We start from the raw sequence: 72089 nt of genomic DNA, 5'->3' as shown, positions 1-72089 counted from the left end.
TCAATCTCTCTTCTCTCTCAAATCAATAAAAATCAAGTATATACAAAAACAACCTACATGGAAATGATTTGAAGCATATTATACTTAAGCATCTTGAGTGGTTTCTGTTTTTGTTAATCCTCACCAGAGGATACTCTTTCCCGTTGACTTTTAGAGATGAGTAGGAGGAAGGGGAGGGGGGAGAAACATCAATGTGAGAGAGAGGCATCAATTTTGGCTGCTTCCCCCACCACCCCTGACCAAGGCCGGGATCAGATCTACAACCCAGGCATGTGCCCTTGAACAGAATGGAACCCGCAACCCTTCCGTGCACCAGCGGATACTCCAACCACTGAACCACACCGGCCAGGGCTATAGTTAAAACATTATTTGAGGAAAGCCCCTTTACTTTAGTCTGATGGGGGTGGGGGTTGAATCTCAGCTTGCACCAAGGTATGTACAAAAATTCACACTTCCTTTAAGAAAAGTACCACGAAGTTTCAACTGGAAATAAATCCACCTTGGGAGTTTCATACAGGTGTAGGGAGTTTTGTGGGAGATAAAGATAATCTCGGGCAGTTCTCTCCGCTGAGTTTTTTTCCTGGGAATTTTCATGATCCCTCCTCCCAACCTGGAGGCACCTGGTCTGTTGAGAACTAGGTTCTCACGCTTCAGCTGTTTTTTTTTAATCGCCCTTCCGGTTGGTTCCCTCCTTGGAATACCAGAGCACAATTTCTAGGCTTTTGTTTGTTTGATTTGGTTTGGTTTTCAAATTCACTGAAGGGTGGGCTGAGAAGAGGGTGTGTAGCTTAATGCCCCCCGAGATCAAGCAGCGATGAAGGCAATGCGCCTCCATAAACTTAGTCACTGGCTCGACAAATATTTTAGTGCCTTTATAGTTCAGCTGTCAAAAAAGAAACGACCCCTCGGTCACTGTTGGGTGTTTGATGGGAGGAACTTTGGGCTCAAAAACAAAACAAGAAAATCTTAGGGGTCATTGCAGGATGGGAGAACAGCCAGTAAAATGGCCTGATCCAAGGTAGAGCTTGTTTAGGAAGAATGAGTAACGAGGCTACTACTCCAAAGAAGATGGGTGACAGAAGGTATCATTCAAAACTACCGGGGGGGGGGGGGGGGGGGAGGGGGAATGGAGGTAGGGAGGGTGGATATTTGTAATTATTCATAGCTCTGGCAGTATTTTCAGTTTCCTTCTGTTGTGTACTCAAAGGATTATGTTACCTCATTAAAGAACACTGTACAAATTTTCAAAACAAACAAACAAAAAATCTTAGGGGTCCAGGCTCAGGGACGCAAAGCGCGCGATGTCAGAAATAAAGCAACCACGACGCCAAGTCCCAGGAGGTGAACCAAGTCACGTCTGTTCATCACCCCACCTCCCGCTCTGCCATCCCTTCACCCGGCAGCCCCAACATTTACTGTAGAAATGTGTGTGTGAAACAACACTGCGGGTTTGAGGGCTCAAAACAGCCTTCCCCAATCCCTTGGTTTCGACATTTCTAAAGAGACCCCGCGAAACAGGGGGGGAGGGGGGAAACTAGGCTCTTTTTCGCCAGACGGAAGCTTTGAGTCGTCCACAGAAAGCGCTTGGAGACATCGCAAAGGAGCGTGAGCCCCGCCCCGCAAGCTAGAAAGCCCCAAACCAGACCCCAGGCCGGCAAGAAGCGAAGGCTGACAGCCCAGGTTACCTCGGATATCCACCGCCGCCATAATTCCAAAACGGTTGGCGGGTTCTCCTTCCGGCGCAGAGATAGCGTAACCACTGTGACGACGGAAGCAGCGGGTAGCAGAGCCTCGGGACCCTGAGGAGACACGCGGAGGGCAGGACGGAGGGGACCTACAGGAGAGCAGGGAAGGAGAGGAGGCCAGGAGCACAGGAGAGCTGCTGGGAGGTGGAGTGACCGGAGAGGAGGGGGAAGCAGCTGGGAGATGGGAGCGGGGGCGGGGCTTGGAAGTGGAGGGCGGGGCTTGGAGGTGGAGCAGGGCGGGAGGTGAGTGGCTGGGCTGGGAGTTGGGGCGGGAAGTGAAGGGGCGGGGCTGGGGGGATGACAGGGGCGGGGCTTGGAGGTGAGGCAAGGCTAGGAGACGAGAGGAATACAGGTGAGGTAGAGAGGGCGGGGAGGGGCGGGGCTTGGAGGTGGAGCGCGGCGGGAGAGGGGCGGGGCTGGGAGATGGACAGGGGCGGAGCTGGGAGATGGACAGGGGCGGGGTGGGAGGTGGAGGGGGCGGGGTGGGAGGTGGGCCGCGGCGGGGAGAGGGGCGGGGCTGGGAGGTGGAGCGCGGCTGGGAGAGGGAGAACTAAGAGAAGAGAGACCCTGCGAGGAAGGAGGCCTGGCATACTTGATGAAAAAAAATGCTGGAGACTGAGCGAGTCCTGCCCCGGCCCACCAATGAGAGATTCAAATATTCGAGCTTGCTTTCCTGTGATCATATTAAAAAACATATTGATTATGCAGAGTTAGGGGTGGGAACATCTTCAAGTTAAAAAGCGCCCTCAGGTGCATCCAATGGGCTGTTAGATTAGGAGCTACTGGCCATTTTATTTTCTACCCTCCCATATGGGTAGGGATGGGAAAGAACTAAGCTGAAAGAATTTGAAAGTCTTTAGCTTTTTTAAAATATATATATATATTATTGATTTTTTTACAGAGAGGAAGGGAGAGCAATAGAGAATTAGAAACATCAATGAAAGAGAGTCATCGATCAGCTGCCTCTTGCACGCCCTCCACTGGGGATGCGCCACAACCAAGGTACATGCCCCTGACCTTCTATCTACTGAGCCAAACCCGTATAGGCGTCTTTAGCTTTTATTGTCACTTAAGTCCATTAAAAGTCTCAATAAGTGCCAAAACCGGTTTGTCTCAGTGGATAGAGCGTCGGTCTGTGGACTAAAGGGTCCCAGGTTCGATTCCGGTCAAGGGCATGTGCATTGGTTGCAAGCACATTCCCGGTGGGGGCATCTGGTCAATGTTTCTCTCTCATTGATGTTTCTAGCTCTCTATCCCTCTCCCTTCCTCTCTGTAAAAAAATCAATAAAATATATTTTTTTAAAAAAGATTTAAAAGTCTCAACATGTTAAGTAAATGTATTACCCTGTTTCCCCGAAAATAAGACAGTGTCTTATATTAATTTTTGCTCCCAAAGATGCACTAGGTCTTATTTTCAGGGGATGTCTTATTTTTCCATGAAGAAGAATACGGTACACATTTATTGTTAAATGAAAGTAAAGGAAATTTATTACCTGTATACGGTAGTATGGTAGTTGTCAACACAAACCAGACAAACTGAATCCTACAGTATCAAGAATTTACTCATTTATTCAATGACAATTATGTCATCATCTTCTGGAACATCATCATAACAATCCAATTCCTGAATTTCCTGGTGAATTTCTTGTGACTCCATTTCTTTCAGAATCAGTGGACCAAATCTCTCATGTTTAGCCTAGGGGGCCTTATTTTCGGGGGATGCCTTATATTTCACTCAGAAGGAAACCTGTAAGTAGGTCTTATTTTCGGAGGATGTCTTATTTTCAGGGAAACACGGAAGATGCCTCTGGGCAAAACTTTCACAAGACAAGAAATGTTTCAGAAGTATAATGTTAACAAAAGTAAAAAAAAAAAAAAAGGAATAATTCTGGCTCTGTGTAAAGACCTAGTATCTGCATGTCAGGTAATCTGGGGTAGGGTGCAAGATGCCAGAGAGGGAATAATTCTGTGGTATGGGAAAGCCATAGAAAGATTCTCAAGCTCCAGCGTGGCCCCATAAAAAAGAAAAGTGATATATCTACAAGCAGAACAAATACTTAGAAGAGAACCCCAAAATCTGAAGATATGAGAATCTTCTCCAAAATCAGGTACTATGAAGGCTCCCCCAAAATTTAACCACAATTCAGGGGCAAGAGGAGAGCATCATGAATTTATTGAGATTTCCCATCTCATAGACTGGAAATCCAATTTTTTTAAATCTAGGTAAAATATTGATAGTTTTGTTGCACTATTTTTGAACTGGAATTTTATAGCTGAGATGGGATGGTTTATATTATATATAATGAATACCCCAAGAAAGTATGGAGGAAAATTTCCAGGACTCTGGGAGGGAGGGAGGACATTCCCAAAAGGGAGAATATCATGTCCAATAAACAGAAGTATAAAACATCAAGCTTTTTGTTTTGTTTTGTTTTCTTGTGTTTTTATTAGGAGAAAAGGAGATTAGGAAGAAAAACAATAGAACAAGGATTTGTAGATAATAAAATACTTGGTAAACATGGAAGCCAGACCCGAAAGCGCAGCCTTTAATTTATAGGCAGTGAGAGAAATGTGATTGGCCCTCCATTTTAGAAAGATTTTTCAAGGAGAATGAGTTAGAGGCATTTACACAACTCAAAGCGCGAGTCAGTTTAGGAGACTGTTGCAAACTAAATGATGTCTAAACTCATGCAAAGGCAATGATAACTGAGGGAAGAGAAAAGATTACAGACATTTAGGAGATAGCATCAAAAGGGAATTAGTGACTAATAGATGAGCCTAAGGAGGGAGAGAATGGGAATAAAACATGATTCCCAAGATACTGATTTATAAAACTAAGTGCTATTAATCAGGAATAACACATAAGTGAATAAGTGGAAAAAAAGGTAATGATTTACTTTTTTAAAATATGTTTTTATTGATTTTTTTTACAGAGAGGAAAGGAGAGGGAGAGAGAGTTAGAAACATCGATGAGAGAGAAACATCGATCAGCTGCCTCTTGCACACCCCCTACTGGGGATGTGCCCACAACCAAGATACATACACGCCCTTGACCAGAATCCAACCTGGGACCCTTCAGTCCACAGACTGACGCTCTATCCACTGAGCCAAACCGGTCAAGGCATGATTTACTTTTAACATGTCCATGTTGTGCATGAAGTGTCTACAGGACACTCTGTACACTAAGATTTCTCAGCCTTTGCAGTATTGACATTTGGGGCCAGATAATTCTCTGATTTCAGAGGGTAAAGGAGAGGGGGAGAGAGGTAGAAGCATCAATGATGAGAGAGAATCATGTATCAACTGCCTCCTGCATGTCCCCTATTGGGGACTGAGTCTGCAACCCAGGCATGTGCCCTTGACTGGAATGAAATCTGGACCTTTCAGTCCACAGGTGGATGTTCTCTGTTCACTATGCCAAACCCGCCAGAGCTGGACCAGATAATTCTTTCCTGGAGGTGTGGGAAACTGTTCTTTGCATTATAGACTGTTTAGCAGCATCCCTGGTTTCTATCCACTAGATGCCATTAGCAGCCCTCCTCTCAGTTCTGACAACCAGAAATATCTCCAGACATTGCTAAATACCCCCCATCCTGGGCAGTGGGAGCAAAACTGCCCTCGGTTTGATAACCACTACTGTACCCAGGTATCTACAGGAGTATGCAGGCTTTGGATTTGGTAAGTAGAAGGCCTCAAACAAGAACAGTTTCTGTGGAATGGTTGGAGCAGAAGCTAGAGGAGAGTATATGTTCAGGAGTAAAGGAAAATGGCATTGAGTATAGACTGTGATAGAGCCTCCATTCACCCAACTGGTGGCTGAGTTTGATGTGACCTTCAGCCTGGACATACCAGAGTACCTAACCAGGCACCTTATATGGACTGTACATTGAACCACCAATCAGCACCTGCCAAACACCCTAGGCCTAAGCCCTTGTCCCTAAGTACCTGAGTGACTAACTATGTACCTTATATGAATCATACATTAAGCCACCAATCAGCACTTGCCGAGTACACTAAGCCCCCATTCCTCCCCTCAAAAGGCATGTTCACCTCCGCACATGTTGCTGTTCTTCCCTTGCGAGACAGCCCAGCAGGTCTCTTTCCCCTAATAAAGCCTGTAGACCTGGTTTTCGGCTCCCAATGGATTTTCTCAGACTGTGCTTTCAGGAGGCTTGGCTGAAAGGGAAGGCTAGACAGAGTTAGAGCCACTACCTGGGCATTGTACAGAAATAATGATAGGAAAATGTGAACATGTTGATAGGCTAAGGTGAAAGGCCGAGCTAAGAAGATCTATTTGGACCCAGAATCAAACCTGCCCACCCTTTTGTGCATGGGAGAATTCTCCAACTTACTGAGGTATTCTGGCCAGGGTTAGCACCAATATTTTGTAAAAAGTACTTCTGTAATATGAATACTTGTCCTCTTTCCCTGCCTCATTTTTCTCAAGATCAAGGTGTGTGGGTTATTTGAAATGTTAATTGATCAATTATTTCTGAAGTGCTTCTGAAATCTTGTATTAGAATGTTCATTATAAGGCATAATACAATAAAGTTTTTGTATATTTGGCTGGGACCGGTTTGGCTCAGTGGATAGAGCGTCGGCCTGCGGACTGAAAGATCCCGGGTTCAATTCCGGTCAAGGGCATGTACCTTGGTTGCGGGCACATCCCCAGTAGGGGGTATGCAAGAGGCAGCTGATCGATGATTCTCTCTCATCGATGTTTCTAACTCTCTATCCCTCTCTCTTCCTCTCTGTGAAAAATCAATAAAAATATATTTTAAAAAAAATTTTGTATATTTGCATGAATTGCAAAAAAAAAGATCTATTTGTCTTCAGTTAGTTCATTCATTCAGGTGGTCTTCAATTATTTCAAACCTACTAGATGTTTTGCTTAGCTCTAGTTGCAGAGGATAAAGTTACAAACAAACCAAGCCTCTGTCCTGAAGCAGCCAGCAGGTCTGATGGAACAGACAGATACAAGTAAACAAAGATGAGCAAGACAGATTGTGATGACAAAAATGGGGGGAGGATGGGGTAGGAAACAACTAGATGAAGCTACTTTGGGTAGGATGGTCAGGACAGACCTCTCTGAGGAGGTGATATATCTGAGCTGATACCTGAAAGATGAGAATGAACCAGCCACATAAAGAGCTGAGGTACAAGCTTTCCAAGCAGAGGGAACTGCAGACCCAGTGGTGGAAAAAGGTTGGTCTGAGAACCTGAAAAAGGCCAATATAAAGAAACTAGATCATGTAGGTGAAAGAGTATCGCAGTCTTGGTCTTTCTCTGCTACTGTCAGGGTTCAAAATATCTGGAGTAGGGGCTGCTATAATTAATAAAGAGACTAGAAATATAATATAAATTTATAATCCATGGGGGAGTCAGAGGAGTTTAGCTGTAGGAACCAAGTTCTGTCCGTCTTAGGACCCCTTGCTCTTTATTAACACAAATTGTCCTAAGGCAAGGTAGATATACACATCAAAGGTTTGGTATACAGAGACATTGCCAATCGAGGAACTGCCTTCAGGTTGTTCAGATGTTTGGCCAGCAGGAGGCAATAACATGTAAATTAAAGTGCCCTCTGCTGTCTGGTAACAGGCAATAATATATGCAAATCTTTAAGTGTGGGAAAATGCCCTTTAGCCATTCCAGTAGATAATAACATGTATTCAGCCCTGCGGAATAATCCCCAAGTCCTACCAACCTTTTGATGAAACTTCTTGCATTTATGACCTGCTGGAATTAGCTTCCAGCAAAGGAGAAATGGAGAGAAGAGACTAGAAGTGTAGGCAGGGGCCAGATGACAAAGGGCTTTGTAAATAATTTATTTTTTATTTTAAAAAAAGTGAGAAGCTATTAAAAATTTTAAGGAATAGAATGCCACAAAAGTATTAGTTCTAATAAAAAAAATGTGTTTATAAATGTCAAAAGTATTTGCTGTTTATTGAACCACTTGCTATGCCTCAGGAGGCACTGTGCTAAGTAAGCACTTTGATGAATTATCTAAATTTTCTCTCAGAATTTTATGGGGCAGAAGCTACTACTCCCATTTTGCAAATGAGACTGTGGCAGATGAGCTAGCTGCTCTCAAACTTATCTACTTGAGTACAAAGCTAATCTACATTTTCCATTCCCCTTACAGCTAGATGGAGCCAAATAGTTAGTTCTCATCAATGGAATGTGAATGGAAGTGATCAGTTTCATCTCCAGGCCAAGGTGGTTAAAAACATTGGTCTCTCTCTGCACACACACACACACCCCCACCTCTCATCTCTCCAGTCACCAGCCAGATCTCTCTTACTAGCTGGGGCCACTGGTGGTGAGCCACCCCGCTGACCTACATTGGCTCTTGACGAAAGCAGAAAATAAGGTTTTATTGTATTAAATCATACACACAAACACACAGAACAAAATGTTTACTATGTACTATCTCTTCTATTATATAAAAATCAGTAATGCTGGTTAATCTACTGCCTTCTCCATAGATATGCTAAAATTTTGTACCTGCCTCCCCTATGTACATTGTTCGCTTTGTGATTTGGGGACTTATATCATTTGATATGCAAGTATGAGAATACAAGTGAAAGAGAAAAATAAGAAGCTCTTCAATAAGAGGGTGGGAATGACTTCTGATTAGTTAAAGGAAATGATGCTCCTGGTTGGTTGAGAATGCACTATAGTCATCTTCCTCCATGTGGTCACCATCCAGATAAACAGCTTTTCCTCAAGTAATTTTTAAAAAATATATTTTTATTGATTTTTTAGAGAGAGAGGAAGGGAGAGGGATAGGGAGATAGAAACATCAATGAGAGAGGAAGTTATCAGTTGACTGTCTCCTGCACAGTCCCCACTGGGGATCAAGCCCAAAATCTGGGCATGTGCCCTGACCAGGAATCGAACTAGTGACCTTTTGTTTCCTGGGTCAGTGCTCAACTCTTGAGTCACACCAGTCAGGCCATCAAGTAATTTATTTTTTTAAATATATTTTATTGATTTTTTTACAGAGAGAGAGAGTGATAGAAGAGTTAGAAACAACGATGCGAAAGAAACATCGATCAGCTACCTCTTGCACGCCCCCTACTGGGGATGTGCCCGCAACCAAGGTACATGCCCTTGACCAGAATCGAACCCGGGACCTTTCAGTCTGCAGGCCGAAGCTCTATCCACTGAGCCAAACTGGTTTCGGCCATCAAGTAATTTTTTAAAGTACTTGACATAGCCGGGACCCGTTTGGCTCAATGGATAGAGCGTCGGCTTGGGGACTGAAGGGCCCCAGGTTCGATTCCAGTCAAGGGCATGTACCTTGGTTGCGGGCATATCCCCAGTAGGGGGCGTGCAAGAGGCAGCTGATCGATGACTCTCATTGATGTTTCTAACTCTCTCTCTCTCCCTTCCTCTCTGTACAAAAATCAATAAAATATATTTAAAAAATAAAAAAATAAAATAAATAAAGTACTTGACACATTGCTCTTCATCACTATGTTTCAATTTCTCATCATTCTCTCTGACAGCTAAATTTACACGTCATGTCATCTCACTTCCTATATGTAGATATAATATTTTTTTATTGATTTTAGAGAGAGGAAGGGAGAGGGAGAGAGAGAGAAACATCAATGATGAGAGAGAATCATTGATCAACTACCTCCTGTTTACCCCACACAGGGGATGGAGCCTACAACCCAGGCATGTGCCCTAACTGGGAATTGAACCCTGACCTCCTGATTCATGGGTTGATGCTCAACCACTGAGCCACACCGGCCAGGCACTGTTCCACTTCTTTACATACAGAAATGTGTGCCCTTTCTTATAGGAACACCTGTATGATTTCAGTGCCTGAAATCAGATTGTTCTAAAGTGACAATCCCAACAAACCTTGGGAAGAGGGGTGGCTGTGGTAATACTTTGGAAATCTGCTGGTACAGGTAAGTCTTGCTTTACTCTTAGGTACTTCAAATGGAGAGTTAAGTAGTTTCCTAAATGAGATCACTGGAAAAAGTAATAATTCCTAGACCTTATTAGTAATAAAACTATTCATAGTACATATTCTCATATTATCTTTTAAATATAGACTATATATGCACATATGTCCCATTTTTAGTCATCATCGCTTTTCTTCTCTTTTCATAATTAATGTCACCATAGATTTATCTAACTTGTATTTTTTATAAAGAACAACTTTTAAGTTTATTAACTCTTTGGTACCTATTGCTACTTTACTTACTAGTTGTTCTGCTTTTATTTTTATTCTTTTCTTCCTTCTACAGTGGTGCCTCGCATAAAGAACGCCTCGCACAATGAACGCTGCACACAACGAACTTCCTTTCATGATTCATACAACGAACTTCGTTTCACACAACGAAGTCGCCCGAGCTTCCACGACCGCTTTGCCCGAGCTTCCACGACTGCTTCGCCCGAGCTTCCACGATCGCTGCCGATGTATTGCATCCTTCCGCGCAGGCACTGCAGGCAGTCGTTAGTCACTGCGCTTAACTTAAGCACGTATCGCGGCAATCGTTCTTCATTACGAATTAAATCACGCACGTATCACGGCAGTCGTCCTTTTAAGTTAAACTCAATACACTGTATCCGGATTCAGCTGAAGCAAACAGGATCAACGATCTTTACTCCGATACTCTTGTCCGTTATTTCCGGCAGATGTTGGAGAAAAGAGAAAAACAAACGACTTTGGACAGGTTTTTCATGAAACCATCGGCCAAAAAGCAGAAAATGGATGAAGATGTGCAAGATTCGGTAGACTCTACTTAGTCTGTCTTAAAATTAAAAAAATGTGTTTTTTAAAAAAAAAAATTATGTTTTTAGATGTATCTAAATAAAAATAATAACAAAAAATTTATTTTTTTTTATGTCATCTTAGCATATTTTATGCTACAGAACGAATTATTTTTTTTTTTAACATGTATTGTTATGGGAAAATGCGTTTCACATAACAAACTTTTCGCATAACAAACTTGCTCCTGGAACGAATTAAGTTCGTTGTGTGAGGCACCACTTTGTACTTTCTTTGGCTCTATTCTGTTGTTCTTTTCCTAATTTATTGAGATAAACATTTAGCTTTTAGCCTCTATTCATTTCTTAAATATGCATGCAAGGCTATCCATTTTCCTTGAATAAATATTTTCTATTTTTTTAAATATATTTTTATTGATTTTTCACAGAGAGGAAGAGAGAGGGATAGAGAGCTAGAAACGTCGATGAGAGAGAATCATTGACCAGCTGCCTCCTGCACACCCCCCACTGGGGATGTGCCCGCAACCAAGGTACATGCCCTTGACCGGAATCGAACCCGGGACCTTTCAGTCCGCAGACCGACGCTCTACCACTGAGCCAAACCGGTGCCGGCGAATAAATATTTTCATTGTACCTCAAGATTTGATGTAGTATTTTTATGATAATTTACTGAGTATTCATTAAGGTTAATTTCATTTCTTCTTCGACATTTGGATTACTTATAAATATGGCTTTTAACATCCAAATATATGAAGTTTTAAAAATCTGTTAACTTAAGTGTACTGTTCTCAGAGAACATATTCATTCTATGGAATACCTATTCTATAAAATAAAAGGCCAATATGCAAATTGTCCCTTTGACCAGAAGTTCGACTGGGAGTTCAACCAGGGGGTGGGGCTGGCTGGCCAACCTCCCACATCCCCTCCCCATGGCTGGCCAGACCCCACCCATGCCTGAATTCATGCAACAGGCCTCTAGTTCTTTTATATTTGTTTAGATTTGCTTTAGGCTTATATGATCACATGCTTAAGAAGGAAATGCGTTATTTAAATGTTGGATACAGCCGAAACCGGTTTGGCTCATTGGTAGAGCATCGGTCTGCGGATTGAAAGGTTCCAGGTTCGATTCCGGTCAGGGGCATGTACATTGGTTGTGAGCACATTCCCAGTGGGAGTGTGCAGGAGGCAGCTGGTTGAAGATTCTCTCTCATGGACATTTCTAACTCTCTATCCCTCTCCCTTCCTCTCTGTAAAAAAAAAAAAAAAAATCAATAAAATATATTTTAAAAAATAATAAAATACATGTTGGATACAAAGAGTACAACTTCTCAAAACTGTCTTTTCCTGGTCTCGATAGCTGTACACTCCTCTAGTATTTCTGCTGCCTCTCAGACCATTCCTTTTAATTATCTCTTACATTGCTTTTTCTTTTATTAGAATTAGGATTCCACAACTTCTCTTATTCTCAGTCCCATGCCTCATCTTTTCCATCTTCCTGTATTTTACTCTAGAGAATCTAACTCACCCTGTGGCTCCAGTCTCCATCTATGTTTGCAACCCAGACCTCTTTCCTGAGCTGCAGGAACATATTTGTCTTTGCTTACTGGACAGCTCTAACTTGCTGTCTTGTGTCCCAGGCTGACTGATTTTTCACTCCTGCCTGGATTCTTGATCTTAGTTAAGAAACCCGGTATCTCCTCTTCCTTACTGACCACATGCAACATAGCACAAAATCTTATCCATTCTCCACATGCCCCTCTTACTTATCAGCCTCCTTCTCAGCATCTCCACTGCTGCTCTTTTTTTAAAAAATATATTTTATTGATGTTTCACAGAGAGGAAGAGAAAGGGATAGAGAGTTAGAAACATCAATGAAAGAGAAACATCGATCAGCTGCCTCCTGCACATCCCCTACTGGGGATGTGCCCGCAACCAAGGTACATGCCCTTGACCAGAATCGAACCCGGGACCTTTCAGTCTGCAAGCCAATGCTCTATCACTGATTATCACGGTTTCAGCCACTGCTGCTCTTTTAATCCCAACACCTATTCTGTCTTATTTGATCATTGTCCCTAGGGGACACTTCTCTTCAAAAAGTGCTTTCCTGCCCAGCCAGAGTGGCTCAATGGTTGAGCATTGGCCTATGAACCAGGAGGTCTCAGTTCCATTCCCAGTTGGGGCACATGCCCAAGTTGCAGGTTTGATCCCCAGTATGGGATGAGCAGGAGGCAGATGATCAAATGATTCTCTCTCATCACTGATGTTTCTCTCTCTTCCTCTCCCTTCCTCTCTAAAATCAATTTAAAATATATTAAAAAACAATAATTAAAAATAAAAAGTTATTTCCTGTTCTACAATATCCATGGACCCCCTATTTTCTACCCACAGGATGAAATATCCCAACTTGCTTTTCAGCTTTGCCTCCCAACCCCAAACCACCACCCCACAAAGTGAAACCCCACAGCATTGAGCTTCTAACGGATACCAGAACTGCACAAGATGCTTATATCTTTGAACCCTTGAAATTTGTTCTACCTGGAAACTTTGAATGCCCTTCTCTCCCTTCCCTCACTCACATCCTCAACACAATACACAGGAGAGCAAATGTGTATGCATACACATGCAAACACACACATTGACACAAATACACAAAAATCTACTCATGTATAAGCAAGATTAGAATGGGGAGAAAAACCTTTTTTTTAAAAAAAAGTTTATTGCTGTGTAGATGCTGCCAATTAGTAATTGATGTGATTTTAGTTGGAGGGAAGTAGATTAGGAAATGGTTAATAGCATCTGAGTTAGCAAATCCTTCCCGTCTTCATCTTCTCTCTGATGACTTGTTAAGAAATTTTTTTACGCCTCCATGAAATGATAACATGTTCACATCATTTCTTTCAAACACCTGATTGCCCATGCATTTGGATGATTGGATGAGTCTACCTCCCAATCCACTTTCATGTTAAATTCTCTTGGGATTGGGTGCCTGGTAACTCCGATACCAGGCTTGCCTTCCTAGTAATTATGCTCTCTGTATTCTCCAATAATTATCTTCTGCTGGGTTTTCCTGCAGTTTACATTTTATTTATTTCTAAATATAAAATATGTGCACATAAGGAAATAATTTTATTTTTTAGGGCCATGTGTAGAATATATATGAGAACTTTTACCAAATATTTGTTGGTAAGAAGACAATTTCTGGGTTTATGTTTCATTTCCTGCTAGATAAAATGTCCCTTTTCTTCACAGATCTCTGATCTGGTGAGTATGGCTTTCTGTGAACCTGACATATAATTCTTTACTTTCTTATGAGTATTAAAGTGTAAGATGCAAAGTCATTTCACAGACCCAGATTAAAAGATTAAAAACAGCCAAGTACTAGTAAAACTAAAAACAGAAAAAAGGTTTGAAATGATAGACTTTGTAATACAGCATCTTTTCTCCTGTCACCAGACCATGCCATACGTTATTCTCAAGTTATATGCAAATTAAGACTATCACTGTATATATTACTTGGATATACAATGCACCCATGTAAAATGTAAGACCATATTGTATCTGTGGTAGCATCCAGGATTCTGATTTTTAATATACATCTACAAACCTGAGAATATCTATCTGCTTCATGGACATATCACTCAGAAAAATAATTTGTCTCCTCAGTATTCACTCATCTATTCATTTGTATTTGTCTATTCAGCTGTCAATTGTGGGTGGGTACAGAATGGTCATGTGAACCAATATTGTAATACAAAGTAAAAAGTGATATAATAGATATTAAAGATTGACAGAAGACAAGTCGCTGTAAAGTTCTTAAGGAACCATGGAATAATGGGGAAGACTTATGTTCTTAACATGGTTAAATTTGTATTTTTAGATGAGTAAGACATAGTTGTACACATGTATACACTCAAAGTGAAACAAGTAATACATAATTTTTATTACAAATTCTATTACCTCTCTTATCAAAAAACTATTTTTACATATAAGAGTATCAGATCTCAAAAGCTAGATTAGAGCCCGGCTATTGTGGCTTAGTGGTTTAGCATTGACCTATGAACCAGGAGGTCATGGTTCAGGGCACATGCTTGGGTTGTGGGCTTGATCCCCAATATGGGGGTGTAGGATGCAGCCCATCAATGATTCTCTATCATTATTGATGTTTCTATCTCTCTCTCTCCCTCTTGTTTCCTCTCTCAAATAAATTATATATATATATATATATGTTAGTTTTCTTAAAAAATGACTTCTGAGGCATTTTAATATAGAATGGAAATAAATTTGACTTTGATGTGTAATTAAAATGGAAATTAATCAAATTTGAAATAAGTTTAAAGTTGTATTAAAAACTCACACTTGTGCCCTAGCCGGTTTGGCTCAGTGGATAGCACATCAACCTGTGGACTGAAGAGTTCCTAGGTTTGATCCCGGTCAAGGGCATGTACCTCAATTGCAGGCTCAATTCTCAGCCCTGGTTGAGGTGCATGCAGGAGGCAACCAATCAATGTGTTTCTCTCACAAGGATGTTTCTCTCTGTCTCTCCCCCTCGCTTCCACTCTCTCTAAAAACCAATGAAAACATATCCTCTGGTGAGAATTAATAGCAACAATAACAAAATAATGCTTGTGTGTATAAATTCAACAAAACTACTTTCCTCCATACAGACATAGTGAGCATAGGTAGAAAGATTTGACAAAGGTGAATCTTTAAATTATTTTATGCTAATGTTGATTATTATTAAAGCAACCCACTAAAAATACCTGTCTGGTCTCTAAGAAGCCCCAGTATACAAAAGCTTAATTCTGGCTCAGTAGTTGTTGATGGAATTGTACTTCCAAGTATCACTGTCACACGGCAGTTCAATATAAACTTATTCAACCATACTTCATGAGCTAGAGCTGTGATAAATATTAAGGACTAAGTAAACTAAAGTTGGTAATGACTGTTAGCTTGGTCATTCAACTCACCCAAGCTAATATAATTCTAGGCAAGAAAGCTAAAACAGAACAAAGTTCAAATATAACAGAGTTGGAGAAAATGTCAGCAAAAATAGAAATAAACATTTTACACATTAAGTACTTATGCTATGCCAGGCACAGTGCTAAGCGCTTTAAAAAGAATACTGCATTTAATTCTACCAACAACCTCATTTTTTCATTAAAAATTTTTTTCAATTGCAGTTTATGTTTAATATTGGTTTCAAGTGCACAGCATAATGATTAGACAATAATATATTTTACAAAGTGTTCCCCTGTTATTCCCAATACCTACCTGGCTCCATACACAGTAATTGCAATATCATTGACTACTTTACATCAGTGTGACTATTCTGTAAGCATTAGTTACTATTAAATTTCCAACTCACAGAACCAGAAACTAAAACAGGTTTGACAGGAGCTGGGGTAAGTGGGGAGATGTTGGTCAAAGAGTGTAAACTTCCAGTTATAAGATGCCTAAGTTTTGGAGACCCAATGTGCAGCATGGCAATTATAGTTAATAATACTGACTTATATTCTTGAAATTTGCTACAAGAATAAATCAAATTATTCTGGTGCATTTATAATTCTGGTGCATATACCTATATGAAATCATCACATTTTATAACGTAAATATTTCAAAAAATAGATTATTAGATTACTTTTATTTGTTGATCATACGTCAATAAAGTTGGAAGGAAAAAGTCGCTAACTTACACATGAGGCAACAAAAGCTTAGGGAAGTTAAACAAGTACTCAAAGTTACACTGAGTAATGGTGAAGCCACATCCCCATTACCTTTACTCTCCCATTTTGCTCTTCTTCCTTTAACATATGGAACACCACAAATGAAATCTGAACTAGTATCAAAAAAACTAGTATAGCTGGGACTGGTTTGGCTCAGTGGATAGAGCGTCGGCCTGCGGACTGAAAGGTCCCGGGTTTGATTCCAAGCAAGGGCATGTACCTTGGTTGCGGGCACATCCCCAGTAGGGGGTGCACAAGAGGCTGCTGATAGATGATTCTCTCTCATCGATGTTTCTAACTCTCTATCCCTCTCTCTTCTTCTCTGTGAAAAAGCAATAAAATATATATATGTTTTTTAAAAAAGAGTATGATTTTTTTTTTCCTAAGAGAAAGACAGAAGATGGGCACTTTGCTCTGAGTAGAGGAATAGCTGGTGAAAAGTCACAGAAGTGGAGGAGTTTTGTTCAAAGGACAGCAAGTATATTGTGCCTTGAGCATACAATGATATGAAGCTGGAGGACAAGATGGAAGTGACACCTGAGCCCTTATTTCAGATCTTATTTGGTTAGGAGGTTGACTTGATCCTAAAGGCACTGGCTAACCAATAGAAGCTTACATTTGATCATGGAAACTCAGATGTCAGTGTAGATACATACTAAGCAATAGGTCCTAGCAATCCTGACGAAAGGTGATGATATGCAAAACTAAGGCAGGAGCTATCAAATGAGTAGCAATATAGACTTTGAAAGGATAAAAGAAATGTACTCTCCTCCTCCCTCCATACTCCTTTGCTGGCATTACCGTTTGTGCACATATCCAATAGCCAATATGTACATCTTTCATTGGCTATTGGATCTTTGCACAAACGGTAATGCCAGCAAAGGAGTGTGGTCCTTGGTTTTTTCATACATCAGTAATGTTACCTGCTGTAGGTTCTTCTTTACCAATTCAGAAGGGGAATCATCATCATGGTCTTCAGAGGAAATGGTAATTATAAAATTCATTAGCCTTGCTGAAGGAAGAAATATATTGTCTTCCAAGAAAATATATTGTCTTCAAAAATAAATAATTGAACCACTATGGGCAAAGAGCTTCATCTGTACAATTTAAAGCTATGCAGCTAGTGGGTCGTTGTCTAGTGTTTCAAAACTAGTCTAAATGTAGCAAACTCATCATCATGCTCCATCTGGCCAAAATTGGTCACATTATTCTGTAGGCTCAGAAACACTATTTCCTTTGCTTTAGAGGTTTTAATATTCTATTCAGTGTAGTGTAATATGCATCTGGATTATCCAGTCTCCTTTTCTCAAAATATTTGAATCTTGCTGGAGTGAAAGAAAAAAGTAGAATCTATGTATGTCATATGTCATAAGAAAGCTCTTGTTTCAAGAGCCCGAGGCCCTTAATAGAAGGGGGTTGGGATGGAATAGTCTTACACCCTTTTCAAGGACAGGGGAACCAAGCAGGTGTGTGCTGAGCTGCCGGGTGTGGAGGTGGTCAATCAGGATAAGCCAACATGAAAGTAACAGACAAACCACTTTATTCACTTACTTCTATAGTGGAGGCAAGAGGCAGAAGAGAAAGGCATTGGCTCTCTGGTGTTCCATTCCCCATCCTCCTCCCCTCTCTGCCCTGCCCCCCATGGAAAAATAGCAGGCAAGGATCAAATGGAAGCAAAAATGGGGGGGGAAGGTCATCTGACTGCCAAATACCCTGAACAAAAAGCTTCTGCTTTTGTATGGACCTGTAGGGTCAGAGCAAGGAAAAGGGGGAAAGGCTAGGCAACAAAAGGTAAAACTGCCTCCACCAGCCCTCCCTGATAATGAGGTCTTGGGGGAGGCGCTTGGAAATGTCTCACTGAAGCCCTCTGATATAGTGGACTCCAAGCAGTGCCTGGCTGGGAATGCAGGTGTGCATTGGAGCATGGCTGGCTCCAGGGGACTCAGTTCTCGTCTGTAATTCCCTCCAGATAACTGCAATGCTGGCTGTGCACCTGCTGGTGTGAGGAGGGCAGCTTCCCCTATACCGCTCAAAGCCTTGTCATTGCCTATGCTCAGACCTGACTGATCACACAGAGAATTTTGTTCCGGAGCCATGTTCCCCATTGTAAATCCAGAAGAACTCAGATATGGTAATAAATTAAGGTGGTTCTTAGGTGTCCAGCATGCCAGTCTGTCAAAAGCCATAAATTGTGAATAGAGGGCATAAAGGAAATTTGTTTGATCTGTCATGCAATCACTAAGAATAGTTGGCAGTCTTGATTTTATAAATTATACAAATGCAAGACCAAAGATCTAGAGCTCCCATAGGAAGAAGAGAAACTGGAATTTTATTTCCTGTGCCCCAGCTCTGCTGGTTTTCTATCCACCTGTAAGTCAGACTTTGAGAAGAGAAGGGAAGAGGAAAGGAGTGGCGCTCTGAAAATATTTGATTTTCCTCTGTCCTGTGTCAGCCTTCACCATGGGGGGGGGGGGGGGGAGAGGAATAGGCATCCGCACACATTGTGGAATTTCAGAGCACTGGATGCAATTCATATCTCAGAAGTCTCTTAGATGTGTTTGCTAGTTTCCATTCTCACTTAGATTATTGTAATAGACTTGCCTCTGGCTTATTTTTCCTACTGGGATAGCTGGTAAGCAATAAGAGACACAGAACTGGTGCTTCTTTGGAAATTAATTATGAAAATTTGGTAATTGAAGCCCATGGGAATGAACAAGCTCTCCTAGACAGCAAGATCTCCTAGATGCAGTATTTAAACAAGATCTCCTAGATGCAGTATTTAAACAAGATCTCCTAGATGCAGTATTTTTTTTTTTTTTTAAATAACAACCACCAACAAATGAACTTAGGAAAGAGTGCACATGCTGAAACCGGTTTGGCTCAGTGGATAGAGCATTGATCAGCCTGCAGACTGAAGGGTCCCAGGCTCAATTCCGTTTGGGGGCATGTACCTTGGTTGCAGGCATATCCCCAGTCGGGGGTGTGCAGGAGGCAGCTGATTGTTGTTCCTAACTCTCTATCCCTTTCACTTCCTCTCTGTGAAAAATCAATAATATATATATATATTTTTAAAGGAAAGAGTGCACACCATTTTTTCTTTATTCAATGATAACTATAAATATTTATTATTATATTGTTACTATACTCTAGTGATTAAGAAATTCTACCCAGGAAACAATGGGGGCATTGGGGCAATGGGGGCTGGTTTTCAGCAAAGGATTTGTTCATGGATGGTTGTTGGTGCCAACTCAACACCAACAGAAATCCCCAATTTGGGGTGTGGTGAAGAAGGAAACTTTATTCAGTGCAAAGCAGCTCAATTGTGATGTGGTTCTGGGGCCAGGAGTCCTTGCTCCTGCTCTCTGATTGGCCCATCCTCATGTAAACAAGGATTCCAAATTCACCCAGTTTGATTGGTCCAAAAGGCACTCTCCTGACTGGTCAGAGTAGAGCTGCTCTGAATGGCCTGAGCTGCGTGGCTCTGATTAGGTGGGGAAAGCCTCAGTCCTATAGAAATAGGATATCAGGAACTCCTTTATAAAAGTTGGTTGAGATGGCAGAAACAGTGCAGGCAAGCAATTCAGCACAGACTTCTCCATGAAGTGCAGTTTGTGTAAGAGGCCTGGGTAAGAAATGGCTGCTGTTTTCTATGTGTTTTTATTTTAATTTGAGCCTGGCTAGTGTGGCTCAATGGTTGAGTGTCAAGGTCATGAATCAAGAGGTCACAATTTGATTCCAGGCCCAGGTTTTGGGCTCAGTCCTCAGTGTGGGGTATGCAGGAGGCAGCTGATAAATGATTCTTTCTCATCGTTGATGTGTCTATCTCTCCTTCCTTCTTCCTTCCTCTCTGAAATCAATAAAAAGATTAAAATAAACATTTGAGCCCAGTAATCCACAAGGAACCCTTCTTAGTAAATGTTTTTCCCCCATGCCCTCAGAATTCATAGCTTTTTATGACATTGGAGCTGATATAAAAGATGAGTTTTTTTCCAGATGGATTAGGAAGGGGGGAAAGAGAGAGAAAGGAAGGAAAACAGAAAAATGTAGACATGAAGCATCCTGGCATATTCAAAGTTTTTCAAACATTCCCTATGCCTGGACATGGGGTTAAGTTAAAGAATGAGTGAGATGAGTGGTTATAAGATATAGCAAGGGGCAAATTGAAGCCCCATACCTGGAGGGCTTGAATTTCACCTTAAGTAATTTGGGCTTTATCCTGTAAGTATTGTGGGGACCATTGGAAAAATTTTTTACTTGGAGTAATGAAATGTCAGATTTTTGTTTTAGCAAGCCAGATCTGGCAGTTATATGAAGGATGGTTGGAAAGGTATGACTGACTATTAGTTTAAGTAAAAAAGAATATGGGTCTGATTAGGGAAAATAGCAATGGAGCATGTAGGATATTCAAAGCTATTCAGTAGGTCCATTCAAAGGTAGATGCTAGTAAAAGGTAAAAGAGGCCAGATTTTAGGATCAGGTTTTTTTCATTTGTAAAGCCATTTTTGGGCTTAGTCAGGAAAATTGCATTCACTTCTATTTAAGCTCATGAAGGGTTCATTCCCTTGTACCCAGTTTCTGGAGGTGGTGGTAGTAATTATAACCAATTACACAAATACCTCATTTTGATAATCATGTACTGTCAACAAATGACTCACAGTTTTGCTATCTGCAGCTGGCTGGGGAAATTCTGTGGAGAAACCACATGGCACCTTGGATGATACATTCTCGGTGGGGTTGATGAAAATTGATTCTTTGAAGGGGTGTTGGTGTAAAAAAAAATATCTGTTTATGTATAAAGTACAGATATACATGTAGTACATAAACAAATATATAATTGTTCTATTAAAATGTCATATGGTCTTCATATTATATGATTCCTTTCATATGAAATGCCCAGAAAGGCCAATCTATAGAAAGTAGATTACTGATTGTCTAGGCTTGAGGGTGGGAAAGTGGAAGATGAGGCTAGGGCAGTGATCAGCAAACTGTGGCTCATGAGCCACGGTTTGCCACTCTGTTGACTAATGAGTTTGCCAACCACTGGACTAGGGAACTGGAGGTGATTACTAATGGGTACAGGGCTTATTTGGGATTGATGAAAATGTTCTCAAGTTGATTATAGTGATGATTGCATAATTCTGTGAATGAACTGAAGCCATTGATTTGTACACTTTAAATGGGTGAATTGTATGGTATATGAATTATATCTCATAAAGATTTTCTTTAAGAAAATGTCATGTGATGACTATGAAAAATGTCTAAAAAGTCTTCTTAAGGGGCCTCTGTGAGAAATCTAGAGACCAGTCATTTTAAAACAAAGATAGGATTCAAAAAAAAAAAAAAAAAGAGAGAGAGAGGTACAAAATTTTTAGCATTTGGCATAACTATCCCTGTTTTTCTCTTATGCAATATAGTGCTGAGCAACCAGGAAGAAATCCATACCAGGGCTCCCTCTCAGAATGGAAACAAAATGTAGACCATGTATCCAACATTCTAGCTTGTTTAGAGGCAACCTGTAAGAGTGATTTCCATCTTGCCTGATTTGGACCACTGAAAGAACTGACAGTAGAGTTTGGAAGCCACTTAAAACAGAGGCAGGTAGCATGTTAGAGCTGCAGAACCACATGTAGACACCAGGGGGGAGCAATAGATCAGAAAAGGTTTGAGATGGCCTAGAACCTGCAGCTAGTTGATTGGTGAAGGTCTTCTCCAGCAGGAAGCCAATATACAAAGACTGGGAGAGATGTTTCATTTTTCAAATGTCCAAATTCCATCAAAAGATTACATGTCAAAGAAAGAAATAGAAACATGGACCAATCAAGGGATCAAAATAAAACTCCAGAAACTGATTCTAAAGAAATGCAGATCTATGAGCTGTCTGACAAAGAATTTAAAGTAACTGTCAAAAAGATGCTCAATGAGCTAAATGAGAACATAAATAGACAACTAAATGAAGTCAGGAAAATAATGCATGAACAAAATAAGAATATCAACAAAGGAACCAAACAGAAACTCCAGAGCTTAATAATCTATAACAATAAAAGCATAATATGCTAATTAGACCGGACATCCTTCCAGGGTTGTGAGGGAAGCCCAGATCCTGGGTGCCAGAGGGAAACTGGTGCCGGCAGCTGAGGGAAGGAAGGCCTACTCTTGCACAAATTTCTTGCATTGGACCTCTACTACAATAATAATACTGAAAACTTTACTATAGGAGTTTTAACATAAAGCCTCATAAGGCAGAAGAAAGAGTAGCAAACTTGAAGACAAGTCATTAGAAATCATTGAGTCACTGGAGTAAAAAGGAAAAAAATATGAAGAATAGCAAAAAAAAACATAAGGTACTTATGGGACACTATCAAGAGGACTAATTTAATATACATATTAGGGAGTCACAGACAAAAAGAGAAAGAAAGGGATTGAGAGCTTATTTGAAGAAATAATGGTTAAAACTTCCAAAATATGAGGGGGGAAATGGAATTACAGATTCAAGAAACTTAAAAAAATTCCAACTAGCATAAATCCAAAGGCAATCACATTGAGACACATTAACATTAAACTGTACAAAGTCAAAGGGAAAGAGGGAATCTTGAAAGCAGCAACAGAAAGACTATTTCTAACATAACATGGAAGCTTCCTTAAGATCATCAATGAATTTCTCAGCAGATGCTGTGCAGGCTAGTACAGAGTAGTGTGGCATACTCAAAGTGCTGAAAGGAAAACACACACACACACACACACACACACACACACACACACACACACAAATCTGCCAAACAAGAATACTGTATTCAGCAAAACTATCCTTTACAAATTTAAGAAAAAATTAAAACTTTCCCAGATAAACAAAAGCCACTAGACCTTCTCTGCAAGAATTACTAAAGAGAGTCTGTCAAGTCACCATTGCATTAAGGTGATACCATTCTATTTTAAACTGATAACAACTCCAATATGTTCATCTATTTATCTTTACCAGATGATTTCATATTTTCATGTTACAAATGGACATGGACAAATATAGTAACCTATAACTATTAAAATTTTGGAACATAGAATTTAGATGGAAAAAAACATTAAAAATAATTATAAATCAATGTTAATGGATATACATTTATAAAACAAAAAATCAATGTACTCTCAACCTTACATACCAATAGCAGAGTGGACTTCAGCACTTGGCTAAATAGGCTGCTGCCAAGTAGACAGAATTCGAGAGTAAAAAAGTACAAATTAGCTCTAAATAGCTCACCCAACTAACTGGAAAATGGCCATTAGAGATAAATTTCATTGAGTCTTTCAGTATCAAGTCTTCAAATATCTCCTAGAAGAAATAACATCTTAAAAGAGTATTTATAACAGGGTCATGACAGGAAGCAAACTCTAACTATAATGGTTCATCCGAAGAGACTTTCAATACAGAGACTATCTACAAAAGCATGGACATGCTTACAGGAACCAAAGAATGTTGAAGCATCCAGAGACTAGCCAGGGGGGAAGGTATTTGGGCAAAAGGCAGAAATTGTGTTTCCAGGTACACCCAGGGAGGAGGGGGCACCCAAGCACAATGATTATAATGACAGGACACAATCACCCTCAAAACCATGGTGCCAAAGCAGGGAGGGAGTGGTAAAGAAATACATTTCTTGCCCTATCCGGTTTGGCTCAGTGGATAAAGCATCAGCCTATGGACTGAAGGGTCCCAGGTCTAGTCACAGGCACATACTGGGGTTGCAGGCTTAATCCCCACCACCTCTGTGCAGGAGGCAGGAGGTAGGCCATCAATGGTTCCTTCTCATCATTGATGTTTCTATCTCTCTCCCCCTTTCCCTTCCTCTCTGAAATCAATAAAAATACTTTTTTTTAAAAGAAACACCTCTCCCTCTCCTCCTCCTGCTCCTCCTCCTGCTGCTCTTCTTCTTCTTCTTCTTCTTCTTCTTCTTCTTCTTCTTCTTCTTCTTCTTCTTCTTCTTCTTCTTCTTCTCCTTCTCCTTCTCCTTCTCCTTCTCCTTCTCCTTCTCCTTCTCCTTCTCCTTCTCCTTCTCCTTCTCCTTCTCCTCCTCCTCCTCCTCCTCCTCCTCCTCCTCCTCCTCCTCCTCCTCCTCCTCCTCCTCCTCCTTCTTCTTCTCTCTCTCTCTCTCTCTCTCTCTCTCTCTCTCTCTCTCTCTCTCTCCCCCCCCCCCCATCCTCCAGTCTCATGTTGATGCTTTCCTTGTAGCAAAGCTGGCCACCAGCAGTAACAGGAAGAGGAGCCTTATTGGTGTAGAAGCCTGGGGCACAAAACCAGACAGAACAGAGCAGAGAAGAGATGGTGGGAGGTGGCCCAGTGTTAGAACACTTCCATATTCTTCAAAGAATCTTAAAGATCATCTAAGACAATAGGTATAAATCCTGTTTATTTCATCCCTATTTGAAATACCAAAAACTCCAATGGTGGCAAAAGTGTGGTCTTTGGAGTCCGGCAGGTCCGCTCTCAGCTTCCAAGCTGAGTGACCTTGGGCAACTTACCTAACCTCTGAAAATCTCAGGTTTCTTCTTTGTAATGTGAACATCATAATAACCTCATAAGGTTGTGATGAAATTAAATATATATGCAGAGGTGGGGAGACTGACCTTCTCCTCAGGGGGAGCTGTTGACTTTGTTCAGCATGAAAAATTTGATCACCAGATTCACGGTGCAGTCTGACTTATCAACGAGTTGAGTGGCTCACCAAAATATCTTCATTACTACTTAAATATCTAACAACTGAAACCTGGTGAAATATATTCTGATATATCTGTACAAATACCATCTATACTAATGAAAGGGTAATATGCTAATTAGACTGGATGTCTTCCACAGGTCCTTCCGGTCAAAGCCGGGGGTGTGGCTGGTGTGCATATTACGCTTTGATTGGTTGAACGGATGACCAGATAACTGGACACTTAGCATATTATGCTTTTATTATATATGATTCTTTCTTTTGTCTGTTTAAAATTTTCCATAATACAAAGTTAAGAATAAATTAGTAAATAAACTATTTTTAAAATATATATATTTTATTGATTTTTTACAGAGAGTAAGGGAGAGGGATAGAGAATTAGAAACACTGATGAGAAAGAAACATCCATCAGCTGCCTCCTGCACACCTCCTACTGGGGATGTGCCTGAAACCAAGATACATGCCCTTGACTGGAATTGAACCTGGGACTCTTCAGTCCCCAGGCCAATGCTCTATCCACTGAGCCAAACTGGTTAGGGCAGTAAACTATTTTTTAATTCTCACCTAAGGATATGTATTATTGGTTCTTAGAGAGAGGAAGAGAGAGAGAGAGAGAGAGAGAGAGAGAGAGAGAGAGAGAGAGAGAAATATTGGGGAATCAACCCACAGCCTAGGTATGTGCCCTGACCTGGAATTGAACCCATAACCTTTTGTTGCATAGGAGGATGCTCCAACCAACTGAGCAACCCAGCTATGGCAAGTAAACTATTTTTTAATGTGTAAAAGACATTGAAAAATGAATGTTTTCTAGGCAAGGGGGACATGGCTATAATTACCAGCCACATGTAACAGCCAAACCAAGGTGGCAGCAGGTGGAAGGCAAAGAGGGTAAATACCTGAGAAGGATTATATAAGTCAAAAGTTTTTCTGTTGTAAATGATAAGTCAAAGTAGCTCAAATATAATATAAAAAGCAATTCCTTAATTCACATATTAGGCAGTCTTAAGGTATAGCTGGCATTAAAAACTGTTGGGTCTAAGAACTTAAGTGATGCTACCAGAGTCCAGTCTCTCCCTCATATCCTTTTTGCCTCTGTTCAGTTTCATTTTTCAGATAGGCCTTCTCCAGGTGGTAAGCAAGACAGTCATTGATAGTCCTCACCTCAAATCTTCCCAACTTAAAGAGTTTTTCTCGCCGAAACCGGTTTGGCTCAGTGGTAGAGCGTCGGTCTGTGGACTGAAAGGTCCCGGGTTCGATTCCGGTTAAGGGCATGTACGTTGGTTGCAGGCACATCCCCAGTAGGGGGTGTGCAAGAGGCAGCTGGTCGATGTTTCTCTCTCATCGACGTTTCTAGCTCTCTATCCCTCTCTTCTCCTCTCTGTAAAAAAATCAATAAAATATATTAAAAAAAAAAAAAAAAGAGTTTTTCTCTCCCAATGTCCATATATAAATCTCATGGAAATTTCTCATCAATCTGTACTTAGGCCATGTGCCCCTCTCTGAACCAATCACTGTGGAGTAAGGAGATGGAATAATATGATTGGCCAAGACTGAAATAATGCTAGCAAGTGTAGGGCAGGGGCTCCGACACCATGATTGACACCTTCACCAGGACCACATGAATTGGGAAAGGAAGAACCCACTAGGGAAGGAATGCCAACAGATCCAAATAGCTGACATCATAGCCCCCATGGAGGGCTACAATAGCTTTTGGAGATGGGAAGATTGGGGGGGTGCTGAGTAGATTGAGTAGTAGGAGAATAGGGATAAGTAGAGTTGCCTTATTTTCCAGCTGGACTCTGGAATTTCAGAAAAATTTGTTGTTGGGATAGGAGTGAGGCGTAAGATGAATGAAAAGATGAAGTTCACATTAGCCTCATATGGCTAATGCTACATCTGGGCATGACATAGTTAAAAATACTCCACTTTTTCAAAGAAGGATGACTGAACATTGCATAGAGATAAAAACTGGTGATGGAAACTCTGTCATTTTCTAAGGTAAAATGTGAAGTTGAATGCAATAGAAAAAACATCCTCAAAGTAGCTTTGGTTTGGTTGGCATGTGACCAAATCCTGAACAGTTTAGATTAGTATAAAAGAGATTCAAATATATGTCTTTCATATATGTTTAAGAAACTGAACTGAAGGAAGAGAAAAAGCAGCACATGCCATCTGTTTAGGAGGTAAGCAAGCTCCACGGTGACTTTGGAAAGGAAGGGGGCTTCAGTCTTCTAAGACCAGTTGGCACTGAGAAAGGCAGAGACTCAGAGAAGCAGAAACAAGGTCAGACAGAGGACAGACAGAGTCTGAGACCCATAAAGCCAGCAGGAATGCTGTGCCTTCTGCTGTGTACCACACCAAGTTTTTTCCATTAAAATAGCTCCACATATATCTTCTCTAAGAAATCTCCTAGCATGTCTCAGCAGTAATGAGTTATTCCCTTAGTGGTATGATCATCTATCTATAGGCTGGATTAATTGGGCTGTAACCAGTGCTTGTCCATGATGAAAGAAGAGAGAGGCTTTGGTGACATTGGGCCAAAGGACCATGAGTCTGGAAAGCTACTCTGGCTCAATCATCTTTCTCAGTGAAGTTCATAAGCAAGCAATACATTCAAGAGCCATCAGTGGATAAGACATCAAAATACTCCTTTCTTTTCACCTGAATAGATGCCCATTTTTTTTAAATGCAGAGTTACCCTGTAAATACAACCTTGGAGCAAGTAGCCTACAGTAAAGACCTACCCGAGCCTCCCCTTCTCCCCACATACAAAGTCTTCCTGCCCACTGTCCTGCCATATTTGAACCAGAAATGGAAGCAATGAAAAGTATGCTTGGCGATACATGTGAGGAAGAGAAAACAAGGTGGCCAGCTCCCGAGAGGAGGACCTGGCTTAGTGCACCTATCCTGCTGCATGAAGTGCAGGTTCATACCCCTGGCCCTTTGAATGTGGACAGATTAATTTCCGGGAATCTGACCAAATCTAAAGAACGTGTCCTCTCTGGGGGAAGGCAAAGGCCAGGAGATAAGGGGAGAGATGGGATTTCTCTTTCATCTAAATCAGGGGTCGAGAACGTCTGGCCCTTGGGGCCCACTAAATCAACCGCAGGCGGGACCCAAGATTCAGTAAATCTAGGAGCTTTTTAAAAAATAATATTTTTATTGATTTCAGAGATAGAAACATCAATGATGAGAGAGAATCATTGATTAGCTGCCTCCCGCACACTGGAGATCTAACCAGCAACCTGGGCATGTGCCCCAACCGGGAATCAAACCGCAATCTCCTGGTTCCTAGGTCAATGCTTAACCACTGAGCCATGCCAGGCAGACTAGGAGCTTTATTCATAGCAACATAAATTTATATTAAGTGAATTATATTAAGTGAATAATGTTATAAATGTCCAATTGGCCCTTGGCAGAAAAAAAGTTCCCCACCCCTGATCTAAATACTTGCTCTTCAAAATGTGAGCCATGGACCAGCAGGATCAGCATCACCTGGTAGTTTGTTAGAAATGCACAACCTTGGGCCCCATCCTACATGAATGGAATCAGGAAATTGCATTTAATAAGATTGGGATTCATATGCCTGTTAAAGTTTCAGAAGCACGGAGTTTCTGAATCCTACATCCATGCCCAAAATTGTCTGTCATTTGGATCTTTGCTCGCTTCCAAAAATAGTACTCTGCATATGGTCAATAGTTAATGACAGGATACTTGAGAAATTCTCTTTGGCACCTCTTTAATTACATTTGAAGGGAGAAAATTTCCGAGAAACCAGGACAAATGTACCAATGAGTGGCTTAGACAGAGACAGAAACATGCTAAAAACAAGTAAACAAAACAGTTCTAGACATACCCACACAGCTCTGCTGAGCGGGACAGATGGGCATAGTAAGTCTCCTCTCACTGCATCCCGCTGCCCGTAATATTCCCTCCCTTCCTCGCTCAAGCTCTCCTTCATCCAAGCTAGTACTAAGCTCGCATGTGGAGTTCTGCTTCATACACAGTTGAGCATCACGTGGAATACATGTCTCTTGCAGCCCTGTCCTTAAACCCAAAATATGAGCACAAGCTACTGTACTATTATGCCAGGACAGAGCAGGAAATCAAAAAGCAAGTTGGTACATCAGTATTTCTCACCTTTAAACAGTTATGATCGTCATTACCCACGTCTTATTTCGGACAGTAGCCAAATCCCACACTTAAATCTTCATCCAATATTTGCCATAGGTAGCTCTTCCTACCTGAGCAGGAAGTTAATGATTAAAAACTCAGAGCATCCGCCGTAACTGGTTTGGCTCAGTGGATAGAGCGTCAGCCTGTGGACTGAAAGGCCCCAGATTCGATTCCGGTCAAGGGCATATACCCCAGTGGGGGATGTGCAGGAGGCAGCTGATCGATGTTTCTCTCTCATCAATGTTTCTAACTCTCTATCCCTCTCTCTTCCTCTCTATAAAAAAATCAATAAAATATATATTTTTAAAAAATAAAAACTCAGAGCATCCAACCCCCAGTGTCTTCCCTTTCTTCTACCTGATACAATACCTTAAAGTAAAAAAAGGCCAGGGGCTGGCAAATATGTCTGCCATAACATTTTTTTGACTCCTTACCCAGAGTATGTTTGTATTTTTTAAGTGATTTTTTTTTTTTTTTGAGAGAGAGAGAGAGAGAGAGAGAGAGAGAGAGAGAGACATCAATTAATTGCCTCCCATACATGCCCCGACCAGGATTAGAACCTGAAACCTAGGTATATGCCCTAACTGGGAATCTAAGCACGACCCTTCGGTACATGGATGACACTCCAACTAACTGAGCAACACCAGCCATAACTGCCATAACCAGCAACACTGCCATAACATTTTTATGGGATCCAATAATGACAGGATTTAATGAGTAAAGATTAAACTTACCATCTCTTCAGCTCTCACAGTGTGCTTCACAAGAATTCTATGAAGTAAGTAATATCTCCATTTAATGAATGAAGAAATCTGACATTTTCATAAGTTGAGTAGCTTGCCCGGGAAGCAGCAAAGATAGAATTCCAGCCCACACACCTCTCTGAGCCCAAAGCCTCTTGACCAGTGAACTATGATAGCTCACTGGTCAGAAACCATTGTGTGATTAGAGAATCATTTTCCTCCTTTGAGGCTAAGGCGAGGATTAAGTGAGATTAAAGATGTTGAAGTAAGGTCCTATAACATATAAGGTATCATTTAGTACAGTAAGATTGTGTCAAAAGGCCCTCAGTACTCTATAAATGGCAATTACATGTATGAAAAATGTCCAATCTTATAATTAAAGAAATCCCAGTTCATTCAATGGAGAGTTCTCATTTATTAGGTTAGAAAAAAAAAAAATTTTTTTAAGTTTATCTCTCATTTGTTGGCAAGGATATTGTGAAACTAGTACATTGCTGGTGGAAGCATAAATTACTACAACCTTTCTGAAAGGGAAACTGACAATACGTTTCAAGACATTTTTAGAAATTGACATTAGGATTTCTTGTAAGGAAAAATAAATTACGACACAAACTTAAGTATAAATATAATTAAGAGTATAGATCCTGAAAGCAGATTGCTTAAATCTAAATCCCAGCTCCACTACTTTATTAGCAATGTGACCTTGGGCAAGTTTCGGTGAGCTGGTATTGGAAATGAGGATAATAGCCTGGTGGGTGTGGCTATCAGTGGCTGGCAAACTCATTAGTCAGCAGAGTCAAATATCAACAGTACAACGATTTAAATTCCGTTTGAGAGCCAAGTTTTTTAAACTTAAACTTCTTCTAACGCCACTTCTTCAAAATAGACTCACCCAGGCGGTGATATTTTGTGGAAGAGCCACATTCAAGGGGCCAAAGAGCCGCATGTGGCTCGCCATCCGCAGTTTGCCAACCACCGGGCTAGGTGGTTGAGTGTGGACCCTGGGTTTCCGGCTGGATCGCCCACTAGGGGGCGTGAGGGAGGCAGCTGATGAATAATTTTCTTAACATTGCTGCTTCTATCTCTCCCTCTCCCTTCCTCTCTCTGAAATCAATGAAAATATATATGTATTTTAAATGGGGATAATTATAGTGCCTATTTCACTGGGTTGTTATTAAGATTGCATGAGTTATTGTATGTAAAGTGCTTAACCCAGTGCCTGGCACAAAGTAAGCACTATGAAAAAATCTATTATTTTTATCATCATAGTATTCAATATAATAGCAAATAATTGGAAAATGGTTAAGTGCACTGATACAGACATAAAATGAGTATTATAAAGCCATGAAAATGAGGCTTTCAAAGACTAATCACATATAATGTAAAGTAATAAAGAGTAGAACATTGTATATATCGTCTCATACCACTCATGTTTGTTAAAAGAGGACTTGGTACAAATATAGATGCATAGAAAGCAACCCGTAGGGATTCCATCAGAATATTAACGAAGAATATATCTGAGTGACTATGTAGGGTTGGGGTTTTTTATCTGCTTCTGTACTTTGCAAATCCTTTAGAGCGGTGCTTCTCACACTCACTGGAGGCATAGGAATCACTTGGTGATCTTGTTAAATGCAGATTCTGGGTCAGTAGGTCTGGGTTTTTATAGATTCTGCATCGCTAACAGGCTCCTGGGTGGTGCTGATTCTACTTGTCCAAGGCCTACACTTTGAGTAGTGAGGTTTTGGAGCAGGGGTTCTCAAACTTGTGTGTGCATCTGAACCAACCAGAGGGTTGTTAAACCCCAACCCTAGAGTTTCAGATTTTAATTGAAATGGAGCACAACCCTAGAATGTACATTTCTTATAGATTCCCAGGTGACACTGATGCTACAGGTGTGGAAACCATGCTTTGAAAACCACTGAATGAATATATATATATATATATATATATATATATATATATATATATATAATTTTGGAGGCCCAGTGCATGAATTCTTGCATGGGTGGGGTCCTGCCAGCCTGCCTGCTGGTCAAGGGGACAATTTGCATACTAGCCTTTTATTATATAGAATATAAACTGAGTGGCCAGATTATTATGCATGCAGAGATCATAATAATCTGGCCACTCAGTATATATATATATCATCATAAATAAGTGGGGAAATACTTTTTAAAAAAAATTCAGGCTTCTCCATTGCTTACAAAATAAAACCCACATCTTCATCCAAATACCTCCATCATTTAACCCAATCATTTCCCACTACTTCTGTTTAGGCCACTACTGCCCTAAACTCACTCGAGATGTCAAACACCACGATTTCTGCTCTATCTTCTCATTCTGGCTGATATGTCATTTCCTTCTATTTCCTCATGCCCAAGTTCTATCCCCCACCCTTCAAAGCCCTCCAATGCCATCCCTCCATAAAGTCTGCTTAAAGAGCCACCTCTCTGCCCTCCTCCGCGCTCCGCGGCACTGTCTGTTCTCCCCTGGTAGTCTTTACCCAGGGAAGAGTGACCCCTGTATCTGGAAGAGTGACTCTAAGGGTGGGCGGAGTCCCCCTGCGCTGGGAGACTGGGAGTTAACTTGAGAGCAGGGCAGCCACTTGCCTGTCTCCCTCGGCCGCTGGGTCTCCACAAAATCCCCGCAGCCAGCCCTCACTGGGGGCTGACCTAAGGATGAAGAAGTAAGAAACGGCCTCCCGCGGCGGGGCGCGCCACTGTGCTGGACGCGGAAACCAGAGGTTTGCGCGCCCAGCCTGCTGACCGGCAGGAACAGGTGTTTTCATCTCGGTGTCCGTGATCCCGCGGCGCAGCACCCCACCCGGCGGCTGGGTACACGCCCCGCGCTGGCGTGCGCTGTGCCCGGGCGCTCCGGCGCCACACGCGGAGACACACCTCGGCCACAGCCCGGATCCTCACAGAAAAGGCCCTGCCCCTTACGATGCCACTGCCTCGCTGGAAAGAACAGCTACGGCTCGGCTCGTGCCTACGCCCCTTGCTCCTCGCTGCACCTCCGTTTTTAGTTTCTAAGAAACCTATCGAGGGTGAGTCTGCACGCGTTTCGTCGCTGGCGTGCCCCTTCCCTGGACACCTATACACACACACACACACGCACACGCACACACACCTACACACACACATCTACACACACACACACACACACACACAAAAGCAAACACACACGCACACCTACACACACACACACACACACACACACACACACGCCCCTTCCCCCTGTCCTGCCTTTCAGACTAGGCGCGTCTCAGAGGACTGGATTGAATGGGAAATAAGGGGCCCGTCTTTGTCACCAATCCCCCCTCTTTCAGGCGAGCCAAGCTCCTTCCGGGTCAGCGACCGTCCCCGCCACCCCAGTCAGGCCCGCAGCCCCCCACAACGCTAGCCCCAGAGGCGCGGGGCCGGGTCCTCACCCCCGCAGGCTGCGGGAGGGAGGCGGGCCGAAGCCGGCGCGCCGGGGAGGGAGGCGAGGGGAGGGGGGGGAGGGGAAGGCAATCTGAGGAGGAGGAGAAGGAGGAGGAGGAGTGGGAGGAGGAGGAGGAGGAGGAGGAGGAGGAGGAGGAGGAGGAGGAGGAGGAGGAGGAGGAGGAGGAGAGCGCAGCTTCCCGCAGCTGGCGAGGAGAATGGGAGTGCGGGACGACTGGCCGCCGCGGGGTGTCCAGGCCGCGGCCGAGCTCGCCAGACGCGGGGCGGGTGCCCGCCGCCTGTAAACCGGAGGGCGCGGCGGAGGCGGATCGCGGCGCGCGGGGTGCCGGGCGGCGGCCGGATGGAGTGGAAGGGCTCGGCGGCCGGGACCAAAGGGAACCCGAGCCCGCCGGGGGCCGGCGAGGGGCAGCGGCCGCCACCGCCGCTGTGCGCCCCGGGCGGCGGCTGCGGCGGCGGCGGGGCTCCGGCGCGGGGCCAGGCTGGGGCGGCGGCCGAGCCCGCCGAGTCCATCCGGCGCGCGCACGAGTTCAAGAGCCAAGGCTCGCAGTGCTACAAGGACAAGAAATTCCGCGAAGCCATCGGCAAGTACCACCGGGCGCTGCTGGAGCTCAAGGGGCTGCTGCCCGCCCCCGGGGAGCGGGACTCGCGCGCGGCCTCTCCGGCCGGGGCCCCGCACCCGAGCCGCCTCTCGGAGGAGCAGAGCCGGACGGTGGAGGCCATCGAGATCGACTGCTACAACAGCCTGGCAGGTGAGCCGCTGTGCCCCCGGCCCCTCCTCCCGGCCTCCCTCCGGGCCTCGGGGCCTCCGGGGCTCCAGCCAGCCGCGGGGGGGCCCCCATTGCGCGGCCCGGGCCTGGGGTCCAGCGGACCGCGGCGGCGCCCCGCGATGCGCACTCCCCCGCCGGGACCGCACTGCTCTGGGAGGAAGGATGTGGGAGGGGGAGCGCTTTGGGGAAAAGTGTGACTTTTCGCGTTATACCTTCCAAAGCTCATTGTCATCCCGCGTCTGTTCCCCCCCCCTCCCCCGCCCCCCGCAGCCACCGTAAACCGCGCCTATAAATAACCGGACAGAGACAGAAGGGATCCCAGCTGGTCTGGAGGCGGCTGCTGCTACTATCACTCCCCCGTGGACGTGGGTCCAATGCGGGGAGCAGCGCCAGGGTGTGTGCCCAGCCACTGCTCTCTCTCCCCCGGCAGGTGCCACTGGCGCCGGAGATGGCCCTCCCCTCCTCCCCAGATAACCGCATCCCTTAGGGGTGAGGCCCTGCCCCGAGTTCACTTGGCCCCGGTAGCAAAGGCAGTAAGTAGCAAAGGGAAGTTTGCCAAGATGCCTTCAACGTCTTGAGCAAAATGGATTCCAAAATGCCACTTTTCTCCTCCCCGGAGCCCTGCCGGGGCCCGGTTGCCAGGTGAAGAGGGCGATCTCAAAGGGAGCCTCCTTGGAGGTTGGGCTGGGGCTGTGCTACGTCCTCCCTCTCCTCCCTCTCTCCCTCCCTCCTCCTCGCTCCGTGTAGTGTTGTTGGTGCTCACACCAGCTGGCTGTTAGGTGCGCAGAGAGAAGGAGCCCCTCTGCTGGGATGAGAAGGGGAGGTAGGCATCACCCCAGTTAGTTCACTTTGGGGATTGCGGGCCCAAGTCAAACGTGACCTGAACATGTAACTTTGGCACAGGGAAATTTAAAGTCTCTGCAAAAGGAAGAGACTGGGTTCTGGGAGGGAGGGGGGGGGGGTGTATCCTCTGAGAAGGTGGGAGATCCTGACAGAGGCAATGGCCTTAGATGTTAGACGCTTTCTCTCCTTTTCCTCCCACCCGGTTTGGTGGGATTTGGGCATGGTCCAGCTCCTCTGACCAACCAAACATAAGTCCATTAACCCTTGACATCGCCTAACTCAGCTGCAGACATTGGAGCTGCGTAGGGTTGGGAGAGGGACTAGGTGTGGCTGGGGATGTGGCTAGAGTCCAGGCAGTTGGGGCATGAAAAATATATATATTGATCATTCTGCTCTGTTCCTGAGTGCAGACCTGCTGTTCCCTTTGAGGTTTCTAGTGCCAGCCTGCCTTCCCGTAATGCCATGCCCACTATTTTCATCAGGCAAAGACTCAGGCACTTTGAAAAATTGTAGTTTACAAAAATTAATAGTAATAGCAGCAGCAGTTGTAGAGATGGTGGTGCTGATAGCAGTTCTGGGGGGGGGGGGGAACCTGAAAAAACTGCAGCAGAGGAAGTAGCAGGATAGCAAGATGGGCTCTGTCAATCCCTCGCAAGGTCCAGCACGATTCCCTTTATTTCCTGTAAGTCTCTGGCAGGCTTCTTCCCGCCTGATGAATAGTTAAAGGGCAGAGTGGCTGCGGGTGGAGCAAGAGGCAATTTGGATCACTAATGCAGTGATTTCAGAGTGGTAATGGAGCTATGCTTAGCATTACCCGTGGACATTCTGGGCTTGCCCCTCACCCCATACTTTCGGCTGCTGTCCTGTGGCTAGCACTGCCGATGGCCCAGCCCAGAAGTGGTGGTTATGTTTCCATGGCGACACCAAAGGTGTGTCTGTCCTTGGTCAGGCCAGCCCAGTCAGGGCAGGGCTAAGATCTGGACAGCTGCTCCCTTCTACCCCTACGCCACCTACACTTTGGAAAACTTCGGTGTGTTGTGGGTAGGGGTGGAAGTGGAAGAGCTGTCCACTCTGCTGCCTTCTCCGGTTCTTACCACTAATAACTTGTGTGCACTCTGCTAAGCCCCCTCTACACACATTGTCTTTTTAAATCCTTAAAGCAACTCAATAAAAGAAATATGAGCATCCATTTGGCACAGGAAAAAAAACCTCTGCAGCTCTAGAGCCATGCCATTCCAAACCTACGTTCTTGTCATCACACCCTGCTAGACAAAACCCGCGTCCTCTAGTCTAGACTCTCCCTCCCTGGAGTCCAGTCTCAGATAGACTCTGGAACCCTCACACTCGGAAAATTCTCAGCCCTGGTAGCCAGGAGAAAGAAATACAGTATCTTGAATCAAAGTTCTGACAGGGCTGTTTCCAAATGCTGACAAGTTTCACATAAGGGAGCAGTCCTGTCAAAGCCAAAACAGGTATCCTGTACAGAAAATTCAACTGGGAGAAAGGACCCACCCAGAAGTCACCTGGAGGAGTAGAAGGCTGATGGCTTCCTTTGGACAGTGCATAAAGTCAGTTACTACTATTGCAGAGATCCCAGCAAACAGAAACGTGTTCTTTCTTGTGGGATTATAGGAAGTAATACACACCTAGAAAACGTACTGTCTTTTAGAAAATACCAAAAGGTTAAGGGAGAAAATAGATGAATCCCTTGAACCCCACCACCTAAAGGAATCCATTGTGATATAGTTAGTTCTTTCCTCTATTTTTTTTTTCTATACATAAATGTAAACTGTTTATAAACAAAGGACCTCCGGTATCCGGCTTTTATTTCCACTTACCATATGCCCGAAGCATTTTACATCTCATTAAAATATCTTCATGCAGATTATTTTAAAGGGTGACATACATTTTTTTAAACATGCATTTACAGTTCTTATTTAATGGAAAGGGAAGGAACGATGGTCGCTGTTATTCTTGTTAGAGTGAGAACAGTGCATTGTGGCCTGTAAGATGTCCTTCCCTCTCGTGTGCCAGAAGGAAGCAGACAGCTACTGCAAGTTTGTTCTGGCAAAAAGGTAACTGGCTTTTCCATTGGGGCTGCAGTGCCAGCTGAAAAACCCAGCGGGCTCGAGGCAGGAGCAGTCTGAAGGTGTTCTCTCAAGGATCCATCCCCCTCCACACAGCTGTGCAGAGAGGGAGAGGTTTGGGGGTTAGAAGGCATTTGGGTTAGCCCAGAAGTACCTGCAGGTATAGGCTGTGTTGCTAAGGGTACCACAGCACTAAACAAAAGACTGTTGTGAAGCTTCTGGAGGAAACTAGGTTCAACGGATTCTTGTACTCTGCATGCAGGGCTCCAAGACAATAATAACAAGGGGGCAGCTGGGAAAAAATCCATTTGGATGACACCAAGGGACCACACGAAGGGTGTGCAGGCAGTCTGCTCATAGTTGTAGTCTGTTCTGGATTGGCATTTCTTCTGATTAGTAGGGATTGGGCCAGTGGTACAAGATGCCAGGACTTGGTTATGTATATTCTATTCTCTAAGAAGTTCAAGGAAAGATGGGAAGCATCTTGTTCCTTAAGAATCCTAATGTCTTTGATACAATGGTTATAAAAGACTTCCTCACTTGCCTGGGGTTGTACAGGAATCTAATCCTTACAAGGGCTGCAAAGGAAGCATGTATTGGCATGTTGATCAACTCCCCTTGACCTTCAACCAAACAGGACTCCCCGGGGCCGTGGAATGTCCTGTGCAGAACCTCTTGAAGGGCAGAGCCTTTGCTCCTACAGCTGTTCCCGCGGGGCTGTGGTGGCCTCCGCTGGGGCGTGATCAAAAGGTTGCAGCCCATAATGACTTTGCTGGTATTTTCCAAATGATGTTTGAGACTGAAATACCAGTGGTGATCGGTGCAGACAGGCCCGGCATTGGATTTAAAGACAAGATGGGAGTCAGCCCAGGCCTCTGTCCGCGGAATACGGCATACACTCTGACTTTTGGTAAGCCCCTACCATGTCATTTTACCTCCATTTCCCCATCCATTTAGAGCTACGTTTGGGAGAGATTTTTTTTTTTTTTTTTTTTTTTTATTGTACCAAAGGGGAAAATAATCTCCATTGGTCCCAATTGGAGCCCAGAACAGGGTCTAGAGAAGCCACACTGGGAAAAGGCCTTGGATGGAAACCAGTTTTATCAGTGCTTATGGACATGACTTAAAGCCATGGGACCAGGGCCAGGCACATAATTTGTAGGGCCCAGTGCAGACTGGAACTGTGGAGCTCCCTGTTCAAAAGTCAGGGGAGAAATGTCATTAAAGTTCTTAAAAGGTAAAGTATTTTTCTTCCTCTCATGCCGTCTTTCTCCCTTGACTTGACGTGGTGTTCTTATTTGCTATTTAATGTCAATATAAGAACATTTAAATTATTGGTGTGCAGTTTAATGCTCATCCTTATACTGTGTGGTGCCACTTTTAAATGGATATACAAGAGCACTTAAGTTGTATATGGAATCATATAAATTACACGTTTCACATTTTCTAGTTTATAGATGCGTATTATTCTTATTAAAACAGTGGAAATGCTAACAAAACAAACTCAGCTCTTTTTATTTCACTTCTTTATATGCATACTTTATGTATACACTTTCTATCAGGCTTGGCTTTCTGATGAGTAAGAAAAGGAAAAGGAACTCTTTCTTCCTATGTCATCATTTTCGGCCTGAGTGATTGGCTAATACAGGGAAGTGACATAAGTAGGAAAGGCTATGACAACACCATTGCTTCCTTTTCTGCATTTGAAGCAATTTCTGGATTGAATGGAGAACCTCGTTTCTTGGGGCCGTCAGCATCTCTGCGTGCATATAGAGCTAAAACTCTTACCATGTACTCGAGTTGGATCCTTCTAAACTGTCAAGCATTGTGAATCCATTGGAATTCTGTGCTCATTGGGCGTCTTGATTGCTAACTGCAAACAGGGCCGCAAAGAATGCTGTGCCTACTTCTTTTGCTCATGTTTATGCTCCCTCGTCCCATCAGACTTCACTTACAAAACACAATTTCAAAGATAAAGTTGTTAAGAATTTTAACAAGGCAACAGCAGAGCATTAAGTCAAATACAGGGCCCTTCTGTGTATGAGCCTTGTGTGACTATGTAAGTCACCCATCCTTGGAGGGGCACTAGATGACTAGGTGGAAGCAACTAAAGTAGACACAATTAGATATAAACTCTGAGGCAGACAAAAGGTGTTCGATAGAAATTGTTGTGGAACCAACAAACTAAGCAAAAAGATAGATGAATTACAAATGTAAGAACTCAGTGGTAAAAAGGAGGTCAAGAGCGAGAGACAAGAGGTAACCTGGTAACCAGAAGATGAGTCGTTGGGGTAAGAATTGGTCAAAGGAAGAGGAAAGAAAAAGGGCTTTATGCTAAGATGCTCAGCCAATATCTTGCCATCTGGATGGGAGAACCTGCCTGGCCAAATCATTATGGATCTGAGGCTGTGTGCTGGGTAGCACCTTGACCAATAAATCTTAAGACTGTAAATGTAGCCATAACTGGTTTGGCTCAGTGGATAGAGCGTTGGCCTGAGGACTGAAAGGTCCCAGGTTCGATTCCAGTCAAGGGCATGTACCTTGGTTGCAGGCACATCCCCAGTAGGGGGTGTGCAAGAGGCAGCTGATGGATGTTTCTCTCTCATTGATATTTCTAACTCTCTATCCATCTCCCTTCCTCTCTGTAAAAAAAATCAAGAAAGTATTTTTTTAAAAAAGGATTGTAAATGTAGCTTCTAAGACCATCTTCCAAAAAAGAATGTGAGAATTGAAACTTGTAGAATGCTTTCAAGGAAAGAACATTCTGAATGTAGACTTTGGGCAGAGTTTCTAAAGTGGATTCTGAAGCACTTTGGTTTCCATCCAAGGGAATTGAAAACTCATCAGGACATCTTGAAGTCAGAGTTTCTATAGCCAGGTACATGGGAGTGCCCCATGCCAGGCAAAGGGATTTGGCTGTAACACAGACAGGAAGGCCAAGATGATCTCTCCTTCCAGCTGTTTTCTTTCACCGCCAGGCTGTGCCTACTCCAAGCATTTCGGATGGAAACCAAATGTTCCAACAAACCAATCAGCAATTTCCTAATTAACACAGAGGAAGTACAACTTGGTGAACAGAGACTTGAACTACAAGTTCTGGCTCTAACTGGGTGCCTTGGGTCAAGGCATTTGACCTCTTGGGCCATGGCTTTCTGATTCATAAAAAATCTAGGGTTGGAGTCCTGGTTCTCAAGGATCCTTTCCAGCTCTTCAAAGAAAATTTCTCTCTAGATGTAAAGGCAGTCTGGCAGCGGCAATCTGTCACCCCATTGATCACCAGGGTTGATCTGGCTGACTAGGCAGGTGTCACCTTCCTCCCTCTCTGCTCCATGTATATCCCTCCTGAAGCTACACACGGGGTCAAAGAGGAAGACCTTCCCATTTAGAGGAGGATTGCACTTCAGTCACGGGTAGACAAGTAGCCGCAGTCCCCTGCTAGAACCTCCAAACTAGCTCTCAGGGTCCATTTGTAGAACACAGGGTAGTCAAGCTTCCAAGGCTCCAGACACATCCAAATGAGGCACTGCCTGTGGCCGCCTGCCATTCTTTATGAACACTGTGGCCCTTAACACAGAATGGGGTAGTTCTGTGTGTGCGATATAGCCCCGTCTCCAAAGTCGGTTATTACGTGCGTGGAAAGGCTGAAATGCAGAACAGCATTTCATATGATTACTTGTGTAAAAATAAGTAAGTAAAAGACATACACTAGCATAAGAATATACATTAGTGTAGTGTTTGCGTTCAAGATCATCTTGAGCAGTCCCCTCCGCGGTCCCCTGGATCTGTCTCTTGCTTCAATCGTGTTTGGATGGAACAGGGACACTCCTTCTTCCAGCCTCCTACCACCCTCCAACCTCTTTCCCAGTAACCACCTTTAGAACCTTCTCAACCATCCTCAGCCTCTGAGACCAGCCAACACTATTTTTTTTTTAAGCTTAACTCCTTATTGCCGAATAACCATGAGCTCCCAAATTTGTCAGAATTATTCCACTGGGGTGTAGGCTGCAGTCAACCATCTGGTAAACCTGCCACTGTGAGTCTCCTACACCGACCTTTCTCTGGGCTTCTATTTCCACTGTGGCGATGTGGCTCTGGAGGGCCTGCATCACCTTGTCCTCCAGAAGGCAGAGAAGAAGCCTGAGGGCACCAAATGTCTCTTAAGGCTGCAAAACCAGCTCTGTGTCTTCATTCTCTTCTAGGATGGGCTGAAGCCTTCCCAATGTGAGTGGGGGCAAGACCCAGGATACCAGGAAAGCTGCTGTGGTCCTGGAAAGGAACCTGACCCACGCCCTTTGGGATCTAGATGCCCTGGGTTCTATCCTCACAGACCCTCAGCTCCTGGCTTCCTGGAGAACCACTTCCTGGATGAGGAGGTGAAACTCATTGAGAAGATGGGCGACACCTGACTCAACTCCGCAGGCTGGCGGGCCTCACCGGGGCTGGGCCAGTAAATCTTGGAAAGGCTCGCCCTCAAGTGAGACTAAGAGCCTTTGGAGCCCAGAGACTCCTCTGCACCCCCCTGGTGTCTGGTCTCTGCCTGAGCTTCTCCCTGCAACCTTTAAGCAGCCTTTTAACACCCTAGAGCAGTGGTCGGCAAACTCATTAGTCAACAGAGCGGCAAACCTCAGCTTGCGAGCTGCATGTGGCTCAAGAGCCACAGTTTGCTGACCACTGCCCTAGAATCTTCCCATTTGGACCAAATGGGAACAATACAGCTTTTTGCAGGAAGAAAAAAAAAATAAAATTAAAAAACTGAAATCATTCAAATGAAGCTGTTAACTGCACTTGAAAAATGGATGAGGCAGAAGAACTGCAGAGACTTTTTATTATTATTCAGATTTTATTATTTTTAGAGTATTTTAAGATTCACAACAAAATTGAGAAGGCACAGATATTTCTTATTTTCTCCCTGCCTCCACACAGGCATGGCCTCCCCCATTATCAACACCCCCCACCGGAGTGGTACATTTGTTACCATTGATGACCTACATTGAAACATTGTAATGACTCCAAGTCCAAGGTTAACGTTAGGGTTTGCCTGTGTGTTGTACATTCTCTAGTCTTAGACAACATATAGGATATGTGCCCATCACTGTGGTATTATATAGTGTTTTCACTGCCCTAAACGTCTCTGTGCTCAGTCTGTTCACCCTGTATCTCCCGTTCTCACCCCTGGCAAACACTGACTTTCGTTTTTACTGTTCTCCATGGGTTTGCCTTTTCCAGAATGCCATGTAGTTGGAATCATACAGCGTGCGGCCTTTTCTGATTTGCTTCTTTCATTTAGTAACACACATTGAAGGTTCCTCCGTGTCTTTTTTAACTTTTTATTTTAAATCTTTCTCTGGCGTTCGACTTTCCTAACTACATGCAGAATTGCTTTTATGTTTTAAGAAAAATGATGACAGAATTATCTGTGTGGAGAAATCATAGTTTTGCTTTCTTTTTATTTTCCTGGAAAAAAAAACACCACCTTATAAACATAATTTTTAATGCCATTCTGGATATTAGCTGTGCCTTGTCGATGCGTGTCTGATGGTAATGCCAAAGATGTCCAGCAACATGATCCCAAATTTTCTCTAAATATCCCATAATAGGATATTTCTCCACTGGCCACCACCCTAATCCACACACAGGGCTAGATCCTAGAGCATGGTACTCCCTGCTCCCTTAGAGGGTGCCTTCTGGACTCAGTAGCATTTGGTGACAGTTTGAACCCGCTGGTGAGACAGGGAAGAGAGTTGGGTCACAGCCTGTGCTATACCCGGTCCTGGTCATGGGTGATGTACCTCTGGTGTCAATGTAGGGGTGGTGTGGGTGCTCAATGTCCAAGACTTTTGTGGCCCCTGAGCCCAGTGATGGATGGCTCAGACACAGCAGCCTGAGAGCATCGGAAAAAAACTCGCTCCTTGGTAGAGTCTTTTCTGGATGCTCCTCTTGGCTCTTCACAGTCCAAACTTAAATCCTTTCGGCTCTCCTCAAAACGTGGCATGGGACAGCGGGAACCAGGGGTCTGGCCCAGATCCTGCTGCTCACCTGCTCTGTGACTGTGGACGAGTCACACGACTGTGCGCTGCAGGTTCCCCTTCTGTAAACAGTGAAGGTCAGATGCCCTTGGAGGTCTCCTTTTAAACTAGTTAAACATCTAGTATTTCGAAGGCCCTCTAGCCCCCTCCCCACTTGGCCATCCTCTCTGGTAACAGCCAGATTTGGTAAGAAAATCAGAAGCAAGCTCTCTGTCACTTCCGTTCTCTGCCCCAGGGTGCTCTGACCCTTTCTTTGAACCGAACCAGCGCAAGAACCTCAGGCTCTCCCACAAGTCAGACCAGCCCAGAGACTAAGCAGAGAATGAGTTGCCAGGAAGAGCAGATCCACACTCTGATCAACCCGTTCTCAGGGAGCTTCACAAGCAAGAAGCTTCCTGGTGGGGACAGAAAATGAAGGAAGTCAAGGCCTGGGAGAGAGGGAGATGTTAGACGTGAGGCGAGGCTGCAAGGCTGGCAGCCTCGTGTCTGCTCTGCCTGCTCCGTACACGTACACCTTGTGCTCGTGCAAGCTTCCAGAGCTCCTTCTAGATGGTGAACCAGGAACCCTCCTGGCTTGACCAGGGCTCCTCCTGCATGTGAAAGGGCTAGCAAGTGTGCGCCTTGGGCCTCCTTTTAGTCCCGCCTCCAGGCGCTCCTCCATCAGACTGCCCAGCGTCCTCTGGGCCTGGGTTCCCTGAGGCAGGCCCCCCTGAGCAGGCAGTGCTCTCTGTGCTGGAAATCAGAAGCCTCTCTCCCACCTCTCCTCCCTGCTGTCTTTGAAGGCATCTTGGGCAGGGGTGATGTTCAAAAATAGCTTTCTAATTACTAAAGGCAACCATCGTCATCGCAGAAGATAATTAAAGATAAATGACATTCAAATAAGAAAATAAAACTCAACTTGTCACCCCTTCACCCCACCCCAAGATGCCCACTCTTTCCTGTTTGGGTTTATTTCCTTCCAATCTCCCCTCTGTGTGTGTGTGTAACAGGTATATGTCAACCACACATCAGTCAGCCCACTTCATGGTCACTCTCGCTCCAGTTTGTTTATAAAAGCAGGGATTTGCCCAGCTGGTGTGGCTCAGTGGTTGAGCATTCACCTATGAAGCAGGAGGCTACAGTTTGACTCCTAGTCAGGGCACATGCCTGGGCTGCAGGCTTAATCCCTAGTGTGGAGAGTGTAGGAGGCAGCTGATCAATGATTCTCATCACTGATGTTTCTATCTCTCTTTAGCTCTCCCTTCCTCTCTGAAATCAATAAAAATAATAAAAAAGGAATCATCCTTATCAAGTTAAAATAACATTATCTATAATAATAAAAGCATAATACGCAAATCTGAATGGCTGAATAGCAGAATGACCGTCTGGATGACCATGCTATGACATGTACTGTCGCCAGGCCAGCGTGATGCAATTGGTTGGGGGACCTGGCCATTGCCCCATGATCACCCCATAGAGGGAGGCCCAGGCCACCGGCCAGTGACACTATGGCAGGTGTGCTGGGCCAGCCAGCAATCGCCCCACAGAGGGCGGCCAAGGTCAGCCAAGCAATAGTACCCCATGCCTGTCACCCTCATAGGGAGTTGACCAGTGGTGGGGAAGAGGGGACAGCACCACACAGATGGCAAGTAGTGCAAAGGTGGGGCCAGCTGCCTGCAGCTGAGGGAAGAAAGCTCTGATAGGCCCTGATCGCCTGGCCAAGACTAGGGACCCAACCTGAGGGGTCCTGAACTGCAAGAGGGTGCATTGCGGGCTGAGGGACAACCCCTCCCCCCACCCCCCACACACACCCATGCACGAATTTCATGCACCAGGCCTCCAATATATATATATATATATATATATATATATATATATATATATATATATATATATATATATATATATATATATATATATATATATATGGCAGGGGTTTGCCTCACATGTGCTGGGGCCGCTGCTGGGAACCCTGCCACACAGGATGCTGCCGTCCACTTGGGGCCAACCAAGGGCCAGTTCTGCTTCCCCTCGTTGCTTCTTCCCTCTCACATCCCTTGGTGCCACATTGGGCTGTAGTCACACCAGCTTTCACTGAAGGTTACAGGACACAGAAGGAGTTTCCATCTCAGAAATAGAATATTCAAAATTCTTTTTCCTAAAACTCACTTGACGCTCAGGCTACCAGGAATTTCTTACTGACTTCTCACCTTGAGTGGCAGGTCCCGCCTCCCTACTGAGCTTCTCAGCTCTTCCCCCCTCCAGCTTCTCTTCACATCCTAGGTTCTCCTCTCTCAGATTCCTGTCATTTCCTGTGCAAAGCCATTGGCCATCTTTGAATCTCAAATCTTCACTTCCTCATGAAGTAGTTGATGAGGGTATTCTAAAAATAAGGTAATTTCTTTCCTGAGAAGCATTCTGATGCCTACTGTTACAAATTCTACACACACACACACACACACACACACACACACACACACACATACTTTCCATAAGATTCTTTTCTACTGCACAACTTTTACAACCTTTATTTTTTTCCACCAATAATTTCCATGGGAAATGTTCTTGCAATGCCATTATGCATTTTTCTATGACATGATTTTAATGTCCGTGTCATGTTCCATTACACCAATGTCCTGTTGTTTATTTAGGCGATTTCCTGCTGATAGATATGTAGGTGGTTTCCAACACTTTGCTCTGCACACACAAAGGGCTGCCACAGAGAAACCTCAGAAGTGCTTTCTTTACACACATGCCTGTGAACCAACTTCTCCCCATTTATCACTGGTGACATGATGGTTGCTCCGGGGTCATGGAGGGATGGTGGGAGAGGCCATGGGACAGAAGAGATGTTGCTGGAGTCACAGAGAAATGGCAAGAGAGGTGATAAGGACTGGGGAGGCATTCTGTAAAGCCCAAAAAGAGAACAGGATGGAACGTTGGTTTCTGAGATTCCCCCCTCACCCATCCTGGCTTAGAACTCCCGCCAAAGAGCATGGCATGTGTTCTTGGCCAGAGCCAACAAGGAAAAAAAATCATGTTGGGCAATGGATTTCTTCGGAATTATTTCTGGGCATATACTCATTATTACTTTCCAAATGGCCCAGCTGGTCCCATTAAAGTCCCACTTCCAACCCAAGAAAGGGGTGTTAATGAAGACTCCAACAGAAATAACCCTGTCTGCCTTCTCCCTGAGACTCCCATCCCACTCTGAGTATATTGTATTGAGATCAAGAGTTAGAGGAGCCACAGGCGGGATAATTTGTACGGATGCCCCATAGCCCCGGGTCTGTGCCTTCCCTCATGAGCAGTGTGGCATGTGACAGGACCAAAAAACTGAGCTGACTTCAGGCTTTGGCATTACAGCTCTCATGAGCAGATTCCAATATGCCTTAAAGGGCTATCAACATAAGCCTTCTGCCTTTAAGAGTTTTAGATTGGCTTTTCCCCTGAGACCTTCTACCTGCCCCTTGGACAGCAGTACTGGCCAACAAAGGGCGCATAAGAATATGAAGTCATTGATGATATCAACACCTTCAGAATGCTCTTTCCCTTTTCCTCCTAAAGCTCTGGCCACAGGCCATGACCAATGCCTCCTTATTGAACACCTTGATGAAGAGCCTCTGCCCAGGATTGTGCAGAGATGGTGAGAAGGGTGCAGCCGCCCCTGTTGGAGCAGCTCTGGAATGCAGGGGTGGGGGGGCATCTAAAGAGAAGAATTCAAAGGGTCAGGAAACAAAGAGCAACTTGGGAATGGTAAAAAGCAGAGATCTCCAAGGACAGCATTGCTAAGACAGAGAAAACAAAAGAAACACTTGACAGTGTTTGTATCAATCAAATGCAAGCTGTGCTAGATTGGGGGGAAAAAATAGGTCAGAAATGAAAGCGAATGGCATCGGAGGGGAGTCAGCCCACTAGGCAAAGCTGAAGGACTCCTGGTAGAGGGCACAGCCTCTGTAGCAGTGGAAGGACTCTTTACCTGGGCACCTGGCAGGGCAGGTAGAGCGTGAACAAGGACATGGCCATCCTACTTCTGTCCCAGCTTCTCAGGGCCTTCAACTTGGAAGAGCCTTTAGAGATCAGCATATCGAGGTTTCCACTCTTTGCCACCAGCTCTGCAGGAGTGGAATCGACATGGGACTTGGGCTGAGACAACCCTGGCTCTTTCCCTACAATTCAAATGGCCTTAGCATGTCACTTAACTTCCCCTGGAAGCTTCTGGAAGCAGGGCTAAAAGTAACCTATTTCCCAGAATCACTGTGAGGGTCAGTGAGTTGTAAAAACTATACCAATGTTAGGTATTGCTAATTTTTTAATTGATTTTTTATAGGGAGGAGGAGAGAGGGATAGAGAGCTTGAAACGTCGATGAGAGAGAAATTGACCAGCTGCCTCTTGTACACTCCCCACCGGGGATGTGCCCTCAACCAATGTACATGCTCTTGACCAGAATCGAACCTGGGACCCTTCAGTCCTCAGACCGATGCTGTACCACTGAGCCAAACCGGTTTTGGCAGGTATTGCTACTTTTTGAGCATACAATATGTGCAAATCACTACGATGTGGTTTTGCTTTGAGGGGACTTAGAGATGCCCTACCTACAAATGCTTGTCTGGAAGGGCGAAGGAGACACGGTACATTAATAACTGCAGGGGTGGGCATCTCCTGAGTCTAGTCTGTGGCTGTGAAAAGTAATTTTTCCCTTGGGAAAACAAAAGGGTCAACTGGATGATCGTACCTGTAGATTTGACAGCGTCAGAAAAAGACTCCCCATCATGTTGTGTGAAAGCATTACTACTAGATGGTGATGCGGTATGTGTGTACATGCTATAATCCATAGGTAATAGAAAAATAATAACTTCTCAGCAAACTAGAAATGGAGGGAAAGTATCTAATCTTGATAAAGAGCATCTACCTAAAAACTAAAGCTAACATCATACTTAATGGTGAGAGGCTAAATTAATTTCCTTATGGACCCAGGAATTGCACTCTTGAACATTTATCCTAGAGAAATGAAAGCTCTCTGTGAATGTTCGTAGAAACGTCATTCACAATAACCCAAAACAGCCCAAATGTCCTTCATCATATGAATGGTCCAACAAACTATGGTACATCCATACCATGGAATACGACTCAGCGATAAAAAGGAATGACCTATGGATCCTTGCTACAACTTGGATGGATATCAAGGGGATTACGCTGAGTGAAGAAAAAAAGAAAAAATAAGTTCCAAAAGACTTCATACTGTTTGATTCCATTCATATAACACTTTGAGATGTTCATTTTAGGAGTGGAAGAGAGATTAGTGGTTGTCAGGGATTAAAGGGAGGTGGGATACAGGAAAGACACGGATGTAGTTATAAACGGACATCAAGAGGGAGCCTGTGGTGCTGGGACTGGTCTGTAATTTAACTGTGGAGGCAGAGGAACCTACATAAGTGATAAAATGGTGTATAACTAAACACGTGCACACTCACATTCAAGTGAAGCTAGGGAAACATGAGTGAGATCTGTGGATCGTATCAGGGTCAATATTATAGTCAATACTAGTAGCCCTGCACACGAATCCATGCACCAGTAGCTCTCTGGGGGGCCTGACCACATGGTGCCCACTGCCCAGAGGCTTTCTGAAGCCCAGAGGCCCATCTGTGGCCAGGTGAGGAACACCTGCCTTGCCACGGCGACGGAAGCAACCATTCCTCCAGGCCGCTCATATTGCCTGCTCTCAGCAGCCACCACCCCTTCCCTCCCCAGGGAACTGGGGGAACTCCTGTGGGGCTGAGAGGACTTGTGGCTATGGGCACCACCATCTTTGTGATGGAGTGATGGTTAATTTGCATATTACTGTATAGATAGGACATTGTACTACAGCATTGGTAGAAAACCAAGTAAAAGGTACATGGGGATCTCTCTGTATTATTTCTTACAGCTGTATGTGAAGCTACAACTACCTCGATAAAATTTTTTTTTTTCAATTAAAAATAATGTTGTGGGGGTTATTTTGCAAGCACCAGGTAGGCTAGGAGCTGTCTCAGAAAGAAACCAGAGAGGTGTTGTGTCAGCTGTATGAGGATAACAGTAGACTCACAGTGAAATCGGAGATCCTGGTGGTTTTAGAACTTAAAAAAAAAAAAAAAAAAGTGTTGGTGGACACTCTGCACTTGGTTTCTCTTTGAATGCAGAGGAACAAGTAGGGTAGAGGGTTCTGGAGCATTCTATAGGAAGCTTCCAGGTGAGAAGTATACAGATAAAGTGAGCACCGGTTAGCACTATCAGGTCTCACACGTAAGCCTCACAAGAATCAGAACTCGGGGCTCAAATCGACCTGATGAAGGAACCGAGTTAAAATTTTCTACAGGAAGTTGAACATCCTAGGAGGGCAGTGTGCGTGATGCTTGAGCACAGCCTTAGGTGCCAGAAGGCTTAGGCTCAAATCCTAACCCTGACTCTTACTAGCTTTGTGATCTTGGACAAGTGACTAAACTTCCTTGGGCCTCAGTTTTCCCATCTGGAAAATGGGAAAAATATTAGTGCCTGGCCTATTCATGCTTAATAATCTACTCTTACTCTTAATTACCTTTCTGGGAGGATGGATGGAACATCCCAGCCTTCTGTTTCTCCATTTCCCTGGCCTGGTCTCCTCTTCTCCAGGGAGAAGTCTCCAATCACTATGAAGAGAAAAGCCTGAAGTGTCCCAAGTTGACTCCAAACATTGTTTGTCCACATTTACAGATTTTCACATGGTCATATGGTGGGTAATCCTGGAGCTCCCATTGGCTGTCCTGCGTTCTAAAAGTTTAACCAATTATATGGTTTTTAAGAAACATATATCCAAAATGCTAGAATATACCAGCTCAGGAGACAAAGAAGCCCACCTATAGGTGCCCATTAAAAATGTGGATTACTACCTTGCCAGTGTGGCTCAGTTGGTTGGCACATCCTCCTGTACAACAAAAGATTGCCAGTTCGATTCCTGGCTGGGCACATATCTAGGTTCCATCCCCTGCCTGGGCATATACAGGAGACAACTGATCAACGTTTCTCTCATATATCAGTCTCTCTCTCTCTCTCTCTCTCTCTCTCTCTCTCTCTCTCTCTCTCTCTCTCTCTGTCTCTCTCTCTCTCTCTCTTCTCTCTCTCTCTCTCTCTCTCTCTCTCTCTCTCTCTCTCTCTCTCTCTCTCTCTCTCTCTTCCTATCCCTCTCTCTAAAAGCAGTAAAGCATATCCTGGAAGAAGATAAGAAATTATCAATAAAAATGTGTATTACTGGACCCTTGTGAATCTGCGAATCTGCATTGCCCAGCATAGGGTCCGGGAATCTCCATGTTAAATAGGCTTCCGTGGATGATTTAATGACAAACACTTGTCTGTGGGGTTCTGTTCGGGTCTCAGAGAGCTTGGGAGGCACAGGTTATTTTCATCCTGCCAATAAGCCTTCAAGGAAAAGATAGGTAGCAACCAAAATTCCCTTTATTTACTCACTGCAACACTGAGACCACGAAAGGTGAGGTGTAACTCAAGGACCCCAGTGATGCCCGTGCTAGGGACGTTGTCATGCATCAACTAACTCAGAGGCACCAAACCTGGCCAGCAGCTTCTCCATTGAAAATACTTCCCTCTTCCCTCACAGGCTCTCTCATCTCTCATTCCTTATAATCCCAGGAACCAGGCCTATTAATTTTCCTGCCATGCTGGCTTTTAGAGCTCTTAGCTCTCTTGAATCTTAGGACTCCAGAGGAGCCCAGCGTGACTTTGCGTCTCTCCCTCCACCCCATCCTTAAAGCTGTCAGCCATCCATTCATCCATTCGTGGGGAGGGGAGGGGCTGAGAGCAGGGAGCAGGCAGCTCTAATGTTTGGGGTGTGGAGGGGTGGGGGTAGAACCAGCTGTTGACTCAGAGGCTTGCTAGTCTATGAGAAGAAAATTGGCCTAGAACCCCACCCATTCTTTCCCTCGAGCCCCCCTTTCTGACTGCAAAGCTGCTTTGGTGCTGTTCTTTGCATGTACCCGCCTATCCCCAGTAGGGAAAACACACCTTTGGAAGGAAAACTGATAAGTAAAGGCAAGCAACAAACCTACGTTTGGGAGACATTTGTGGCAAGTGGGGGTTTATGTGCATGCCACCCATGAAACAAAAATCATTAATCAGAAGAAGAGGGTTATTTGCAGGGCTCCGAAGGCAAGCATCTGTGTATGCAGGAGCGACCATCAGCACTTCCGTGGAAAGGTGAAAATGAGTGGGTCACTGCCGACCCGTGACGGAGCCTCCTAAGGAAAAGTTACCGTCATGTCCCTGCACACTCCACGTTCCCATCGCTCTGCCATAGGAAGACCCTCTAAAATGTGTCTGACTTATTCCTAAAAATGTGCTTTCAATGAAGCTGTAGCTTCGTGTATGCATCATCCATTGTGTGTGGGACCCAAAAGGACATTTTCTCTGATGAAGGTACATGTTGCTGGAGAAACCATATTTGACAGATGGCTTCCTAAAGAACCAGCAGTTAGGAGATTCAGCTTGAGTGCCCAGCACTGTGTGAGACACGCAGGATATTAACTGTGTCATCTTATCATCACAAGAGTTCCTACAAAGGAGATATTACCTCCATTTAACACGAGAGAGGGAGACCCAGGGAGATTAAGTAATGTGCCTGAGGGCCTGGGCTAGTGGGTGGCAGAACTTGGGTTCCAGCCCAGGAACCTATCTCCAGATCCACCGCTGCTGTCCAGCCAGGACCACCCAGAACTGGCATGATACTCTGTGCCTATTCAGTGTGCTTATGACCCAGACAGCTGCTACATATTCTGACTGTCACCTCTGTCCCCATCCTCGCTCCTTCCACTTAACTGCTATGCCATTGCCCTTGGAAATAAATTTGAAAATCAATAAAATAATTGGGTTAACTTTTGGAAAACATTCTCCCAGGAATGTCATAGCCCCTTCTTGGTGCCACCTCCCAAAGGGATGGCCAGCAAGGAGTATTAGTTTCCGAAGGCTGCTGGAATAAAGGACCACAACCTGGGTGGCTTCAGATAACAAATGCATTGTCTTGCAGATCTGGAGACCAGGAGTCTAAGATGAAAGTGTGGCCAGGGGTAGGTTTTTTCTGACCTCTTTAAGGGAGAATCTATTCCCTCCTCCCTCTGGTAGCCTCCGACATTCCTTGGTGTGTAGTTGGCCATCTTCTCCCTGTGTCTTGTCACATGGCCTTTCCTCCGTGTGTCTGCCTCAGTGTCCAAATGTCTCCTTTGTGTAAGGACGCCGACCATTTTGAGTCAGGGTCCATCCTAATGACCTCCTTTTGACTTGATTACCTCTGGAAAGATCCTCTCACCAAATAGGGTCATGTTTTGAGGATTCCAACTTCTGGGGAGGATATAATTCAACCCATAACAGTGAGGCAGCCCCGTAGAATAGGTTCCTTCTCCTCGCTCCTGGCCCCAGATGGGTCTTTCCTTCCCTCCCATCCCGGGAAAACTACGGTGAATCAGCTGAAAACCAATGGCTACATAAAACTTGTTCTGCCTCCTCTCATCCAGTTTCCCTTCATCTCGTGCCAATCAATGGCATTTTGCCCAGGCAGTCACTATGCCCTGCGTGCACCGGGAAAAACAAAAACAGGTTGCCAGAGCCAGGAAAACCTGACATGTTTTAGCCTGAGGTCTTAGTGTGGTTTCTTTGGGGAACATCAAACGATTTCCCTTGTCTGAGTGCATGAGTGTGCAATGGGGTTCTTTAGGTTGCTGGTTGTCTTAAGTTTTCCTACCACAGATCCCTTGAGAAAGCCTGCCTGGCCTTCTCATAGAAACATACCCTCACCACCCAAGGTGGGCAACGGAAGAGGAACCTCCATGTGGGAGGGGTGGTTGGAGACTTACAGCCCCAATTCTTGTCCCAAATGTACTTTTCTCTTGTAAGTTGCCCAGGAGGCTCTGGAAAGGCTGTTTCTCTTCTAACACTTCTTCCCAAACATGAAGAGAGACTCACCTCTCAGTCCCAGGATGAAGTGTTTGGTTCATCGGGTGATCCCAGTGGCCTGTGGAGTGCCCAGTGCACTCAGGCATCACTCTGGCCTTGACCGTGGAACACAGAGGAAGGTAGTTTACACAGGTGGCCTGTCCTTTGCCAGGGGTTACGTGGATTTCCAGAGGCTTCAAATGCAAGCTCACAAGCACCCATGGTCAAGAGCACAGTCTTGGAAGCCTGGCAGAAGTGGATGGATATCATAATTCTGCCACCTCCTACTTGAGGGACCTTCAGTAGGTTACTTAAATTCCCTGGAACTGGGTTCATCATCTGAAAAACAAACAAACATAGAACCTGTTTTGTAGAGTTACTGTGAAAGGACATAGGATATGCACGTAAGGTATTGAGTACCACCTCTGACACAGCGGAAGGGATTAAAATGGAGATAAAGGAAGGGCAGTGAGACAACCCAACCCATTCTAAAGGTCTACCGTGCCCCAGACCCTGGGTAATGGGCAGAGGGACATAAAAGGGACATCAGACTGCTGGTCAACCTCTTCTTAAATTTCTCAGCTTTAAAAAGTGCCTTAAAAACATCCCAGCTTATCTATCCCCATGGGCTGGTTACATGGACCCCAAGTAGCTCCCCAACCAAACTAGAGAGGCATCCCAAAAATTACTGATAGGTAGAGCTAAGTGCAGCTTTCCAGACTCTCTCTTACCCCCTCCACCCTGGACCCTCTTAAGAGCTCTGGCCTGGCATCCCTGCTTCCTTGTCTGGATGGCAGCCCATCCTGACCAGAGCTAACTCTAGATTTCTCTGTCTTCCTGGCCGCTGCCTCTGATGCCAGCCAGGGCTCCACACCTGGGACTTGCCTGGCCTCACCGCCCACCAGGTCTGAACGCTAGGCCAGAGCCAGGTATCACAGTTCCCACCGGATCTGTAGGGGTAACCATGACGTTTTCACCTAATGAGTCCCAGAAAGTGATTGCTATTCCAGAAATTGTTATTGTTTCTTTAGCTCTGGGGAAGAGGGATCTTTTTCATTTCCCGGCCTCTTTGCCCCCCACTCCCCACTCCCACCCCTCACCATTTTAGATGTTCAAAAACTGTGTTTTAAAGAAAACGAAGCTCCGCTTCCTAGACTGCTCAGGTCAGCACACAGAAGTGTGTTTGGTGGGAAATTGGACAGGAAGAGACTGAGGTCACATCGGATGGCCACGGGGAAGCTGAGACAGGAAATCCATCAGTTCTGGGGACAGACGTTGAAGCCCGAGTCCCCCACAGGTAGTAGTTAGAGGTTTATACGCGGGAACCTCGTGGCAGAAACCTCTCCATGTCTGCAGAACTGTGTGAGCACCAGGGCCGACCCCACAGCTGGGGGAGGAGAGGGAAGGAGGGTTGGTGGCATCAGCCCAGTGTGGGAGCCCCTGGTGTGTCAGCAGATAGAGATCATCTGTGACAGCAGCCGCCCACGCCCAGGCCCACCCCAGGCCCAGGGGGCCAGCAGCAGGTGGCTTTAGCTGACTTGTTTGGCTTTCTGCCCTGTGGCCAGTGGAACCTGACAGGTCAGTTTCCAGATCTGGGCCGATTTTTTCCACTTCCTGGTTCTCGCGCCTTCAACCTGAGAAGCTGTGGTTCCCCTCCCCCACACTCTGCAAGAGGATGTGTTCTGTCCACAATGCCTGAGAAACGTCTGGTCTCTTAATCAGCCATTCTGAACCCTAGGAAGTTATTTAAGGGATCGAAACAGCTGAAGTTGGACCCCTGAAGATTAAAATCAGTGACTGGCCTCTATCTGAGGATGGTTCTTCCAATGTGGGAGAGACCTGAGCACACCCCTCACCCCACCAGCCAGGTCTCAGCAAGAAGAAGTTTGCCTCCTGAGTCTGTTTTGTGGTGTGTTTTTTTGTTTTGTTTTGTTTTATTTTTTGTGGGTTTTTTTTTTCCATTGGTTTTTAGAGTGAGGGAGAGAGAGAAAGAGAGAGAGAAACATCAATGAGAGCGATATATCATCAATCTGCTGCTTCTTGCATCCCCTCCTGGGGATCTGAGCCCCCAACCTGGGCATGTGCCCTGACCAGGAATCAAACCGGGACCTCCTGGGTTCATAGATCAATTCTCAACCACTGAGCCATGCTGGCCAGGCTCCTAAGCCTGTTTTTATTTGCTTTGGAGAAGGTGTCTTTTTGGAAAATTATTTTTTGCACTTCTTTACTCTTAGTCGATGCCTACTGACTATTTGAGTGATGGGATGGAGATGGAGGTAGCTCAGCAGGGCTGGGGTTATGCAAGGCCAGCGATGCTACCCGGGAACCAAATTGCAGGAGGCACTGGCTCTCGGGTTCATACAAGTTCTCACCCTGTTCTCACCCTGATTGCTGGTGAGGGGAAGCTTCGAGGGGAGATGGTTTACTCAGAAATGGCTGACTGTGGAATAGTAAGGGGCCCCAGCATAGGCACCTGCCAGCCTTTGCTTCCTCTAGCCTGGCACATCCAGGCCTCTCCTGTCCACAAGTGAGCCCTGTACGGGGCTGGGCACTCCCTATCAAAAGGTCCCTGCTTCCGGGAACTGCAGAGAGAAACATGTATGAAGGAGAACTTGGATCAAGTCAGAGATAGTTGTCACTGCAGGGGTGCAGGGCTGAAAAACATTATGATAATATTAAATACCGCTCTGAGTACTTACCATGTGCCACGCCCTGTGTTAAATACATTATGGCCATTATTTTACATAATCCTCTCAACGCAATAAAGAACTTGGGCTCTGGAGCCAGGCAGCATGAATTTAAATCTCAGCCTTGCCTCTTTCATGATGTGTGACCTTGGGCAATTACTTACCCTCTCTGGGCTTCAGCTTTCTCATCTGAAAAATGGGAATAATAATAGAACTTACATCATGGTATTCCAAGGGCCATATCCGGTAATACAAGGAAAGCAATGAGACAAGCATCCGGCACAAAATAAGCGCTGGACAAGTATTAGCCATGGTTAGTATTGCGATTGCCTCTTGTAGCTTATTCCTAGGGTTGCCACAACAAAAGTCTCACAAAACCGGGGACTGAAACAATAGAAATGTATTGTCTCACAGTCCCAGAAGCTAGGAGTCCAAGATCAAGGTGTTGGTAGGGCTGGTTCCTTCATAAACTGTGAGGGAGGATCTGTTCCCTGCATCTCTCCTCACTTCTGGGCTTTGATGGTTTATAGATGACCATCTTCTCCTATGTCTCTTCACTTCATCTTTCCTGTGTTTGTCTCAGTGTCCAAACTTCCCCTTTGTTTGAGGCTATTTGGGATGCTATAACAAAAATACCATGGGTTGGGTGGCTCAGACAACAACCCCTTATCTCTCAGTTCTGGAGGCTGCGAAGTCCAAGGTCAAGGCACTGGCAGGTTCGGTGTCTGTCTGGTGAGGACCTGCTTCCTGGATCTTAGCTGCTGTCTTCTCACTGTGTCCTCACAACGCAGACGGGGTGGAAGATCTCCCTGGGGTCGCTTTTATAAGAGTACTGATTCCAATCATGAAAACCCTATCCTCACGAAGTAGTCTCTTCCCAAAGGTCCCTCCAAATTGGGAATTAGTTTTCAATGTATGAATTAGGGGAGGGAGGGTGGAGAAACACACATTCAACTGTAGCACCCTTTTATAAGGACATCAGTAACATTGGATTTAGAACCAACTCTGATAATTACTTTTACAAAGACCCTATTTCCAAATTAGGTTACGTTCTGAGATACTGGGGATTCACAAGCCAACACATTTTTTGTAAGGATGGGGTGGGGGAAGAGGGAGGAGACATAATTCAACCTATGGTACAAGGCTAAGGAACTTGCTTAATGTCATACATCTCATTGGTGATGAAACTGGGTCTTAGACCCCAGGATTATTTGGTGACACATTTCATGGCATGAACCCCCATGTAAAGCCTCAACTTTCTTTTCTTTATTTAAAATATATATATTATTGATTTTTTTTACAGAGAGGAAGGGAGAGGAATAGAGAGTTAGAAACATCAATGAGAATCATTGATCAGTTGCTTCCTGCACACCCCCTACTGGGGATGTGCCCTTGCCTGGAATCAAACCTGCAGCCTTTCAGTCCACAGGCTGACGCTCTATCCACTGAGCCAAACCAGCTAGGGCAAGCCCCAACATACTTAAACCTTCTCTGAATGGGGAGAAAGAACCAAAGAAAGACATTCAGAGACTACTGCTCCTGTGTTGATGGCATTTCCTCTTCTTTCTCTCTTCTCCAGCCTGCCTGCTCCAGGCTGAGCTAGTCAATTATGAACGAGTCAAGGAGTATTGCCTCAAAGTCTTGAAGAAGGAAGGGGAGAACTTCAAGGCCCTTTACCGGTCTGGTGTGGCCTTCTACCACCTTGGGGACTATGACAAAGCACTCTACTACCTGAAAGAAGCAAGGACCCGACAGCCAACAGGTAAGGCAGAAATGAATGTTTTCTCATCCTAAGCCACCTCTGGCAGCTCTCATTGGGATGGGCAGCTGTCAGGGTGCAGGGCCAGGCAGGTGCAGAAATGGTAAATTAAGGGTCAGATGACCACTAGAACTTGGAATGAGGACAACATACAGCCCACACATTTGCCTGGGGTCTGAGTCCCAAGGAATGTGGTCACCTCTTCCCTTCACATTGAAAATGGAATTCTTTGTCTTTTCTAATCCAGAATCCAGCTTTCTTCACTTATTCAATAAATATATATTGAGTTCTTATGATGCGCCAAGATTTCTGCTGGGCACAAGGGATGTGGATGAGAAAAGGTGGCTCATATATTTGAGGGGCTCACACTCTGGTGGGCAAGACAGAATACAAAGCAATGATTTGGGTGCTGAGCCCAGTATGTTCCAGGAAGCATGCTCTGCCTTCTCCAGTCAGATCTCATTCCCGAGAGGATGCATTATCTGTTGCATTCTTGCAAATTCATGTCCACAATGTTCAGCCATTCGTTCATTCCACAGATACTAATTAAGCAGTTACAATGGCCCAGGAACTGTTCTAGGTGCTGAGTAGATGTCAGGGAACGAAAGAAACTGCAGCCTTCAAGGAGTTTATGATATAACTAGAGGCCTGGTGCATGAATTCATGCACCAGTGGGGTCCCTTGGCCTGGCCTAAAGATCAAGCCAAAACTGGCTCTCTGACATCCCTGGAGGGGTTTTGGATTGTGAGAGGGCACAAGGCAGGCTGAGGAACCCCAATGGTGCACAATCGGGGCTGGGGAGGGACGCAGGAGGTGGCCAGCCAGGAGGGACCTTGGGAGGGCTCAAGGCGTGTCCAGCCTGTCTTGCTCAGTCCCAGTTGGCTGGACCCCAGCAGCAAACTTACTGGTCAACTGTCTGCCCCCTGGTGGTCAGTGCATGTCACAGCAAGCAGTTAAGTGTCCTTAGCATATCATTAGCATATTACACTTTGATTGGTTGACTGGATGACCTGACCACTGGACACTTAGCATATTAGGCTTTTATTATATAGGATGGAGGAAGGTGGACACTAAGCAAATGGACAAATAGATAATACAGTATTTAGTAGTGTTAAGTGCTATGAAGAAAATGAAGCAGAAAAAGAGGATCAAGAGTAAATGGGGTGCTATTGTAGACCTGGTGGTAAGGAAGAAGCTCTCTGAAGAGATAATATTACAATAATGACTTTGACTTGATTTTGCCATTGTTGTTCACAAGGCTGATTTTAAAAAATATATATGTTTTATTGATTTTTTTACAGAGAGGAAGGGAGAGGGATAGAGAGTTAGAAACATCGATGAGAGAGAGACACCAATCAACCGCCTCCTGCACACCACCTACTGGGGATGTGCCCGCAACCAATGTACATGCCCTTGACCGTAATTGAACCTGGGAACTGTCAGTCCGCAGGCCGACACTCTATCCACTGAGCCAAACCGATTTCGGCAACAAGGCTGATTTTTTTAAATGTACTTCTCTTTCTAAGAAGTCTTTAAGAACTTTAGGATCAAATGTATACATTTTTCTTTATCTTCATAAGAGCACCAATATCTTTATGTGTTGATTAGTTTTCTGTAATCAGTCATGTTCCCCCAATTGTACTGTAACTCACTGGAGAACAAAGAACTGGACTCAGTCAACAGAATTTTTTTGAACACCTACTGTATGCCAGCACTGTTCTGGCTGCCATGTGTGGCACTTTTTAGAATTCTGGAAGCAAGCATCTCAAGCAGCCCTGTAACTCTTATATGCTGGTATGTGCGGAGCTAAGCAGCTGTTCCGCATCATACCCTGCCTGCCAATTTAAAAGCTGGAGTTGAGGGATCATTTCCCAGTTTGAGGTGAGGTGGCCTGACTCTACTGATAAGGACAAAAATAAGACAATGAAGCAAAGTCATTTCAAACTCTTCAATTTAAAAAATTACATTTAACTAATATGTCTTCCTCGTTAGAGTAGCTCTGCTAGGCTAGCCTATTTTGGCCCTCACAGAAATGTCCTGAGGAAGGTATGACCCCCAGGGGAGGCAGGCTTTGGAGTCAGCTGCCCCACATACTGTCTGTGGCCTTGGGCATCACACTTCACCTCTCTGGGGCCCAGTTTTCCCTTTTGTCACAGTGAGGGGGATGCTACACACCTGGCAGGGTTTCGAGGAGGGTGAAATGAGATAACACGGCACAAAGTAGGCATTCAAAAATGGAAGTCGTTTCTTGCAGACAAGACAGGAGGCTTGGAGAAGTTGGTAACGTGCCTGGAGTTAAACTCTAAGCAGAGCTTCTACTCACTGTGCTGACTCAGGAGCACGGGGATATGCTGTTTCATAGCAATAAAGGGAGACATCCCTCCTCCTCTCCTCTCCTTCCTGTCTGCCCCTGGGTCAGGGTGTCCTGTCCACATTTGCTTGGGGGAGGCCATGGAGGAGAATGCTAGCTATAGACCTAAGACTTCCCCTCACCACATGTCCCCTAAGGTGTGTTTCTCTCCTCACAGACACCAACGTGATTCGGTATATTCAGCTGACGGAGATGAAGCTCAGCAGATGCTCCCAGAGAGAGAAGGAAGCCATGTAACTACAACACCTCTCTAGACTTGCACTTGCGCCCAACCCTGGACTTCTAGGCATCCCCTGGCGGAGAGCCCCTCCCTGGGTTCTGGTCCTTTCTCCCCACTCCTTCCACCAGCGCCCCCCCTCCCACCTCTTCTTCCTGTTGCCCCCCCAACTCTTGTCTACTCCCAGTGTGAAAAGAAGGAGATACAAATCTGGAATCTGGCGGGTTGCCCTAACAATGGAGATATCTTCTTCTCTAGGTCAGCCACTGAGAGGGACCTGAGCTCTGTGGGGACAGCCGGGGAAGACGGTCACACACCAGGAATGCCTGGGTTTCTGACAGAGGCAGATCCTGGCGGTTTACCATCCAAAGGCAGCAGGGAGGGAACCCACATCTGGACCCTGCACACCTTTCTGACGGACCAGAGAATCTCAAGGCAATTGTAACAAATCCAGGGACGAGACAAACACCAGGAGCATTGGCTAAGGCAGGAGAATGACCGTGAATTTGTACACTGGATTTCCCCACCTCTACCCCCAGTAGCCTCAGCCCCTGCCTCCCTTCCTTGTTGTCTTTGCTTGTGCTTTCTTCTCTTGCCCTTGGGGATCTGCGTCTGTGCCAGGATTCACATGCCATTGATACCCACTCTCAGTGCCCTCTGGTGACCACACATACCATCCTCCCATCCCCCCCAGCAGGCAGCTGTGACAGCAGAAGGGCAGGGACAAGTGGGTCAAGGGTTGACCACTGAGGTGAGACGGGGAGGAAGAGGAGATGTCCAGGGGAGAGAGCCTTGTATAGGCTGGGCAACTCATTAAGTGTACATACAAGTGAATTAACAGGCAGAAACTCCTGCCACTTCTGTTGGAAGCAGCCCACTCCCCCACTGTTACTCCTTCCCCTGAGGAACCCACTCAGAGCTGCTTACAGCCAGGCAGGACGGGGCTTCCTCAATGGGCCATTTGTTCCGTGGTCCACAGAGCTGGCTGCCTCCTCTGTGTATTGGAGTAGGCTGGGGCTGGGGATTTTGCCCAGGGGGCTGGCTTTGTGGGACTTGTAGAGCCTCTTTGATGACATTAAGCTGGACTCATTGTCTAGCACAGAGAATGTGTTCAACACATATTTGTTGAGTGAATAAATGATGACTGCAGACTGGCTCTCCTGCCTTAAACTAATTTTTATCCCAGCCTGGTCTCCTGATATCTATGCTCTTTATGCCATGTTGCTTCAGTCAAATAAGAGACATTTCCTGAGGGCTTATTGTTTGCCTACCATTGTGCAATATGCTGTGGGACATGGGACGTGGTCCTATGAAGAGTTCAGAAATACTCGTGTGAGATTATTACCAATGACACCTTTCATTTCTATGATGCTTTACAATTTTCAAAGCACTTTCGTGTATCTTCCGTGTGACCAGTGAAAGAAACAGTATTGTACAAATTAAAATATATACAGATGCAATAATGTTAATAGTTAGCATTTATTAAATGCACTATCCTCAGCTCTTTCCATGTATAGGCTCATTTCTTTCATGCAATTACCCTAGGAGATAGCATCTCTATTTGAAGGATAAGAAAAACTGAAAGCCAGAAAAAATTAACTATCCCAGCCCGGCCGGTGGTTGAGCACCAGCCTATGAACCAAGAGGTCACGGTTTGATTCCCAGTTAGGGCACATTCCCGGGTTGCAGGCTCGATCCCCAGGAGAGGACATTCAGGAGGACAGCCAATTGAATGATTCTCACTGGTGTTTCTATTGTATCTCTCCCTCTCCTTCTCCCTTCCTCTCTGAAATCAATGAACAACAACAACAACAACAACAACAACAACAACAACAAACTTACAAAAGAAAAATGAACTATTGCAAGGTGGCATGGTCTTAAGTGGAATAGCTAGGATTGGAGCCAGGTGTGTCTGACCCCAGAGTTTTAGCTCAAACTACTCTATCATTAGTTCCTGCTCTACAAAGTGTACTGAGCAGTTATGACCACTCAAGAGCAGAGCAGCGTGTGTTACATTAAAAAGTTTTGACTGTAGTATCTGAGCTGCCTCTTGTGTATAATATGCCCAATGCAAAAAAAAAAAAAAAGTCCCTAACCTTAGACTCGCTAGTGGACAGGGCAGTAACAGACCCAGAAAAGAGAGCTGAGACCCGGCAGTTATTTCTGAGTATTGTTCATTCTACTTGCTGATGGGCCAGACAACCACCTAGTTTTCCTCACCTCGTCCCAGCTTTGGAGAAGATTCTGGAGAAGATTTCATGAGAGGATGAAAGGGAATACCAAGCTGATGATGGGTTATTTGTTTAACCTGGGGCTCCACCACTGCAGGAGCTCATGGCTGCAGAGGGGCCCAGGAGCCAGCAGCCCAGAGGATACTCACATGGCTCCTCAAAGGCTTCTAAATCGGGACTCTGAGAAAGTGCCAGGAACATCCAAGGGCCCACCGTTGCTTGCCGGTAGCTCAGCCTCAGGAGAAGGGGAAATAGAAAAGGCTGTTAGAGCTGCCACACTGTACCCCACCCCTAACCATAGCCCTCTCTCTGCCCTCTTCCTCCAAAATAGTTTCACGTGACCCCAATTCAAAACCACTCTGCGGTGTACAGAGCTCAGGCAACCCTGCACAACTCCCCTGCCCCAAGCCTCCAGCCCAGAAAGCTCATGAGCTGGCGAACTGCTTGTCAGAATCTGAAGGATAAGATGAGGTCAGAGGTGGCCTGTAGAACCAGTTCATACCAGCAAGGTCTTTCCTTTGGTCTTGCATTCAGGAAGGACTCAGAGTAACTGTTCCCAACGTGGGTCAAGAGAGAGGTCAAAAAGTGAGTTGCGGCGAGACTGGGCAGCCGGGGATAAGATTGTTATCCTTCCAAAGAAAAAGGTTGAAAACCAGAACTAAGCACATCCTCATGGGACATTCTGGTGCAAGTGTACAGGCGGTCTGCTTGTTTGGAGACTTAGATACACATGCTTATTGGAACTCCATTCACTGTGATCCAACGTTAAAGGATCCCAAAGGGAAAAGCTGCCTGGGGGATTAGCTGATGTCTGGGCTGAGTGGTGGGTCTTCTGTTCCCTGGTCCAACAGAGACATCAGGGAGCTGCTAAGCAAAACCAGGTGTGTGCACCTTCCTGCCGGCTTCCTTCTCCCCGCCCCTAGCACAGACAGGCATTGCCATTTAACTGCAGGCACCTGTGACAGCAGAAGGACAGGGCAGCTGTGTTTGCAGAGGTCACTGCTGAACTCTACCTGGAGCACGAAACCTGGATCTGACCTGCTTTGTCATCTCCTGCTTGGACTTTTGGGATAGACTCTTCAGGAAGAAAAATTATACTCTTCTTGTAATGATTATAAACACCTCCCATGTGTATTGTGAATTTTAGGGGGACGGGGGAAACAAATTCCAACCTACAATTCTATTATAGCACACAAGGCAGGTATTACCACCCTTTGGGATGTATCTTTTGGGATAAATGCACACATACACATACAGTTTGTTGTGTGTGTGTTTTAACAAAAACTAGAGCACATTGTGTGTGTGTGTGTGTGTGTGTGTGTGTGTGTATAGTTACTCTTTAATAACTTTTCAAAATGTGTATATTTTAGAATATGTAATGCCTACACAGACACAAAACTCAAAAATTACAAAAATCTCTATAGTAAGAAGTAAATCTCCTTCCCACCCCTCTGCCAGCATCTAGTCTCGCTCCTATTACTTTTAAGCATTTCCAAACATGGACACATATACTCTTGTCACACACAAGTGGTAGCAAATGGAGACACGCTTTTGCACCGTGTGCTACTTCACTTAGTATATCAGGAGCATAACATTTGTGTGTGTGTGTGTGTGTGTGTGTGTGTGTGTGTTTCTCTCGAACTTTTCAACATCCTCCCCATTCTACAGATGGATCCTTATTTGATAATCAATCTCCTAATAATGGTTATTTCATTTGTTCCCAGTCTTCATTCTAAGATTGCAACAGACATTCTTGGAGCTATGCTGTGTACAAGGAAAACAATGCTTGTCTATCTTTAAGAATTTTGAGGGAAGTTGCCAACTGTCCTCCAGAGAGTTTGTACAAAGCACTCCTACCTGCAGCCTTGAGAATGCCCTGTTCCCTGCACCCTCCCCCCCCTCATGGTGGCTATTAGCCCTTATCAAATCTTCACCGATTTGATAGAAAAATGATAGGAGGTCAATGTTATTTGAACTTGCATTTCTTTGATTACTATCAATGAACATCTTCATATGCTTGTTGACCATTTGTATTTCTTTCTTTGTGAAATTTCTAGTCATTTGATATTGGTATGTTTACCTTTATTATCAACATGTAATTTTATTACCAATATTATCTTTGTCCAGAAACACTGCAAATGGGCTTTCCGAGTGCTTTGCTTTCGCATTTTGTTGATGGTGCTTTTTGACATACATAAATTCTTAATTCTGCAATTAATTTGTTCCTCTGTTGCCAGCTTCTTCTGCCTGTGGCTCGCTCTCCCATTTCTGTCAGGTGGCCCTTGTGAAGCACAGGATGGTGTGGCTCCCTAGCTTGAACATCTGTAGCAGCTCCTCGTTCACTTTAAAAGCCAAACTCCTTAGCATAACACACAAGGGAGGTCCTGTGAACCACCCCCCCCCCCTCTCCTGGGATCACCTGCTAGTCTTCTTGGCAGGTGCCCTCCATTCCATGGCCACACAGCTGCTTGGCATTCCCTGAACCCATGCTCTGGGTCTCTGAGCCTCTCCATGCTGTTCCCTCTGCCTCGCTGCCCACGCCTTACTCCATCCAGCTCCCTCTTTGCCTTGCTAACTCCGTTCGGACCTCAAGCATCACTAATTGAAAGCGGTCCCTGACCCCTGAGTCCAGCCTGCACTCCAGCAGCATGAGCCTACCCGTCCCTGGCCAGCATTTGCAACAGCGAATTGTAATTTCCTACTTATGTGTGTCTCCCCCGCTACCTGGATTTTCCAGGCAGGCGCTGTGATTTGTTCATTTTTGCAGCCAGAACGTCTAGCACAACGCCTTCACATAGCAAGTGCTCACTAAATGTTGAGCACTGAGCTTGGCGTGGATGAATAATGGATGCGGCGGCAGATGTTACTTGAGGTAAATGCAGGGCTGGGCTGGATCTGTGCTTCTGAGAAGTGAAGAACTCCTAGGAGACATGGGTTATAAGAGAAGCCCTGTGCTCCCCTGCTGCGCTTTCCAAAACATCAGAATCACTTGAAGTAGTTTTTAAAAAATGCATCATCTCAGGCTCTGTCTTAGATCCATTGAATCAGACTCATGGGGATAATGCTCAGCATACAAGAGTGTATATGTAAGTGTGTGAGTCCTGAAGAGTTTCTGATGACCAGCCAGGGTAAAAAGCTGCTGCTGAAGTAGTCCGACAGATAAATCAGAGCCCCTGGCTCCACTATTTCAAATCATGTGACCGTTGCAGTGGATAGATGGAGCTTTATTCAAACACCAGCTTTGATATCTACTGGCCGTGTGACCTCAGGGCGGTTTCATGATTTCTTTTTTTAATATATTTTATTGATTTTTTCCAGAGAAGAAAGGAGAGGGATAGAGAGTTAGAAACATCGCCGGCAACCAAGGTACATGTCCTTGACCGGAATCGAACCCAGGACCCTTCAGTCCGCAAGCCAGTGCTCTTCAGTCCTCAAGCCATCCACTGAGCCAAACTGGTTTCGATGCATGACTTTTCAGGCTCTCATTAGCCTCACGTAAACATGAGGACAATATTACAAGCCCCTTACAAGCGTGTTGGGAAGATTAAGAACTACCTGTCTCCTAGCTCAGTGCCTAGCGCAGCATAAGCATGAAATAGAATATTCATTTCCTTTCCGTGTCTCCCCCCTTCTTCCCCTTCCCCTGCTCAGCCTCAGTTTCTTCGTCTATAGTTCGGTTGGAATACCTGCATGTTTGCTTCCCACACTCCCACACCGACCTCTAGAAGGAAGGAGCTTCCCACAGGCCCTGGATTACTCTGGCCACATGGGACGGGTCCTTGAGCGACGCAAGGGGCCGAGGAAGCCCCTAATTCCACCGCATGCTCTCTCCCGGCACATCAGAGAGTGTAGAGCAGCCAACTGGAATGATTCTGATGCTTTCAGACCCAATTGTCTTTTAGTCACATCCAAAGATCAACACAGCCGAATTCGGTTTGGCTCAGTGGATAGAGTGTTGGCCTGCGGACTGAAGGTTCAATTCGGGTCAAGGGCATGTACCTTGGTTGCGGGCACATCCCCAGTAGGGAGTGTGCAGGAGGCAGCTGGTCGATGATTCTCTCTCATCGATATTTCTAACTCTCTGTCCCTCTCTCTTCCTCTTTGTAAAAAATCAATAAAAATAAGTAAATAAATAAACAAACAAATAGATAAATAAATAATCAACACAAAGAACAAACAAAGATTAACACAGGTTCCACCCAAAGGCCAGTGGCTTTTCACCTCCAAGGTGAAGGCGGTTGTCAGCAAAGAGAGGAGTCGTTGCCTGCTCCCCTTCCCGCACCTTGGGGTCCTCATCCCCTGCCTCAGGGTTGGAAAGAGACCAGACTGAATGTGAGGCCCAAATAGCTCGTCTACAGCCGCTTTGATTAAGATGCCCTTGTTGCCCACTCCCAATGCCCACACGCTCTCCCCTCACCAGCCTGAGGCCGGCAGCCAAGACAGGGAAAATGCCTTCAGTCCCTCAGGCCTGACAGAGTTCAAATTACCGAGTCAGCACGAAAAGTCCCACTCTAAATGGACTGAAATTGGATTCTATTAAAAACCGCACTCACTGAGGCCCTTGGCTATTAATATTTGCTACAACATGGAGCAGGGGGAGGAGGCAGAGGCTCCTACAAAAGGTTGGAGATTGCAGCTGTTCCGTGGAACTGCTTTTCTGGAAGCGAGCCTACATTTGAAAGCTGGATTTGCCCTGTTTTCAACAGTTCACAGAATATGAGGGCTGGAAGGAGTCCGGAAGCTCTCTCATCTTATAGACGGGGGATCAAGTCCGGAGAAGGCAAGTGACTTATGCAAGGTCACATGGCTAGTATGTAACAAAACCAGAACTGGAACGCATCTCAGTTTTCTGACAACGAACTTAATACTCCTTCCACTGAACTAACATACACTTACAAAGCACCCCTCTCTCTTTTTTAATGTAATGCTGTAAAATTATTCTCTTCTAAAGAAATGGTAACTTAAAAATAAAAGGCCAAAGTAAGAGGCAAAAAAGCATTTATTTGAGATTTTTTTTTTTTTTTTTTTTTTTAAAGAAGAAGAATAGCTACTCAAAAAGCACTGATTCAGGAAGAAAGCCTAACTCAGATTTGGGCAGAAACCCAAATCCAAACTCCTCAGATTAGGAGACAAAAGCAAGTTAAATTTATGAAAAAGGGAACAATTCTATCGCTTGAAAGAAGGCATTTCTATTGGTGCAGATAAGCTTACAGAGTGACACTAATTCAAAACAATGTTTTAATTTTCAGGGCAGTAGTCATCAGCCCAGTAGTCTTATCTGTTTCTTGTTATCCTTACAAACAGTTCTTTGGGACCCAATGTTGTCTTAGTCCCAGTCCAAAGCTTCCTTTGCTGCTGTAACATTCCAAAGAGCTGAGGCTTATGACATGCAGGAAGTGTCCTCTGGGATGGCGGCTCCAACTCCATTTTAAAGTGGCTCCGTCTATATAATAGAGAGAAGGAACGTAGTACTCATTCATTAATTCCTTCACTCAATATTTATCATTCCAGCCATTTCCAAATAGGCAGTTCAATGGTTAACAAGGTATTTTCTCTGCTTTTCAAGCTTACAGTCTATAGCAAGCATGTCAAACTCAAAGGCTAACACGGGCCAAATAAACAAGGTTTTTAAGATTATGTGGGCTGCACAAAAGCAAAGCTTCAACTTTCATAGAAATGTAGGTTTATTTCAATAGCGATACGCTGAATACAAAGGGCTGAAATAAATGAGTAATCGTTAACATAAAATAGTAGAACATTTTAATAAAAATTAATATTTTTTTCTTGAATATTAACGTATCAGACACTGAATAACTGCACAAATTAATAAGCATAATGCAAATAAATCTATTTTTCTTGTTCTCCAAAAGCAAACTATTTCCTGTTGCGCACACCAAACAAGTCAGTCCAACATTAATGATGTGGCAATCGGTTGCTAAAATATTCGCTGCTAGTATTAGTGGAGAAAAATGGTGCGCAAAAGGCACATAAGAGAAATGAATGCAACATGTTAATAGTAATCAGTCATTAGCGAACATTGTAGTTCAATATTAATTATGTAGAACAGGATGTTGTAAAAATTAAGTTATGAAATTTTTATTAAAATATTTCTTTCATATCATTATAATGGCTGGGCCGCAAAAAAATATTGGTTGTGGGCCTCATGTTGCAAGTGGGCCGTACGTTTGACATGTTTGGTCTATAGGGAAGAAAGAAAAGTAATCAGGCAACTTCCAATCTGTCTAATAAAAACACCAAGGGCATCACAGAAGTAGCATTGACGGCCATTCTGGAGGACCAGGGAAGATTTTCCCCAGATAGTGCTGACTGGTGGAACAGAAGTGGTGAGGGAGGAGTCAACTTCAGTCCAGGGCCAATGGGAAGGGTCTGCCTCTCCTTTTCCAGGTTGTAATGTGAGAAGATTTGACAGCTTGAGGTCAAGTGCTCTCTTTTCTTATCGTTTTCCTGGTTGCTCATGCCTGAGCTCAGCCAATGTCATTTGTACTACCCTGTAGACCCAAAGGCTGAGAGGTCACAGAAGGCTCTGAAGGTTACATCTGATTAAATCCCCTCAGAATGGAACAGGGACAAGTGGCCACATGCATTATCTCTGAGTGTGATCAGAAGCTCTTCAAGACCCGTGATTTCCTTAATAAGCAAAAATTCTAGACCAGGTTTCACGAATATAGTCACAATGCCATAAGCAGCCTGAATATCTCCTATTGTTTTATGTTCTTTTGTTTTCTCTAATTTTAGCTTTTTTTATTCTAAAACTAGTTCCCCCGTACACAGATTCATGCACATTGAAAGGGAATTGATTAGAAGGTGGCTGGTGGGGTGGGACTGGGTGAGAAGGGCCAGACACACCCTGGAGCCAACCTCCTGTGGTCTCAACCCAGCCAGCTGCTCCTGGGGCAGTGCCGTGGCTGGAAGGGCATCTGCGAAGTGAGCAGTGTCCCTCCGGCAGGTGAGGTCCCTAGGCCTGACCTGCAGGGATCTGCCAAAACTGGCTCTCGAACATCCCCCGAGGGGTCCCTTGGTTCCTCTGTGAAATCCTAATAAACAGTGTCATGGCTGTTTACTCCTGGGTCCCAGGTGCGAGGCAAGGCAGAGGCCTTTAGGGGCGATCAGGCCAGTAGGGGAGCAGTTAGGGGTGAGCAGGCAGGCAGGCAGGCAAGCGGTTAGGAGCCAGTGGTCCTGGATTGTGAGAGGCAGTGGGACATCCCCCAAGGGTCCCAGATTGCCATATTGGAGAGGGTGCAGGCCTGGTTGAAAGACCCCACCCCCGCCCCTGCACAAATTTCATGCCTTGGGCCTCTAGTATACTTATATGCATGGCCCATGGACACAGGCAATACGATGGTGAAGATCTTGGGGGGGAGGGGGGTGTAAAGGGCTAGGAGGGGGGAAATGGGAGACATATGTAACACTATCAACAATAAAAATATAAAAATAAAATTTAAAAAGACAAAAAACCCACCTTAAAAATGGACAGACTCTGAATAGACATTTTTCCAAAGAAGATATGCAAATGGTCACTGAACACATTAACAGATGCCCAACATCATTAGCCACTAAAGAAATGCAAATCAAAACCACAATGAGCCGAAGCCGGTTTGGCTCAGTGGTAGAGCGTCGGTCTGCGGACTGAAAGGTCCCAGGTTCGATTCCGGTCAAGGGCATGTACCTTGGTTGCAGACATATCCCCGGTAGGGGGTGTGCAAGAGGCAGCTGATCGATGTTTCTCTCTCATCAACGTTTCTAGCTCTCTATCTATCTCCCTTCCTCTCTGTAAAAAATCAATAAAAATATATTTAAAAAAAAAAAAAAAAAACACAATGAGATTCTACTTCATACCCACGAGGATGGCTATCATAAAAAACACACAAAAAAAAAAGCCTGACAGCCTTCATGGCTCAATGATTGAACAATGACATATGAACCAGGAGGTCACAGTTCCATTCCTGGTCAGGGTACATGTCTGGGTTGCAAGCTCAATCCCCAGTGGTGGTGGTGGAGGGTGCAGGGGGACGGTTTACAGGAGTCAACTGATTAGTGATTCTCTCTCATCATTGATGCTTCTGTCTCTCTCTCCCTCTTCCTTCCTCTTGAAATCAATAAACATATGTTTTAGCCGAAACCGGTTTGGCTCAGTGGATAGAGCGTCGGCCTTCGGGCTGAAAGGTCCCAGGTTCGATTCCAGTCAAGGGCATATACCTTGGTTGCAGGCACATACCCAGTACGGGGTGTGCAGGAGGCAACTGATTGATGTTTTCTCTCTCATCGATGTTTCTAGCTCTCTGTCTCTCTCCCTTCCTCTCTGTAAAAAATCAATAAAATACATTTAAAAAATATGTTTTAAAAACAAAACACAAATAACAAGTGTTGGTGATGATATAGAGAAACTGGAACCCTCATACACTCCTGGTGGTAATGCAATATGGTGAAGCTGCTGTGGAGAACAGTCTGGCAATTCCTCAAATGATTAAACATGCAGTTATCTTATGACCCATATGACTAAGAATGACAGACTACAAAATGCACTGATCTCAAGTGTCCATTGATAAGTCCTAAAAATGAATGCATTCCTGCAACCAACATAAACATCATTACATAGAAAATCGCCCTCACCCAATAAAACTCTCTCATGCCCTTTCCGAGCCAATCTCCTCTGTGAAATCCTAGAGGTAACCATTATTGTGGCTTCTAGCTCCATGGGACACTATTGCAAAAAACAAAATTGTTTTTGAAATTCACCTAAGTGGGATAATCTAGTATTGGGACATTGTCCTTTTATCTCAATGCACAATTGTATCTCTATTAAATGTAGTCATGCTGATGTCAGCCTTTCCATACAGCTTGTTGTGAGCATTTTCATCTTGATTCCATCGTCCACATCTGCTAATTCCCCCAACTTCATGCCGTCTATACACTTGGTAACTTTTTGTGTCCTTAATCCAACATAACACAAGAACAAAAAATGGAGTCCCGCAGTGCTTAAGTAGAAACCTCCCTTCCAGGCTTAGGAGATGAGAAACATGGAGGAGGCGCTGGTCAAAAGGAGGTGGGGGTGGGGGTGGGGAGAAAAACCGTGCTGATGGAGAGGCCCGAGTTCTGCCTGGAATGGTTGAAAGAGGGAGCTGGTGACCGGCTGTCCTAGTGGAGATGTGTGCTGGGAGAGGGCCGGGCTACAGGGGAAAGGCTGAGAGTCACATGCATAGGAATGAGCATGAGGTAGAGGGAGGGAAAGAGCGCCCTTGGGAAGAACCAAGGGTCAGTCATTCACCGGTGGTGGATAACAAGAGGTAGGCCAGTGGTCGGCAAACTGTGGCTTGCGAGTCACATGCGGCTCTTTGGTCCCTTGAGTTTTTAGCAAAGGCCAGCTTAGGAGTGCCCTAATTAAGTTATTAACAATGTACCTACCTATATAGTTTAAGTTTAAAAAAGTTGGCTGTCAAAAGAAATTTTAAAAAAAGAAAGAAATTTCAATCGTTGTACTGTTGATATTTGGCTCTGTTGACTAATGAGTTTGCTGACCACTGAGGTAAGGAATATTATTCCCATTGTTACACTGGCACACTGAAGCTCAGAGACTGCACTGAACACCTCATTGGGTGATCCCCTACTTTTTTCTCTCTTCTCTGAGACCCTTCCACCCACCCACCCGCCAAGGTGGGCTGTGGCTGGCATGTTGGTACCAGGCACACACCACTGCTCCTCGGGCCAGGGTGGACACCTGACCCTGTGCACAAGGTTGGTTTCTGTTTCTCAGGAAAGTAGATTTGGGTTCAGAGACACTTGTCCTCGCTGATAGGCTCTTCCTCCAGGTGCGGCTGTGACGCAGAGTGCGGCCCTGTATGCCGGGAAGGCCAGCCGAGAGGAGAGAGGAC

The 72089-nt window shown here is 44.7% G+C and overlaps 2 protein-coding genes across 3 annotated transcripts in view; one reads left to right on the top strand and one right to left on the bottom strand.

Annotated features, from left to right (window-relative positions):
• MED6 (mediator complex subunit 6) overlaps positions 1-1946 on the bottom strand; it is an 18921-nt gene extending 16975 nt beyond the window's left edge. Inside the window, exon 1 of one of the 2 annotated variants that reach the window (XM_084893654.1) lies at positions 1686-1946. In XM_084893654.1, coding sequence (XP_084749780.1) covers positions 1686-1707 — 22 coding nt within the window. In that variant the 5' untranslated portion in view covers positions 1708-1946. The remainder of the gene's footprint in view (positions 1-1685) is intronic. The other variant, XM_084893653.1, reaches the window with a different exon arrangement.
• Positions 1947-33443: 31497 nt separating this feature from the next.
• On the top strand, positions 33444-64413 carry TTC9 (tetratricopeptide repeat domain 9). Its single transcript, XM_084893689.1, has 3 exons — positions 33444-34029; positions 57201-57383; positions 59909-64413. The coding sequence occupies exons 1-3, from the start codon at positions 33621-33623 to the stop codon at positions 59986-59988; spliced, it is 672 nt and encodes a 223-aa protein (XP_084749815.1). The 5' UTR covers positions 33444-33620; the 3' UTR covers positions 59989-64413.
• The last annotated feature ends 7676 nt before the right edge of the window (positions 64414-72089 follow it).

This window comes from Pipistrellus hanaki (genome assembly GCF_964339955.1).
Source record: "Pipistrellus hanaki genome assembly, chromosome: 1".
Taxonomy (NCBI): Eukaryota; Metazoa; Chordata; class Mammalia; order Chiroptera; family Vespertilionidae; genus Pipistrellus; species Pipistrellus hanaki.
This window is presented reverse-complemented; position numbering and strand designations above follow the sequence as displayed.

Bases quoted from the DNA above. Each gene is read 5' to 3' on its own strand.
- TTC9 (XM_084893689.1), top strand. From the start codon at position 33,621: ATGGAGTGGAAGGGCTCGGCGGCCGGGACCAAAGGGAACCCGAGCCCG. The intron at 34,030-57,200 runs GTGAGCCGCTGT...TCTCTTCTCCAG, and splicing joins CTGCTACAACAGCCTGGCAG to CCTGCCTGCTCCAGGCTGAG. The intron at 57,384-59,908 runs GTAAGGCAGAAA...CTCTCCTCACAG, and splicing joins AAGGACCCGACAGCCAACAG to ACACCAACGTGATTCGGTAT.